The sequence below is a fragment of the Equus quagga genome, chromosome 5, assembly GCF_021613505.1.
Source record: "Equus quagga isolate Etosha38 chromosome 5, UCLA_HA_Equagga_1.0, whole genome shotgun sequence".
Lineage (NCBI taxonomy): Eukaryota > Metazoa > Chordata > Mammalia > Perissodactyla > Equidae > Equus > Equus quagga.
Window position 1 is genome coordinate 80,563,779 of NC_060271.1, and position 60,697 is coordinate 80,624,475.

General features: G+C 42.8%; 1 protein-coding gene across 3 annotated transcripts; it reads left to right on the top strand.

Moving 5' to 3' along the window:
* Nucleotides 1–457: 457 nt before the first annotated feature.
* Nucleotides 458–36,723, top strand: C5H2orf42 (chromosome 5 C2orf42 homolog). 3 transcript variants are annotated; one of them, XM_046663170.1, is made up of 10 exons: nt 458–505; nt 11,483–11,766; nt 12,151–12,985; nt 14,182–14,292; nt 16,740–16,844; nt 18,204–18,308; nt 21,691–21,798; nt 23,072–23,172; nt 25,320–25,482; nt 35,587–36,723. In XM_046663170.1, the coding sequence occupies exons 3-10, from the start codon at nt 12,163–12,165 to the stop codon at nt 35,793–35,795; spliced, it is 1,725 nt and encodes a 574-aa protein (XP_046519126.1). In that variant the 5' UTR covers nt 458–505; nt 11,483–11,766; nt 12,151–12,162; the 3' UTR covers nt 35,796–36,723. The 3 variants fall into 3 exon arrangements, with proteins under 3 accessions (XP_046519126.1, XP_046519128.1, XP_046519127.1); XM_046663172.1 differs by having other exon boundaries at nt 491–558; XM_046663171.1 differs by lacking the exon at nt 458–505 and adding an exon at nt 575–696.
* Nucleotides 36,724–60,697: the final 23,974 nt, after the last annotated feature.

Below are 60,697 nucleotides of genomic sequence, written 5' to 3' on the forward strand. Positions count from 1 at the left end.
GTAACATGTCAGAGTGTAGTGAAGGGAGAAAAAGATAACTTGATATAATCCCACAAGTTACAGAAACAGCAAATACTGCGGTGGACAAGACCTCCCTTGACAAAACAATAAATCGCAGCCGACATCTGCTACTAACTAGAAAATCTCAGGCGATTTTTGCATCAATTACTAATGGAACTCTCAGAAACACGACTCTCCCAGGCGTGAAGCAGTCGTGACCAGCCCTAGAGCTGTGTCGGTGCCTTGCGTACCAGCCAGAAGCACGCCAGCCCCAGAGAAGAACCCGAGCGTTCCACCCACCAGGTAGGCGCAGATTCCCCCACCAGATTCCGCAGCAACTCTCAAAGGCCTCCCGGAAGAAGGAACTACAACTCCCAGCAGACAACACGAGCTGAGCGGGGCGGGCCCTTGCCGCACGTGGGCGGCCCCGACCAATAGCGGCTGTTGTTACAGCGAACAGTTTGGCCGCGTTTGTAAAAGGGCCCGGCAGGCGAAGAGAGAGGAGGTGAGGGCGGTCGTCAGCGTGGGGCCCTGGGGCCGCGGGGGGGCGCAAGGCAGGTAAGCGGGCCGTGTTGACAGAGGGTGGAGACGGCGGTAGGATAAGGGCGGAGAGTTGAGGATCCCAACGGAGAGCGTGTCCAAGCAGCAGGGTGCCGGCCAGGTGATGCTTCTGCCTGGGCCTACTTAGGACCGGAAGTGAGTGGGCGCGCGGGGAGGATGCCGGGAAGCAGGTCCTCGGTGGTGCTTCCAGGGGCGGGGCGGATCCCGGAAGCGGGGCGGGCGGGGTGCGTCCCGCAGGCCCGGTACCCGGACGCGTGGCTGCAGGGCCCTGGCGGCCATTCTCTGCTTCTCAGAGACAGCGCGAGGCTGATGGCAGCACCCTGGGCCAGGACTCCGGAGGCCTGGCTTCTGGACTTTTCCCTTCCCCTCCCTGTGGTTTGACAAGGAATCCAGTAGATTCCAAACTCACGTTAGATACCCAGTGACTGTGAGATATTCATCAGATCACTGCTTCCTCTGAGCCAGTTTCTTCATCTCTAAGATGGGTAAAATAGTAGCTACTTCACAGGATCGTGGTGAGCAATACATGAGTAAATGCACGGGAAGGGCTTAATATGGAGTGTACTCAATAAACGTTAGCAAGTTTTATGTCTTACTCATGGTGATCATTCGTTCTCCACTTCCTGTGCTTCCCAAGTATTAAACAGCATCCACCACACTGTGTATATAGCTCTACAGGCAAATAGTACCTGGATGGAAACCCAGCAGTTCCAGGGAGGGTTCGTCGGTTAACTCTTCCAGTACCAGTCTCTTTACACGCTCTTGCTGAGGAGGCTTTGTGAACTCGCCGACAAGGGGAGTACTTTTGATGGGCAGGAGTTAGATAGAGGTTCTTTACAGGTTGTGTTACTTGTTTGTATATGCTTTGAATATGGAGTCTGTAATTAGTGATACTAGTACTAGATACACGTTTAAAATTCAAATAATACAAAACAGTGAAACGGAAGTGTCCCTCCCACTTTCTATTTCCCAAGTCCCAAGTCACTTCTGAGGCAATAGAAATATTCTATGTTTGTGTGTGTGTATATATATCTCCCCTGTCTTGTCTTTTTTAAACCAAGACTATCATATTATACATGAAATACTACACCTTTTTTCCACAGTCTATCTTGATATTTGTTCCTTATCAGTACATATGGGTCTGTCTGGTTCTTTTTCATGGCTTTATAGTGGCATATTGTATGGTTACACCATGATTTATTTAGTCAGCTCTTAGACCGTTTCCATTCTTGTACAATTATGGACTACCTTGCGTCGAGTACTCCTGTACATACTTTGTGTACATGTGAGAGTATAACTCATGCAACCTCAAAAGTGGAATTGCCAAGTCAAAGTGTCTTTTACATTTATTTCATTTACATTCCTTCAGAGAGCATGTTGCAGCTTATAGTCCTACCAACAATGTAGAGTGCCTATTTTTCCACCTTCTCATGAACGTGATGATAACATTTATCTTTTTATCACTTTGCCAAAGTATTGTCTTGTTTTCATTTGCCTCTTGCTTGTTGTGAGGATGTTTCGCACTTCTAAAGTCATTTTTCTTTTTTCTTTTTCGCAAGCTGTCCTTTCATGTCCTTTGCCCATTTTTCTAGTGAGTTTGTTTCTTTTTATTATTTTTGTGTAAAAATTCATTTTAGGAAATTAGCCCTTTGGCATTTACATTCCAAATATTTTTTCTCTATTTTTAGTAACAGCTTTATTGAAATATAATTCGCGTACCATAAAATCCACTTCTAAATTGTTGCAATTCAGTGATTTTAGTATATTCATAGAATTGTACAAGTTTTCATCACCCCGAATAGAAACCTCACACTCCTTAGCTGTGACTCCTTGGTCCCTGGTAACCACTAATCTACTTTCTGTGTCTGTGCATTAGCCTATTCTGGATATTTCACTTAAATGGAATCATACATGGGGCCAGCCCGGTGGCACAGCGGTTAAGTTCACGTGTTCCCGCTTCAGCAGCCTAGGGTTCGCCTGTTTGGATCCCGGGTGCAGACATGGCACCACTTAGCAAAAAGCCATGCTGTGGCAGGCGTCCCACATATAAAGTACAGGAAGATGGGCATAGATGTTAGCTCAGGGCCAGTCTTCCTCAGCAAAAAGAGGAGGATTGGCAGTGGTTAGCTCAGGGTTGATCTTCCTCAAAAAATAAATAAATAAATAAAAATAAATGGAATCATACAATGTGTGACCTTTTTGTGTCTGGCTTCTTTCACTTAACATGATATTTCAAGGTTTATTTTTCCATGTTGTAGCATGTATCAAAACTTCATTCCCTTTTGTAGCCAAATAATATTCCATTGTATAGATATACTACCTTTTGTTTATCCATTCATCAGTTGAACAACTGATGATAAATCAAATGGATTGATTCTACTTTCTGGCTATTATGAATTACACTACTATGAACATTCATGTACAAACTTTTATATGTTTTCTATTCTCTTGATAGTCATATGGTAACTTTTTTTTTTAAGATTTTTATTTATTTTTTTCCTTTTTCTCCCTAAAACCCCCCAGCACATAGTTGTATATTCTTCGTTGTTGGTCTTTCTAGCTGTGGCATGTGGGACGCCGCCGCAGTGTGGTCCGATGAGCAGTGCCATGTCCGCGCCCAGGATTTGAACCAATGAAACACTGGGCCGCCTGCAGCGGAGCACGCGAACCTAACCACTCGGCCACAGGGCCAGCCCCACATGTGGTAACTCTTTTTAACATTTTGAGGAGCTGTCAATTTTCCAAAATGGCTGCAACATTTTACAGTACCATCAATGATGTATCAGGGTTCCAGTCTTTCTACATCCATGCCAACACTTGTTATCATCTGTCTTTTTTAGTCATCTTAGTGGCTATGAAGTAGCACCTTGGTGTTTTATTTTAATATTACTTTTATTTATTTGTTTTTATTTTATTTTTTTTTTGAGGAAGACCAGCCATGAGCTAACATCCACTGCCAATCCTCCTCTTTTTGCTGAGGAAGATTGGCTCTGAGCTAACACCCATGCCCATCTTTGTCTATTTTATATATGAGACACCTGCCACAGCATGGTTTGATAAGCAGTACATGGGTCTGCCTAGGATCCAAACTGGTGAACCCTGGGCCTCTGAAGCAGAGCACACAAACTTAACCACTCTGCCACTGGGCCAGCCCCCCTTGGTGTGATTTTGATTTGCATTTCCTTAATGACATGATGTTGAACATCTTTTCATGTGCTTATTAGCTATTTATATACCTTCTTTGAAGAAATATCTATTCAAATCCTTTGCTCACTTTTTAATTGGGTTATTTGTCTTTTTATTGTTGAGTTGTAAGTGTTCTTTCTATATTCTGGATACAAGTCCCGTATCCTAAGTATGATTTGCAACTATTTTCTTCCATTCTGTCGGTTATCTTTTCACTTTCTTTTTTTTTTTAAGTGTAGAATTCTTTTTCCCCCTCTGTGGTGAGGAAGACTGGCCCTGAGCTAACATCTGTTGCCAATCTTCCTCTTTTTTTCTCTCTCCCTAAAGCCCCTGTGCATAGTTGTATATCATAGTTGTAAGTCATTCTAGTTCTTCTGTGTGGGATGCCACCACAGCATGGCTTGCTGAGAGGTGTGTAGGTCCACACCCAGGATCTGAACTGATGAACCCCACACTGCTGAAGCAGAGCACAAGAACTTAACCGCTTGGCCTCAGGGCTTGCCCCTATCTTTTCACTTTCTTGATGGTGACCTTAGAAGCACAGATGTCTTAATTTTGATGAAACCCAATTTGTCTATTTTTATCTTTTGTCACTTATGCTTTTAGTATAATATCGAAGAAACCATTGCCTAATCCAAGGTCACAAAGATTTACTCCTATGTTTTCTTCTAAGAGTTTTATGGTTTTAGCTCTTACATTTATGTCTATGATCCATTTTGAGTTAATTTTTGTATACAGTATGAGGTAGAGGTCCAGCTTCACTCTTTTGCAAGTGGATGTTCAGTTGTCCCCGCATGATTTGTTGAAAAGACTGTTCTTTCCCCATTGAATGATCTTGGCATCCTTGTCAAAAATCAGTTGACTGTAAATGTGACAGTTTGTTTCTGAACTCTCTATTTTTTCCATTGATCTGTATGTCTGTCCTTATTCCAGTACCACATTGTCCTTTTCCCCTGCCCAGCTTTATTGAGATATAATTGACCTATAACATTGTGTAAGTTTACGGTGTACAACATGTGGATTTGATACATTTATATATTGCAAAATGATTACCACCCTAGCATTAGCTAACAAGCCATCACGTCACATAATTACCATTTCTTTTTTGTGGTGAGAACATTTAAGATTTACTCTCTTAACAACTTTCAAGTATATCATACAGTATTATTAACTATAATCACCATGCTGTAAATTAGATCTCCAGAACTTAATCTTATAACTGGAAGTTTGTAGCCTCTCACCAACATCTCCCCATTTCTCTCACCTCCCGACCCCTACCAACCACCATTCTATTCTCTGTGTCTATGAGTTCCACTTTTTTAGATTCCACATAGAAGTGGTATCACACAGTATTTGTCCTTCTCTGTCCACATTTTCTTAATTACTGTAGCTTTATAGTAAGTTTTGAAATCAGGAACTGTGAGTCCTTCTACTTTGTTCTTCTTTCTCAAGATTGTTCTGGCTTTTCCAGGTCCTTTACGTTTCCATATGAATTTTAGGATCATCTTGTCAATTTCTGCAAAAAGTTATCTAGAAATTTTTTTTTTATTTAAAGATTAGCATCTGAGCTAACAACTGTTGCCAGTCTATCTTCTTTTTTTTTTTCCTGCTCTTTCTCCCCAAATTCCCCCCGTACGTAGTTGAATATTTTACTTGTGGATCCTTCTGGTTGTGGCATGCGGGATACTGCCTCAGCATGGCCTAATGACATCTGTTGCCAATCTTCCTCTTTTTTCTTTTCCTCCCAAAGCCCCCCGTGCATGGTTGTATATCCTAGCTGTAAGTCCTTCTAGTTCTTCCATGTGTACCACCGTCACAGCATGGCTGCTCACAGACAGATGGTGGTGTTCCGCAACCTGAAAACAACCCCCGGGGTGCCAGAGTGGTGAGAACGCTGAACTTTAACCAGTAGGCCATCAGGGCTGGCTTGGTAACTCACTGTGGTTTTAACTTGCATTTCCCTAGTGAATAATGATGTTAAGCAACATTTCATATGCCTATTTAGACATCTGCTTATCTCTTTGGGGAAACAGTTATTCAAATATTTTGCCCATTTTAAAATTAAGACCAATTATGCTTGATTAAAATGAAAATGAACACTTCCTGCATAGAGAAAAGCACCATAAACTAAGTCCAAACACTTAGAAAATAAACTGAGCAACAAAAGTTGTGTAAGACTTGTACACTGAAAGCTACAAAACGTCATTGAAAGAAAATAAAGATCTAAAGATAGGAAGATAGTCCATGTTCATGGACTAGAAGATTTAATATTGCTACGATGGCACTACTCCCCAAGTTGATCTACAGATACAATGCAATCTCTATCAAAATTCTAGATATGGGCCCGGCCCCAGGGCCCAGTGGTTAGGTTCACGTGCTCCACTTTGGTGGCCCAGGGTTTTGCTAGTTCGGATTCTGGGCACGGACATGGCACCGCTCCTCAAGCCATGCTGAGGTGGCATCCCATGTGCCACAACGAGAAGGACTCACGACTAAAAATATACAACTATGTACTGGGGGTGCTTTGGGGAGAAAAAGGAAAAATTAAATCTTTAAAAAAAAAAACGAACAAAACAAAAAAAAAAGCAAACAAACAAAAAAACCACAGTGAGATACCACTCACACCCACTGTAATCAAAAGGCTGTAATCAAGAAGACTGTAATACATGTTGGCCAGGAAGTGAAGAAACAGGAACCCTTTTATGTTGCTGGTGTGAATGTAAAATGGTACGGCCACTTTGGACAACGGTTTTGACATTTTCTTTAAAAATTAAACATAAACTTACCATATGACCCAGCAATTCGACTTCTAGGTATCTGCCCAGGAGAAATGAAGACATTTGTCTACACAAAAATTTGCCGTGTCAGTGTTCTCAGCAGCACTGTTTGTAATAGCCAAAGATTGTAAACAATTCAGTGTCTGTCAGATGGGTGAATGGATAAACAAAATGATGCTCGGCGGTGTACAGGGATGAAGTACTGATACGTGCTGCAGTGTGGTGAACTTTGAAAACATCATGTTGAGTGAAAGAAGCCAGACATAAAAGGCCGCTTATTGTATGAGTCCACCTGTATAAAATGTCCAGGAAAGATAAATCTATGGAGACAGAAAGCAGATTAGTGATTGCCTCGGGGTGGGAATGGTGACGAGCTGCAAACAGCAAGAGAGATCTTTTGGGGATGATTGGAAGTGTTCTAAAACTGGATTGTAGGGATGGATACCCAGCTCTATAGACTTCATAAATGTCGTTGAATCATACACTTAAAATGAGTGAATTCTATGGTTTGTGATGTATATCTTAATAAAGCTGTTTTTTTAAAAAAAAAATTATATACCCAGGAAAAATTTAATCAATATTTTGTGGATTCTGGGTTTTGTGTTATTTAGGCCATCTTCACTCTGATATCCTCTAAAATTAAATGTTTTAAAATTCCCTTCATTTATTTATTTATTTATTATTATTTTGTGTGTGTGTGTGAAGAAGATTGGCCCTGAGCTAACGTCTGTTGCCAATCTTCCTCTTTTTGCTTGGGAAAGATTGTGGCTGAGCTAACTTCTGTGCCAGTCTTCCTGTATCTAGGATGCTGCCACAGCCTGGCTTGATGAGCAGTATGTAGGTTCGTGCCCGGGATCCAAAACTGTGAATCCCAGGCCACCGAAGCAGAGTGCGCAAACATAACCGCTATGCCACTGGACCAGCCCCCCAAATAAATTAAGAAAACTAGAAGCAATGTTCAGAATCTATTCTACTGAAATGATTACATCTATGCATTAAGATAAATATTGAGGATGTTCCTTGCAGCATTGTCTAGAACTAAGAACACACTGGTAGAGGTAGTTACACTATGGTATATTCACACTACAGATTATCGTACAACCATTTAAAAAGGTGTGCTGACATGGAAAGAAATCTATGATAAAATGTTCAGTGACAAAAGCAAACTTCAGAGCAATGTGTCTGATTCCGTTTTTCTAAAAACAAAAACCTACTTCTGTGCATGTATTTGTTTATTTATAAACGTAAAGAAAATAACCTGCTGGATATATGCCAGCCTGTTAACTGTAGTTACTTTTGAGGAGTGGGGATCTGGTGTGCCGGGTGGCGGGGGTGGGATATGGGGATGGTGGTGGTGGTAGGAATGGGACTGAAAGGGGTCTTTAGCTTTTTAGTCTGCTTTTGCATTATAATTTTGTAAGGTGACTGTATTATTTTTTTAAAATTAAACTATAAAATGTATGTGGTAAAAAGTTTCCCTCCCACACTTGTCCTCTGTTTGCCGATAAGGTAACTACACTTATTAGATTACTCTTTTGGAGATTTTTAAAAAATATTTGTATTTCAGGGCCTACCCGGTGTGTAATGGTTAAGTTCGCATGCTCTGCTTCAGCAGCCCAGGGTTTGCAGGTTCAGATCCCAGGCACGGACCTACATAGTGCTTGTCAAGCCATGCTGTGGTGGTGTCCCACATACAGAATAGAGGAAGACTGTTAGCTCAGGGACAATTTTCCTCAAGCAAAAAAAAAGAGGAAGATTGGTAACAGATGTTAGCTCAGGGCCAGTTTTCCTCACCAAAAAAATAAACAAATAAAAGTGGTGGGTGAGACAATTGTGCATATCTAAAAAAAAATTTGTATTTCAATTACAAAGTAATATAAATATGTATATATATATATATATATATATATATATATATATAGTTTTCCCCTTCTTTTTATACACAGTTGACAACATATTATACATGCTGTTTTACACCTCGCTTTTCCACTTAATATTTCTTAAAGATCTTAAAGACCAATACATAAAGAACTTCCTCAATCTTTTTTAAAATAGCTGTAAAAGTATTTTTTTAAGTATTCCGTTATAAGGATATGCCATAACTAATTTAACCAGTTACTTTTTGATGGACATTAGGTTGTTTCTCATGTTTTGCTGTGACTAAAATGCGTCAGTGAATAGCCTTATATGTCCCTCATTTTACATGTGGGAGTATGTATGTAAGATAAATTCTTATTAGTGGAATTTCTGGGTCTAAAGGAATATGCAGAGAAAACATCAGACAAGCCCAGATTGAGGGACATTCTATAAAATACCTGACCAAAATTGTCAAGATTCTGAAAAACAGGGAAAGACAAACTCATAGATCTGAGAAGACTAAGGAGACGAGGAATAAATGCAGCGTGGCATCTTGGATTGGGACCCGGAACAGAAAGGGGATGGAATCTGGAGTTTAGTTAGTAATGACCTACCAAGGTTGGTTTCTTAGTTTTGACAGCTGTCCCCCAGTAGTATATGATGTTAACACTGGGGGAAACTGGGTGAGAGGTATCTGGGAACTCTCTATTCTATCTTTGCAACTTTTCTGAAAATCTAAAATTATTCTAAAATAAAAAATGTATTCTTAAAGAAGGGCACTAGTGGAAAAACTGGTGAAATCCAAATAAAGTCTGTAGTAGAGTTCATAGTATTGTACCAATATTAAAACCTTAGTTTTGACAAATGTCCCATGGTTACTTGAGATGTTAACGTTTGGGGAAGCTGGGTGAAGGGCATGTAGGAACTCTGTACTATCTGTGTACCTTTTCTGTAAATCTCAATTCCAAAATTAAAAGTTTTTTTAAGAAGGAAATATGCCTTTGTAATTTTGAAAGATAGTAACAAGTTGCCCGCTACAGAACATAATTAAAAAAGTAAAAGAAAACCTAAGAGGAAAGAGTGGCATGCCCGTGAGGATGCTGACCTCCGGTGCCGTAGGGCTTCACCACAACTGGCAAAGCAATTCCTCGCTTAAGGAGCAGAAGTTCTTCTTTTTTCCCACTTTAATGATAAGTTAAATCAGCATCATCAACATAATTTTTTTAATTGATTAATTTTTTGCTAAGCTCTTTCATATATAATTGTGTGTGTGTCTGTGTGTGTGTGTATATATATTTTTTCCATTATGCAAATGATAAAAAACCTGAGCTCGGAAGTTAAAAGACTCGGTCACGGAAATAATTGATGGTAAAGGGCGAAAACTAATTTTGCCATCTTTTGACTTTGGAACAACATGGTCTTCTAAGAACACGTTTGGCTGAATGGGAATGCCTACCAGAGAAGCTCATTGAGCTGGGAGGAAAATGTGTAAACAGGCTAATGCCTCTAGATCAGTGGTTTTTAACTGGAGTGATTTTGCCCCCAGAGGACATTGAGCAATAGCTGGAGACATTTTTGTTTTTTCACAACTTGGGGAGGAGGGATGGACTGCTACTGGCATCTAATAGGTAGAGACCAGGGATGCTGCTAGCATCCTGCAATGCATGGGACAGCCCCCAGAACAAAGAATGATTCAGCCCCCAGTGTCAGTAGTGCCAAGGTGGAGAAAGCCTGCTGTAGATCATACGTCACAAAGCTTTATTCACTTAGTGAATATTACAGTTGGGGATTAGTTCACAGCACCACTGAAAAGATGGGCATTCCTGGGCTATTCTTATCTGTACTTTCCAGTTTTTTAATCAATGGACTATAGAAAATGAGAAGGGAAAATATTTTGTTGAGACCATCGGGGGGAAAAGCAGTGCTCACAGCCTGTTTCAAAATCGCAAGCAGATTCCCTTTAAAAAAAAAAAGCATTAAAATGAGCTTTAGTTAATAATATACATGCTGAACTGATGCTTGCAACTTACTTTGAAATGCATCAAAATACAAGAGGGATTGGGGGCCAGCCAGGTGGCGTAGTGCTTAAGTTTGCACTTTCCAATTTGGTGGCCCAGGGTTCACTGGTTGGGATCCTGGGTGTGGACCGCTTGTCAAGCCATGCTGTGGCAGGCATCCCGCATATAAAGTGGAGGAAGATGGGCATGGATGTTAGCTCAGGGCAAGTCTTCCTCAGCAAAAAGAGGAGGATTGGCAGCAGATATTAGCTCAGGGCTAATCTTCCTCAAAAAAATAAATAAATAAGAGGGATTGGGCCAGTCCAGTGGCTTAGCAGTTAAGTGTGCGTGCTCCAGTTCGGCAGTCTGGGGTTCGCTGGTTCAGATCCCTGGCATGGACCTATGCACTGCTTATCAAGCCATGCTGTGGTAGGCATCCCACATGTAAAATAGAGGAATATGGGCACAGATGAATGGAGAAAGGGATCGATACATAGGTATGTAATAAAGCAAATATAGTAAAATGTTAATTATAGAATCTAGTGGGTGGGTATATGGAAGTTCACTGTATAATTGTATTTTTTTATATGTTTGAAAATTTTCATAATATTGAGGGGAAAAGCAAAAGCAGAGATTCACACTCTTTTTGGCAGACACTGTGGGTTAGTGGAAACCACATTGCTGATTTCGTTGGGGGACCTCAGGCAAGTTAGTTAACTTTTTAATTTTTATCTGAAGAGCAGTTGTTGTCTGGCTCAAATGAGATGCTAATATTGTGAGGTTCAAATGAAATAATGGGAATGCACTTTGAAAAGCATAAAGCGCTCTAACAGTGTAATGCATGACTAGGAGGAAGGCTGAGGGTTTGACCAATTACATACCCTGGCTCTAGGGGTTCCTGACAACTCCCTGTGTGATGACGTTAGCACTGTTTGACCTTCTTGCAACTGGAAGGACAAAACACTTAACTACTTGCATAAAAATTTCTGTCAAATATTGCTCAAATATTTGTGAGAGACTTAGATTCCTATTGTATCTGATTTCTAAGAGGAAAGCGTTATCCTGTCTTTGTATGACTTTAACATGTTTTCTTGTTTTACTTAGAGACTGCCAAGACCTCCACTGGGAGCACTGGGAATCTTCTTTGACTGTGGGACACTGGGCAGGAGCTTTGCCACTGGCTGGCCAAGAAGAGGGAGGCAGAATGTCTGCATCGCTTCACCACAGAGTTCAAACTTCAGAAGACATTGGGTTAAGCAGTATCATTTACCCTGCAAGTGATTATGTCTTCGCCTGTGCTCTATGATCCTCACAAACTAACGAAACACCTCTTAGGTCTTATGAATTCAGGTTACACTGTTTTCCAGATGCACTGGCAGCTGATGCAGGTAGGATTGGACTGGGTTTTGTGGGGAGTGGTGGAAGGGGGAGAACTCATCTTTCCCATTTTCAGTCCTCGCTCAAGTTAAACATGTGTGCATAGAAAGGTTAGGTAACTAATCTAGGTTGTTGTATAGAACAGGACTGAACCTAGAAAAATGCTTTGGTTGTTACATTAGGACTTTTAAAAATATGTAGAGATATGAAAGGCAAAGTTTTCTCCCACTTTTTTTTTGAGGGTTTAAATTGATGTTCTGTTTGAGGGTGCAATTGAAAATGGCAGGTAGCTTCTGTACATTTCACTTTCTGTACTAAATATCGTAAGTGATTTTAACTTTGTGTGTGTGTGTGTGAATGTATGCATGTCCTGATGGGCATATTGACTTTTCTAGGGCCTGTGAAAAATGGAACCAAACTCTCTGAGGACTAAAGTCCCAGCTTTCTTATCTGATTTGGGGAAGGCCACACTGAGGGGTATCAGAAAGTGTCCCCGATGCGGCACCTACAATGGAACCCGGGGCCTGAGCTGTAAGAACAAGACATGTGGAACCATATTCCGCTATGGTGCGCGGAAGCAGCCCAGTATTGAAGCTGTCAAGATCATCACAGGCTCCGATCTGCAGGTCTACTCAGTGCGGCAAAGAGACCGGGGCCCGGACTACCGCTGCTTTGTGGAACTAGGTGTCTCAGAGACAACAATCCAGACGGTGGATGGGACGATCATCACTCAGCTGAGTTCTGGACGGTGTTATGTCCCCTCGTGCCTGAAAGCTGCCACCCAGGGTGTTGTGGAAAACCAGTGCCAGCACATCAAGCTGGCAGTGAACTGCCAGGCAGAAGCCACCCCTCTGACCCTAAAGAGCTCGGTCCTGAACGCAATGCAGGCCTCCCCAGAAACCAAGCAGACCATCTGGCAGTTGGCCACAGAACCCACGGGTCCCCTGGTACAGAGGATTACTAAAAACATTTTGGTGGTGAAATGCAAGGCAAGCCAGAAGCATAGTTTGGGGTATTTGCATACATCCTTTGCGCAGAAGATCAGTGCCAAAAGCTCGCCCGAGCGCCGTTTCTTCTGCTCATGCCAGACTCTGAAATCACACAAGTCGAATGCCTCCAAGGAGGAGGCAGCCCAGAGATGCATTCATTTCTTCGCTTGCATCTGTGCCTTTGCCAGCGACGAGACATTGGCGCAGGAGTTCTCAGACTTCCTAAATTTTGATTCCAGCGGTAGGTGGTATGGTTGACACACTTAGTCTGTTTTTCTAAAATGGCAATGAAAGAGTTCCACTGATGGCATTTGGAGATTGTCCTAGCAGCCCTCAGAAGCAGTTGCTAGATAATTCAAGTGAAAAGCATTCCTTCTTTTAATCCCAGTCAGCACACTTGGATAAAAGTTGGTTGGTTGGTTGGTTGAAATTAACGATCAAGAAACTCGGGTATTTTCATTGAGATGATGAATCTAGCAAAGTTAGCTTTGCTTTGATTTTTTTTACTCTTCCATGGATGCCCCGTGTTAATAAAAACAAAGAACCAAAAAATCCCTTTTATTTTGGCTTGCTTGCTGGTTTCTTTTTCTTTTTATTCTTTTTTTTTTTTTCTTCTGGAAAATTAGCCCTGAGCTAACATCTGTGCCCATCTTCCTCTACTTTGTATGTGGGACGCCTGCCACAGCAGGGCCTGACAAGCGGTGCATAGGTCCACACCCAGGATCTGAACTGGCGAACCCTGGCCACCAAAGTAGAATGTGCAAACTTAACCGCTGCGCCACTGGGGTGGCCCCCTCTTTTTTTTTTTTTTAAAGATTGGCACCTGAGCTAACATCTGTTGCCAATCTTCTTTTTTTTTTTTCCTTCTTCTCCCCAAAGCCCCCCAGTACATGGTTGTGTATTCTAGTTGTAGGTCCTTCTGGTTGTGCTATGTGGGATGCTGCCTCAGCATGGCCTGATGAGCAGCACTGGGTCCACGACCAGGATCCGAACCAGCAAAACCCTGGGCCCAAGCAGAGCATGCGAATTTAACCACTCAGCCACAGGGCCGCCCCACTTGCTTGTTTCTTATCTTTGAAGATGGGGGAAACCAGTACCTTGCTCAAAAGACCTTTAAAAGTTTCTAGATCAAGACTTTTGTTGTTAACATACTTTTATCTTGTAAATGCTTTTATTTTCATTTCTTACTGGTCTTTAGTTGGCAGCAGCTCCCGACTTTTTAGCTTTACATTTCTCTGTAGAGCCTTCCATCAAGTTAACGGTCTATCAACAAAAACATGTTTTAGGGAGTTCTTTAAAGGAACTTATTTTAACTCAGGCGGTCGCTCCATAATTTGTTTTGGGGATTTGGATTTTTATAAATTAATTTTTCTCTAGGTAGGGGCCCATACTGACTCCTGGATAGTGTTAATAATTCAGAACTCTGTTATATTTTAGGTCTTAAAGAGATGATTGTGCCCCAGTTAAGTTGCCACTCAGAATCAACAGTATCAGCTTGTGAGTCAACGGCCTCAAAGCCAAAGAAGAGGAAAAAGGATGAGGGATCTGGTGAGATGCTGTTTGGTTTCTTGGTTTGCTTATTTGTTTGGTGGTGTTATCTTGAGACATTATTTTACTGTGTATTATGTGTTTCACTGAATCTCAGCCATTACATGAAAGACTTTTTATGGGTTTTTTCCTGAAAAAAGTTTTACCCTCCATTGATGATTCTTTGTCAGGTCAAGCTAAGCATTGGTTCTGCTGGCCAAGAATAAGATCCAAGCAGGCTCCACTTTTATTCTTGTGTGTGTTTGTTTATCCCCTAAACACTCAGAGTAGTCTTAGACCTTAATCTATCTTAGGACAGTGTTATGAAGTTTTCATCCATAGTGTGTTTTAAAAAAGACTTGTGACAATGGTTAATTATTGTCATTTGCACTAATTTAGGAATATACTTGCATTTTCAGCATGTGGCACCATATATGTATATTTTTTTCGTTTTCAAATCACATAGTACTAGCGTCAGTTAAAGACTCATATAAATCAATATGAAATGCTGAAGTGCCCTAGTAGATGTGTCAACAGACCTAGACTCTACACAAAAGGGAAATATTATCTGGTCCACACGTGTGGGACAAACTCCAGACTCACTCGTGAACAGAGGACTGCAAACATTTTAGAAATGCAAAATTAAAACAAGGCACTTTTTGCTACCAAATTAGCAAATATTTTTTAAATGACGCAACCATAGGCAGAGGTGAATCAGGGCTCTTCAGCATGGCTAGTGTCGTGTAAGTTGCTATAACCATTTGTAAAAGTAATTTGCAGTATCTGTTAAGAGCCTTAAAAATGTTCCTACCCATAGGGAGTATTGCTGGAGGGGGTCAGGTGGTCATGACAGGCGTTTTGGTGCTGGGAAGTTGGAGAAAGATAGAGAAACAAAGTGACATGGTAATTTCTGTGTTTTTGAGAGGTAATTCTGGCAGCAATGTAGAGCAGAAATTGTTGTTAAATTTTACTTATTGGTCTTTCCTACAAAAACTTGAAATTCAAGAAAAATTTTCTTTTTTTGAGGAAGATTGGCCCTGAGCTAATATCTGTTGCCAGTCTTCCTCTTTTTGCTGGAGGAAGATTGTTGCTGAGCTAACATCTGTGCCAGTCTTCCTCTATTTTATGTGGGATACCTCCACAGCATGGCTTGACCAGCAGTGCTAGCTTCAAGCCCAGGATCCGAACTGGCAAACCCCAGGCCACCAAAGTGGTGCACATGAACTTAACCACTATACCACCAGGCCAGCCCCAGTAGTTCCACTTCTAAATAATCTTTTTTAAGAAAATAATCCTTGGTATAGGAAAAGCATTTTGTTCAGAGATGCTCATTTTATGGTTATTTATAATACTGAAAAATTACAAACAACTAAAGGGCCAACCACTTAGGATACTTAAATGAAGCATGATAAAGCCACTTGGTAGACTATCCAGCAGCCATTACAAATGATTATAAAGAATTTGGGGACAGGCCAGCCTGGTGGCGCAGCAGTTAACTTCACATGCTCTGCTTCAGTGGCCCGGGGTTCACCAGTTCAGATCCCAGGCACAGACTTACCCACCTTATCAAACCATGCTGTGGCAGGCGTCCCACATATAAAGTAGAGGAAAATGGGCACAGATGTTAGCTCAGGGCCAATCGTCCTCAGCAGAAAGAGGAAGATTGGGGGCAGATATTAGCCCAGGGCTAATCTTCCTCAAATAGAAAAAAGAATTTGGGGAAGTGTTTCAATCACTCGTGTAGCCAGATAAAGTCAGAATGGCCAGTTGAACTTGAAGTTCAGATAAACAATGAGTAATTTTTTAGTATAAGTAGCTCCCATGCAATATTTGGAATGTACTTATACTAAAAATTTATTCATTTATTTGAAAGTTAAAAAACAAGTTTTTGGCTAAATCTAGCAATCCTGGGGCCAGTCCCGGTTGCCTAGTGGTTAAGTTCGGCATGCTCTGCTTCAGCAACCTGGGTTTGGTTCCCAGGTGCAGACCTACACCACTCGTCTGTCAGTGGCCATGCTGTGGCAGCAGCTCACTTACAAAAAGAGGAAGATTGGCAACAGATGTTAGCTCAGGGCGAATCTTCCTCAGCAAGAAAAAAAAAAATCTAGCAATCCTGGTATATAGAATCATAGTTACTTAAAATCATAAAACCAGCAAAACTGTTCACACAAAAGAAAATGAAAGATAGTTCACCAAAAAATTAATAGTGATTGTCTGAGAGGAGGGAGCAGTGGAGGTGAATTTTTTTCTTCCTTTCACTTCTGGTTCCTCCACACAATTTCCTACAAACAGTGTAAGAAACTGAAAATGTTATATATAATGGCTAATGCTAATTCCTACTAGAAACTAAAGCTAACTTAGAAATTAGCAAAGACTTTTCATACGTTTTAGACTCTTCAGAAATTAAAATCAAATCGAGTTGTATTCTGCAGAAATGTTGTTAAACCCTATAATGATTTGTGGTTTAGGTGCACAGACGAACAGTTCACTGTTGCCGCAAGATGCAGTGAGCAGTAATCTAAGGAAAAGCGGCCTGAAAAAGCCTGTGGTTGCTTCTTCGTTAAAAAGGCAGGGTAAGTCTCCCCTCCCCAGAATGGGCTGAAGAGAGGGAAGAGCATCCAAAAGAAGCCCAAAGCAACGTGAGCAAACGACATGTTGCATGTTGTCCCCCAAGGAGTGCTGACGCTCCAGACACTGAGGCTGAGGTCTGTCACACGACTTAGTGTGTAACGTGGTCTCAAACCATGCTCAGCTCTAAATCGTGCCTTCTAAATAACGAATGTAGCAAAAGTGATGGACGTGTTTGGCCGCGGCTATCTTTGTAGGATATTTTCCTCTTGTTGCTTCTTACCCACATGCAGTTGAGGTGGAGATTCAAAGTTGAAGAAGAAACAGATTTTACAATCATGCAAGGGTAAATATTTGTTGAGAAAGACAAATATAACCTGTTCTCCAGAGTTAGTGAGGCTTGAAAATATACCTAAAAGCAACTGCATGGCTGTCATTCTAAATTTACCAGACAGAATGACTTAATTTGAACACAACTTCAATATTTATGTGTGTCACTTTTCTGCTCAGAATGATTAAGCTTATACTTTTGGAGATCGGCATTTTCTTAACTCTCCTTATACATTGTAAAAAAATAGTTCCGTTTTGGTCGTATTTATAGAATACTTGCTGTGATATGGGTAGGTGACTAAACACTAGATGTTTTTATGCTGCTCTCATACTCTGGTTTGGAAGATAAGACAAATACATAAATAGCAAACAATACAAGACCAAATCTTAATTAACTGATTAAGAACTTATACATTCCAGGAATAAATACTTTTGGAGGGTCAGGAAGTAAACAGATCAACTGTATCAGGCAGAAGATTTTTAACAAATTTGTATCACTTCCTTTGGCATCAAGAAAAAGGGAAATAGCTTTTAATCCAAATTATCACTATATGCATTTACCTATGAGAATTTTAATTTCAAATGAATAGTACTTATAGCTTCATTATCTCTACAAAAGGGAACATTCTTCAGGCATGTGAAGGCGTTTCAGGAGAAGGAAGGGAGTAGAATGGTAGGTCTGTGGGCGTACAGACATATTGATTAGGAGTAGGGCCAATTCATAGATTCCTAAAACAGCCATACAAGGCCCTTCTTCAGTTTGCAGGTTAGTGTTGACAGATGGCAAACTTTCTGTGGTTTGTAATCTTGAACCTAATAGGGTCTTGGAGCTTTTCATTTCTTTTTTCCTAGATGGATTCTTAAAAAAAAATCCTAGAATCTTCCATTTCACTTAATGCATCTAATTTCTTTGAATTTCAGTTTCTTCTTTTTTTTTCTTTACATGCTCCTCAACTTTTGAAACTTCAATTAACTGTTTATTCTGTAAGGAAAGATAAAAGTTCCTGAAGAGTTGTGTTTTTTGTTTTTCTTAGCCTGTGGTCAGCTGTTGGATGAGACACAAGTGACTTTATCCTTCCAAGACTGGCTGGCCAGCGTCACAGAACGCATCCACCAGACCATGCACTATCAGTTTGATGGTGAGTCTTGCTCATCCCGCTGGGCTGTTGCTGAAAGGAGGAGAAATTAAACTAATTGTGTTCTAGTTCTACTCTGTTGTGATAGGAAAAGTAATTGGGCTTCAGTCCAGAGTGCATTGGGCCACAAGACAGTAGAAGTCTAAATGAAAGAAAGAACAATCACATAATTAAAATGCAGGACCAGCAAAATGAATTTAGAGAGGGAAGAGAAAAAAATGCAGCAAATAGGTATTCAGTGAAGGTAGATAGCCTTGATCTTGGTGTACATGCACGTGTGTGTATGCATGCATGCATGTGTGTGTGTGGAGGGGGAGGGAGATACCAAAACCTTAGAAGATCATTCAAACCCTCAAACTTAAAATCGAAGCAAGGGGGATAAAGGTTTAGAGAAAATCTAAAAGTGTGAGACTAAGATAGTTATATGAAATTACGTAGACATACTAAGGAAGAGTGGAGGACACAGGCTGGATTTGGGTTGACTGTGATAGCCTCATGGAACCTCAGCAATTTCAGAGGTGGACCATTCAGCTAGTTCTTCCCATATCATTAAAAGCATCCTTGATAGATGGTAAGGCAGCTCATAACATTGTTGGAAGTGATAGCTCTGAGAAAGGTCTTCCTCATGCTAAGTGGAAATATTTGCTTATAATACTTCCTGTTGGTTCTCGGTCTATGCTCTAGCCATGTGGACTAGGTCTGTTCCTGTTTCCAAATAACAGTCCCTGCCACTGGGTACCCACCTATTGCCCTGCCTGATAGGTCTTCTCTGTTCCAAGTGATACATCTCATGTTTTCAAAGCCTCCTTATGGCACGTTTACAGACCTCATATCATTTTGACATTCTTTGCTGAATGTCTTGCAGCTTATGAATATCATTTTGAAAATAAAGCACCACAAACTAATAGGAGCATGACAGCAGACACTCAGTAAAAGAAGATGAGTTTTGGGGGCCGGCCCTGTGGCGGAGTGGTTAAGATCATGCGCTCCACTTTGGTGGCCCAGGGTTCACTGGTTCGGATCCTTGGTGTGGACCTACACTCCACTCATCAAGCCATGCTGTGGCGGCATCCCACGTAGAAGAAGTAGAATGACTTATAACTAGGATGTACAACTATGTAATGGGGCTTTGGGGAGAAAGAAAAAAAGAGGAAAAGGAAAATGAGTTTTGAAGGATTAGAACAGTTATAGCCTCATGATGAGGAAAGTGACAAGAATGGAGGTCTTGAAATACATGATTAGTTTTATTTGTATTAATTCAGAATAAATAAAACTTTACAAGTTAGTTTTTAGAAAATCAAATAAGCTAAGGAGGGTTAAAGAGAGAGTCTATGTTTTTCTTTTAAAATTTTATTTATTTATTGTTTGAAATAATATAATAAATACCTAGCAACCCACGTCCCAGAACAGAAAATAGAACATTGACAGTAGTGTAAGCTACACTCTGTGGTCCTCCTCCTTCCCGCTTCCCTACCACCCCCCTCACATCTCCAGTACCAGTACCTTTGTCCAAGTCACCATCAGCTCCAGACTGTGAGTCTGTCTTTTATGAGGGCTTTTCAAGATTAGCTTCAAAACTAAAGACAGCTAAAGCAAAACTGAGAATAAAAATGTTTACTTTGAGAAAAAAAAGATTAATTTTTAAACCTAAGTTCTAGCCTCACATCAGCTGAGTTGTGGTGAGCTAGCACTTCTTTTTTTTTTTTTTTAAAGCTTCAGTGCACGGTTGTGTATCCTAGTTGTTAGTTTAGTTGTCTATGTGAGCCACTGCCACAGTATGACAACTGACAGATGGGTGGGGTGGTTCCACGACCGGGAAATGAACCTGGGCCACAGTGGTGAGCCCCGAATCTTAACCACTAGACCACCAGGGCTGGCTCAAGTTAGCACTTCTTTAGAGCTGTACTGACCTGTGTGTAGCCCATAATCTAACTGCAAGGTGAAAGATTTAAAAAGTCTTTGTGTGGTGATGTCTCTAAACTGCCCAGATACTAATATGTTAGTGGCTCAAAAGCAGTGACCGTTTTGTCATTGACATTCTGCATTCAGTAAACTAGGCAAAATTAGTTGAAAGAATGTAAAGTCTATGGAATTCTAGAAAACCTTTCACTTTTATTTTTCCTGGCTTGACTTTTGTTTCAAAAAGGCATCTAAAGTGTCTTTAAGAGCCATTCGTTTTTGTTTTTTTTTTTTTAAGATTTTATTTTCCTTTTTCTCCCAAAGCCCCCCTGGTACATAATTGTGTATTTTTAGTTGTGGGTCCTTCTAGTTGTGGCACGTGGGATGCCGCCTCAGCATGGCTTGATGAGCAGTGCCATGTCTGCGCCCAGGATTTGAACCGGTGAAACCCTGGGCCGTCAAAGCAGAGCACATGAACTTAACCACTCAGCCACGGGGCCAGCCCCAAGAGCCATTCTTTAAGTTGTATCCAGGCAGGTAGAGGTTACATGTTTACCCATATGGTTTTGGATGTTTTCCCTCTGCTGGGGCCAGCCCCTCAGGCAAAGTTTTTAAGGAAAACTCTGAACTCTTTCAACCCCTCCCCCCAACAGTCTTTCTGTTGAATTCATGCCTTGCAAGTTTCTTTTAAGAGGTTTGTTATGTATTTTCAAACATTTTACCTGCCTTAAGATCACATTCAGGGACTAGCCCCATGGCCGAGTGGTTAAGTTTGCGCGCTCCGCTTCGGTGGCTCAGGGTTTCCCTGGTTCGGATCCTTGGCATGGACAGGACACTGTTCGTCAGGCTACATCCCACATAGCACAACCAGAAGGACCTACAACCAGAATATACAACTATGTACTGGGGGGCTTTGGGGAGGAGAAGAAGAAGAAGAAAAAGAGAAGATTGGCACCTGTTGCCAATATTAAAAAAAAAGATCATATTCAGACAGAAAGACTGATGCTCATTGGATAAACAGTGTCCTGACTTTGTGGTCTCTGGCCTTCGTGGTCCTGGCCATCGGAGTGAGAGCATGCGGTGACTTTGCTTAGACTTGCAGGCAGATAGCAAGTGAGACAGATGGTGAGCGGCAGTGAATCCAGTTTACTCTCAGCTCAGACTCATTGTTCTCATCTCACTTCATATGCCCTTTAAAGGGAAAAGTCTTCTGTGGTGGTGTTTACAAAATTGGGGGTTTGAAACTTATCCTTGGTGAATGACAAAGGTCTGCTGAATTTTTTATGATTGCAAGGGTTCAAGAATAGGGCTGGTGACGGTGCTTGACTTACAAAGGTCAATCGGAGCCTTCTTTTTGCCTCTGCATCAGGAAATCTCAGTGGCATTTTTAGTTACTACTGCCCCTCAACTCATTTCTGCCCCCTCTCCCTACACACCAGGAAGCCCACTGACTTTCTTTAAATGAGTTTCTTCTTCTTTCCTGTAGGCAAACCGGAGCCCCTGGTGTTCCACATCCCTCAGACCTTTTTTGATGCCCTGCAGCAGAGAATATCTATAGGAAGTGCAAAGAAACGGCTTCCCAACTCCACCACAGGTATGGGATTTTTCCTCAGGAATAGCAATAGATGTCTTGACCGTAGAGAATTATGTTTGGAAAAATCGTGTGGAATTTTCAGGATTAGGACTTGTAGTTAACGCTGAGAGCATGAAGCTTTAGCCAGTCACCTCTTGGAATACTGATCACACTCTTCCCAGGCCCCATGCTTATCCAGTCCAAGGTGCTGGAAAGATCCAGACAGCGCACGCGTGGTGAAGAACAGCAATGAGGTGCAATGAAGGTGCCCACCGAGAAGTCTGGTATTTTCTAGATCTGAACCAATTTCAACAAAAGCGTTGCGGGCTCCAATTGTTATTTGGGCCAGCTTCTTGCAAGCATAGTCCAATACGTATCAAAAACTAAACCTTGTTTTTCATGATTCCCAGTTTTTGGTGAAGGAAGATTTTATTTGTAGAGTAATTCTTAGGCTTGGAACACTTTATACTGACATTATTCTGGTACTTATTTCTTGGTTTTAGATAACGTCTTTCTATTAGAGATCTCAAGATACTCATTAAGTAATATAAGGAAGGAAGGGAGAGAAAAGAAGAGGAAAAGCTTGCTCAGGGCACATAGCCCCGGAGTCACCACGGCTAGAAATCAGTGCTGGTTCTTCGGTGGATTGTTATTTGATGATATAATAGTGACTGTTGAGATTTCATTCTAGTTTTGAATAGTGCAAGCTGTGAATCACTGTGTTGAGGGCCATGAAAATCTTTGTCTTCGCAGCTTCTCTCTCTGACTTTAGAGGCAGCGTTGATTCTTTCTTCCAGTTAAAACTTTAGGCCCTAACACATTAGTTTCAACCCATCCCTTAGCTATTTTTGCAGGCCCTTCGGTGGAACCCCTTTATAATCCTGCAGGCAGAACAAAGGATTGGCAACCACATTAGCAGACTGAAACTCTGCATAATTACTTTAAGGACTATCATTTGACCTCTGATATATCTAAGGTCAAAGAGGTTGTAAGAAGCTGTTTTAAAATGGAGTCCTATGCACGTAGCTTTACCAACAAAGAAACAAGTTTCTAAGGTAGCGAAAACAAGCGGCATCTCAAAGAAGCCTCGGAGACTTTATACATGTCTTTTGATTTGTCACAGTTCTGCCAAAACCTGTTATATATTTGCCTCTAGAATTCCTTTTTAAAAATGCTGAGATTCTATAAAGAAGGAATAGTACTGCACTGAACTCTCTAGAAACTGGATAACAAATACAGTGAAGGAGAATGTTATTTTTTGGTCGTCTAATTTTGTCCCCTTTTTACATTGAAGCTTTTGTTCGAAAAGACGCCTTGCCTCTGGGAACCTTTTCCAAGTATACCTGGCATATCACTAATATCCTGCAAGTTAAACAAATCTTAGATACCCCAGAGGTAAGAGTTTATTCTACAATAGTGGGAGGGCAGAGAGGGAAGAGAGAGAAGCAAGTGTGGGAAGTATGTTTGCACAGTTCCTTGAGTTACAGACATCAAAGATTTTTCATACTAAGAGATTATTCAGAAATTTTCATGGCTTTATAGTCTTTATAGTTCTGACTCTGATTTTTTTTTTTTTTGAGGATGATTGGCTTGAGCTAACATCTGCTGCCAAGCCTCCTCTCTTTTTGCTGAGGAAGACTGGCCCTGAGCTAATATCCATGCCCATCTTCCTCTTCTTTATATGTGGGATGCCTACCACAGCATGGCTTACCAAGCGGTGCCATGTCCGCGCCTGGGATCCAAACCAGCAAACCCCAGGCCACCAAAGCAGAATGTGCACACTTAACCACTGAGTCACCGGGCTGGCCCCTCTGACTCTGATTTTAATGGATATTCCCTGTAGCTTGAAAAAGTCTCTTAAAGGGCCGACCCGGTGGCATAGTGATTAAGTTCGTGAGATCTGCTTCAGCGGCCTAGAGTTCACAGGTTCGGATCTTGGGCGCAGACCTAGCACTGCTCGTCAAGCCACGCTGTGCCAGCATCCTAGATAAAATAGAGGAAGATTGGCATAGACAGTAGCTCAGTGACAATCTTCCTCACACACACACACAAAAAGTATCTTAAATTGGAGTATCCTTTTTCTTTGCTTTTGGAATCAGAAAACAGGGATGATTTTTCTTGTAAATTAAATAATGATCCCTTACTATCTGTGGTGAGCCCTAGATTAACTGGCAGGCAGCTAGGAAGTATATAAATAGTTTGAGATGCTCTCCTATTGGTGAAGTGAGTGAGCCCAACACACTTAAGTTCTCCTCCCCACACTGCAATTTAGTTCTCATTAGAGAAATGACCCTTCATTAGTTTGTTTTGAGAACGCTTAGCCCTGAGCTAACTACTGCCAATACTCCTCTTTTTGCTGAGGAAGACTGGCCTGAGCTCACATCGGTGCTTATCTTCCTCTACTTTACATGTGGGACGCCTACCACAGCATGGCTTGACAAGCGGTGTCATGTCCGCACCTGGGATCTGAACCGGCGAACCCTGGGCCGCTGAAGCGGAATGTGCGCACTTAACCGCTGTGCCACAGGGCCGGCCCCTTGTTTTCTTTTTCACAAGGGAAATATTAGACATTCTTAAACGCTTTTTTCCAGCAGATCCTGAAAACTTGAGGATTTTCCCTTCCTACCATAATGGAATATTGTAGAAAATTCAGCATAATGTGCTTTGATACATTAAGATGAGCTTAATTGTAAGGCATTATGTTCAGAAAAATAATGAATTGTTTGGTGGCTGTAGAACTTACATGTGCACCTAGAGGAGGCCTGTGTAGCACTAAAGATCCTTGAGGAACTTCTTTAAATGCAGGGCGTCGGGGAGGCGGTGTCTAGCCTGGAATGGGCGGTGTTGGGGAGGCACTGAACAACCCAGAGCAAAGGCAAGTGAGGGAAGGAGCTAGGAATCACTGAGCTTCTGTCTGTCGGGTGTTATCTACCTATATCACCTCCCTCAGCCTCACAGCCATGTGTTGGTGTTGACTGTATTTTGCAGATGAGAAACAGGCTCTGAGAAGCTCACCCTGCTCTTTAGTGGCAAAGACAAAATTCAGTTCAAGTTCTGTCTGGCTCAGTCCCAAGGATGGTGTGAAGCCCACGGGATGTGAGGTCAGCTCTAGGTGCTGTCAACAGAGTTTTTAGAAGGGTGCTGCTAGAAGAGCAGTAGGGGAAGGAATAAAACAGATTTTAAAGCAGGTCTGTGCCAGTAGCTCTCATGTAACCCTGAGGATGTTAGCAGTTCAGTTCAGTGTGGTTTGGCTGGACTTCGAATTAAAGTTACAGAGAAAAAAAGGAAGGCCAGGAATGATGTATGGGAGAAGAGGCAGATCTGTTGACACAATTTACTTGAAAATACAAGGGAAAGTGTTAATTAACGTGAATGCACTTAAGAAAGAATGAATAAGTAAAAGATCTATTGTCTACACAGAATTCGAAATGTATTACAATGTACATCTGGAAAAAAAAAAAAAGATCTGTTGTCATCCAAATGTTTGTCTGCTTTGACAGTTTTTCCTTTCTCACCTTTCTTGGCATCATCTCCATGTCCAGATGCCCTTGGAAATCACCCGGAGTTTTATCCAGAACCGGGATGGGACTTATGAGCTGTTTAAATGCCCTAAAGTGGAAGTAGAGAGCATAGCAGAAACCTATGGTCGTGTAGAAAAGCAACCAGTGCTGCGACCCTTGGAACTGAAAACTTTTCTCAAAGTTGGTAAGTGCATCAGTGGTTTCAATAGCACATCTTCCTCTGAGGGTCAACTGTGTGTATGACTCTGTCCTAGACTTTGGGTCTTGACCTTAAACAGAGAAGACATATTCATTCATCTTGTGAAGACAATCATGGGATAAAGTGTTTTGTTTCATTTGAGCCCCTACTTTTAAAATAAAATTACAGAAGTAATACACATTCATTATACAGAAATCATAGATTTCATTATAGAGCATAAAGGAGAAAAATAAAAACCGTCTGTAGTCCCACCCACCATAGATGACATCACCATCACGATTTTAGTGTATACCCTTTCAGACTCTTTTCCATGCATCAAGAAGTTTCCAAAACATGGGATCATACCTCAGCTGCTTTTTTCACTTTTTTTTTCTTTTTGCTGAGGAAGATTAGCCCTGAGCTAACATCTGTTGCCAGTCTTCCTCTTTTTTTGCTTGAGGAAGATTAGCCCTGAGCTAACATCTGTGCCAGTCTTCCTCCACTTTATATGTGGGTCACCACCACAGCATGGCTGATGAGTGGTGTAGGTCTGCACCTGGGATCCAAACCTGAGAACCTGGGCTGCTGAAGCGGAGCATGCCAAACTTTAACAACTATGCCATGGGGCTGACCCCTGCTTTTTTCATTTAAAAATATATCATGAACAGCTTTCTACGTCTGTCTTCAGCATTGTCTTTTGACGTTTTTTTGTTGTAATAAAACATACATAATATAAAATTTACCATTTGAACCATTTTTAAGTGTATAGTTCTCTGGCATTAAGTACATTCACAGTGTTGTACAACTGTCACCTCCATCTGTCTCCAGAATTTTTTCATCTTCCTCAGCTGAAACTATACCCATCAAACACTCACTCCCCACTCCTGCCTCCCCCCAGCCCCTGGCAACCACCCTTCTACTTCCTGTCTCCATGAATTTGACTGCCCTAGGGACTTCATGTAAGTGGAATCACACAGTATTTGTCCTCTTGTGTCTGGCTTATTTCATTTAGCGTAATGTCTTCAAGGTTTATCCATGTTGTAGCAGGTGTCAGAATTTCTTTCCTTTCTAAGGCTGAATAATATCCCATTATATGCATGTCCTACGTTCTGTTGATCCATCATCTGTTGATGGGCACTTGGGTTGCCTCTGCCTTTTGGCTCTTGTGAATACATTTTTTAACAGCTGCATAAAATCCATTCATTAAGGTAACTCACTCTAATCGACCCTCAATTTAAGTTATTTCAAACTTTTTGCTGTTATAAACAATGCTTCCTTTTAGAGTTAACTTCCTATTAGATAAGCCTTTTATATCCCTAATTATTTCCTAAATTATTTAGAATATTTTTGGGGATAAATTCTTAAAATCAAAATTGGAGGGTCAAAGGTTATGTACATTTTTAGGGCTTTTGATTGTTTTCGTCACAATGGTCTCCAGAAAGATTGTAATATTTGTACAGTTTACTCCAGCCAAAAAAAGAGTGCCTCTTTTTTTAATCTTTGTGGATTTGATAGGCAAAAAATGTTATCTCACTCTTTTAATTTGCATTACCCTCAGTATTAATGAGACTAAACTTTTCATATTAGTGATTTGTATTTGATGAATTGCTTTTGCTTTGTCTATTTTTAACTGGGGTATTTGTATAATAATCTAATAATAATAACAACTATAACAAGTAGCACTTAACAAGCACTTACTCTGTGCCAGCTATTATTTTAAGTACTTTACATACATTAATTCCTTGAATGCCTATCAACCCACTGAGAGGTAGATTCTGTGATCCCCGTTTACAGACGCATAAACTGAGGTGAGGACAGGTGCAGTCACCTGCCCGGAGTTACACAGCTAGTAAGGGCGGAGCTGATCCTCAGCCCCAGGCAGTCTTGGATGCCGGAGCCTGCACTCCTAGCCGTCTGGCGCTCACCCGTCTTTCCACTGACTAGACTCCAACCTCTTCCAGGGCAGTGGACGATGTCATCCTTGTTCATCACTGCTCCCCAAGATAGCACAGTGCCTGGTCCATGACAGGCACTCAGTGAGGACTTGTTGAATGAAGAATGAATGAATGCCCGTCATCATTTTAATTACCTTAGCTTTGTGATCTGCCTAGTGGTCCCCTTCATGTCTCTAATTGTGTACTTATTCTTCTAGGAGAAATTTAGAATTTGTAATTATTTTGTCAAATTTTTGTGAATATATTCCTACATATATTTTTTGCTGCTCTTGTGAATAAGACCTTTATCATGTTTCTCGCTTGTTATTGCTGATGTATGGGAAGCTCCTGATTATTGGTATACCTATCAAATTGCCCTTCCTAATGAGCTCCTAGTAGTGATAAGAGTTGTTTTTCTCTGGTTTCTGGGAAATCAGTTATGTCACCTGAAAAACAGTGATAATTTTGTTTCCTATCAAATGTTTATATCTCATCACTTTTTCTTTTTATATTAGCTATGATTTCAAGAGCAACAATGAATAATAGTAAGCTAACAGCTACAATTATTTTAGACTATAGTAAAGACTCCTCCAGGACCAGTTTCCAACTTCGTCTTGAAGAAGAGACAGTGATAAGTATCCTGTGAAAAAAACATTCCATGGTCAGATAAATTTGAGAAATGCTACGTATCATATTTGATTCTAAGACCCTTGATTGTAAGATGCTCAGTAAATTTAGTAAGAACTTTTTTGATAAGAAAAGAAACTTTGGGGGCCAGCCTGGTGGCACAGCAGGGCTTTAGTGGCCCAGGTTCGCCAGTTCGGATCCCAGGTGTGGACATATGCACCATTTGGCAAGCCATGCTGTGGCAGGCATCCCACAGAAAATAGAGGAAGACGGGCACAGATATTAGCTCAGGGCCAGGCTTCCTCAGCAAAAAGAGGAGGGTTGGCAGCAGATGTTAGCTCAGGGCTAATATTCCTCAAAAAAAAGAGAAAGAAAAGAAACTTTGCTGTATGAAAACTGCCCTGGTTGTAAGATACACTCAGATCTCAGAAAATGTTACAGTTGAGTAGGAAGGCAGTAGGGAGTAGTGTCTTAGAATATAATTTATCTCTCTTAGAAATTTATGCCATACGTTTGCCTATTAAAAAGATCCTGAAATAAAAACACCTTTCTCTAAAAAAAAAAAAAGTTTTTAAAAAACTTTATCTAACCTAAGGTTTCCCAAATTTATTTGACCAGTGAACACTTTTCAGGGGAATACCATTAGCATTTCATAGGATATTTTTCTGGAAAAAAGTTGTTCTATGTTTCACTATTAAATAATGAACTATTGGTTATTATTTTCAGATAAATTTTTTTTATTATTATAAGAACATATCATATACTTTTTTTTTCCTGAGGAAGATTCACCCTGAGCTAACATCCGTTGCCAATCTTCCTCTTTTTGCTTGAGGAAGATTAGCCCTTAGCTAACATCTGTGCCAGTCTTCCTCTATTTTGTATGTGGGTTGTCACCCCAGCATGGCTGACGAGTGGTGTAGGTCCATGCCCGGGAACCAAACGTGGGCTGCTGAAGCAGAGTGTGCCGAACTTAACTTCTAGGCCATGGGCTGGCCCCCAACATATCATATTCTTAGTTTATTATGTACTTTTATTTGAAACTAGAATTGAAAATTTTTTTTTTTTGAGGAAGATTAGCCCTGAGCTAACATCTGCCGCCAATCCTCCTCTTTTTTGCTGAGGAAGCCCAGCCCTGAGGTAACATCCATGCCCATCTTCCTCTACTTTATACATGGGACGCCTAATACAGCATGGCTTACCAAGTGGTGCCATGTCCACACCCGGGATCCAAACCGGCAAACCCTGGGCCACTGAAGCGGAACGTGTGCACTTAACCGCTGCGCCACCAGGCTGGCCCCTAGTATTGAAATTTTTGAAATGCCTTTTTGCCATCTATTGAGGTTTGTCTTTTCACGTAAGTTCAGTGAATTTTATTAATAAATTGCTAAATTGAAGTAATCTTGCATTTCTGGAATAAATCCTACTTGGTCTTTTTTCTGTTAATATATATGTAGATTCTATTTGCTAATATTTCATTTAGGATGTTTTAGTATCTGTTCATAAGTGGTAACTGCCTACAGGTTCCTTTTTGGAGGCTATCTTTTTTGGGTTTTGGTAATGGTTATATAGAAAATGATTTTAGAAAGCTTTGGATCAAATTAAATAGCTTAGGAAATATCCCTTTCTTTTTTTTGTTTTGGTGAGGAAGATTGTCCCTGAGCTAACATCTGTACCAGTCCTCCTCCATTTTATATGTGGGATGCCACCACAGCACGGCTGCTGAGTGATGCAGGTCTGCACCCGGGCTCTGAGTCTGCAAACCCAGGCCAGCGAAGCAGAGCACACCGAACTTAAGCACCACGCCATGGGGCTGGCCCCAGAAAGAGCCATTTCTTGGATGTTTACAAGAATTTAATCTCTAAAAACTTGTTCATTTTCCTCTGATTTACATTTGTATTCATGGTTTCTATCTTTTCTTGAGTCAGTTTTTGTCATTCATATTTTTTCCAAAATTCATGTTTTCATCCAAAATTTAAATTGTGTACATTTTAGTAATTTTTGGTTACAGATGGTAATCACATAACTTTTTATCAGATCAGCCCTGAGCTAACATCTGCTGCCAATTCCCCTCCTTTTTGCTGAGGAAGACTGGCCCTGAGCTAACACCCGTGCCCATCTTCCTCTATTTTATATGTGGGACGCCTACCACAGCATGGCTTGATGAGCGGTGCCATGTCCACACCCGAGATCTGAACCGGCGAACCCTGGGCCCAAAGTGGAACGTGCAAACTTAACCACTGGGCTACTGGGGCGGCCCCTCACATAACTTTTAAAATCTGTTCTAAGTCTGTAGTTATACACTGCACCAGAATTTTATCTATTTTGTGGTCTTTTTTAAAGAACTGGCTCTTGTATATATTTATCACTTGTTCTAAGTGTCTTTGTTTTCTTCCAAAGATTGGCACCTGAGCTAACATCTGTTGCCAATCCTCATTTTTTCTTCTTCTCCTTCTGGTTGTGCTATGTGGGACGCCACCTCAGCATGGCTTGATGAGCGGTGCCATGTCTGCACCCAGGATCCAAACTGACGAAACCCTGGGCTGCCAAAGCAGAGTGCATGAACTTAATCGCTTGGCCATGGGGCTGGCCCCTAAGTTTCTGTTTTAAACTATTTTCTGCTTTTGCCTGTAATAATTTCTTCTAACTCTTTTAAAAAATTTTTCTGGGGCCAGCCCAGTGTCATAGTGGTTAAGTTCACGCACTCTGCTTTGGCAGCCCTGGGTTCACAGGTTTGGATCCTGGGCACAGACCTACACACTGCTCATCAGCAGCCATGCTGTGTTGGCATCCCACATATAAAATAGAGGAAGATTGGCACAGATGTTAGCTCAGGGACAGTCTTTCTCAAGCAAAAAGAGGACTGGCAACAGATGTTAGCTCAGGGCCAGTCTTCTTCACAGAAAGAAAGATTTAACTGATTAAAAAAATTTTTTTTTCTAACATTTTCTTGGAATTATTTTATTTTTATAGCCTTTAAAATGGAATTGTCAGTTAATTTTTTAAATTCATATTTGACAATAACATTTAGGGTTCTTACTATTGCTAATATCTAAATAGTCTATAATTATAGTTTAGTTTCTCTATGTCCCCAATACTTAGTATTTAAAATTTCCAGTTGGTTGAGGCTTTTTTTTTTTTTTTGAGGAAGATTAGCTCTGAGCTAACTACTGCCAATCCTCTTTTTTGCTGAGGAAGACTGGCCCTGAGCTAACATCCATGTCCATCTTCCTCTACTTTATACGTGGGACGCCTACCACAGCATGGCTTTTGCCAAGTGGTGCCATGTCCACACCCAGGATCCGAACTGGTGAACCCTGGGCCACCAAGAAGTGGAACATGCACACTTAACTGCTGCACCACTGGGCCAGCCCCTGGTTGAGGCTTTTGATTTTTATATTCTTTAGTATCAATTTCTAGTTTTATTATTTTGAGGTCAGAAGATGTGCTTTTTGAATTTCTATTTTCTTAGGTATTTAAAAATACTTTCTCACTAATGGAACATATGATATGAATTTGTACGAGCAAAGACGTTATTTATCCAGCATAGTCTTATATAGCTTTAAAATGAACCATATTATTTTATTTAAGTCCTCATTGTCTTCATTTTTTATCTCTGACCTGCAAAGAGAGTCGTGATAGAATTTCCTACTACAATTAGGTTTCTCTGAACGTCTTCTCGTGTTTGAAGTCTTCTAAGTATTGTAATGCAGTGTTTCGGTGCATCAGAGTTATGACAGGTGTCAGTTTAAGGTATGTTGTCTTAGTGCATTCAGGCCGCTATAACAGAATACCATAAACTGGGTGGCTTATAGCAACAGAAATGTATTTCTAGCAGTTCTGGAGGCTGGGAAATTCAAGATCAAGGCGCTGGCAGATTCCATGTCTGGTGAGGGCCTGCTTCCTGGCTCATAGAGGGCAGTGGGCAGTCTTTTCACTGTGTCCTCACATGACAGAAAGGGCGAGGGAGGTCTCTGAGTTCTCTCATCTCATTCATCAGGGCTCTGCCCTCATGACCTAATCATCTCCCAAAGGCCCCACCTCCAAATACCATCACATTGGGGATTCGGTTCTCTTTCTTTCTTTTTTTTTGAGGAAGATTAGCCCTGAGCTAACTGCTGCCAATCCTCCTCTTTTTGCTGAGGAAGACTGGCCCTGAGCTAACATCCGTGCCCATCTTCCTCCACTTTATATGTGGGACGCCTACCACAGCATGGCGTGCCAAGCAGCGCCATGTCCGCACCTGGGATCTGAACCTGCGAACCCCGAGCTGCCGAAGTGGAACATACTTAACTGCTGCACCACCGGGCCGGCCCTGGGATTTGGTTTTCAATTTATGAATTTTGGGAGGATACAAACATTCAGTCCATAGCAATACTTTATCAATGTAAAAATCACTTTTGCCCTAGATTCTTTGACTAATATCACAACAGTGACATCAGCTTTCTTTTGTTTTTCATTTTTCTGATATGTTTGCCATCCTTTTACTTGTAACTTTTTTGTGACACTGTGTTTTAGTTGACTCTGTTATCAACATTATATAGTTGGTTTTGATTTTTCTCCAATTTTAGGTTTTTTCCCTTTATTTTTATTTATTTTATTTATTTTATTTTTTTAAGGATTGGCACCTGGGCTAACAACTGTTGCCAATCTTCTTTTTTTTTTTTTGCTTTATCTCCCCAAAACCCCCCTGTACACAGTTGTATATCTTAGTTGCAGGTCCTTCTAGTTGTGGGATGTGGGACGCCGCCTCAATGTGGCCTGACGAGCAGTGCCATGTCTGCGCCCAGGATCCGAACCCTGGGTCGCCGCAGCGGAGCATGCGAACTTAACCACTCAGCCACGGAGCTGGCCCCCCCTTTATTTTTATTATAATTGATATAGTTGGTCTTCTGTCTTCTTGTTTTGTTCTCTGTTTTTTGTTAAATGAACTGTTTTCTGTGCTTTATTTTCTCCATAGTTTTGAATACCATATTTACCATATTCTCTCTCTCTCTCTTTTTTTTTTTGGCAAGGAAGATTGGCCCTGAACTAGCATCTGTTGCCAGTCTTCCTCTTTTTGCTTGAGGAAGGTTGTCCGGGCAAAACCCTAGGCTAACATCTGTTCCAGTCTTCCTCTATTTTGTACGTGGGATGCTACCACAGCATGGCTTGATGAATGGTGTGTAGGTCTGTGCCCAGGATCTGAACCTGCGAGCCCTGGGCCACCGAAGTGGAACACACAAACTTAACCACTATGCCACCAGGCCATCCCTGAATACCATATTCTTATTTTTAATTCTGTTAGTGTTTATATTTTTTCAAAAGCATGCTTTCACCTGAGTTTTTCCCATTTAAATCTTTGATCCTCTGGGATTTATTTATTTATTTTTTTTCAGTTTTTTTTTTTTATTGAGTTATTGATAGGTTACAATCTTGTGAAATTTCAATTGTACATTAATGTTTGTCAGTCATGTTGTAGGTGCACCACTTCACCCTTTGTGCCCACCCCCCACCCCACCTTTCCCCTGGTATCCACTAAACTGTTCTTGGTCCATAGTTTTAAATTCCTCATATGAGTGGAGTCATACACAGATTATCTTTCTCTTGCTGGCTTATTTCACTTAACATAATTCTCTCAAGGTCCATCCATGTTATTGCAAATGGAATGATTTTGTTCTGTTTTGCAGCTGAGTAGTGTTCCATTGTATATATGTACCACATCTTCTTTATCCATTCGTCTGTTGATGGGCACTTAGGTTGCTTCCACGTCTTGGCTATTGTAAACAGTGCTGCAATAAACATTGGGGTGCACAGGACTTTTGGGATTGCTGACTTCAGGCTTTTTGGATAAACACCCAGTAGTGGGATGGCTGGATCGTATGGTAGTTCTATTTTTAGTTTTTTGAGGAATCTCCATACTGTTTTCCATAGTGGCTGCACCAGTTTGCATTCCCACCAGCAGTGTATGAGGGTTCCTTTTTCTCCGCAACCTCTCCAACATTTGTTGCTATTAGTTTTAGATATTTTTGTCCTTATAACGGGTGTAAGGTGATATCTTAGTGTAGTTTTGATTTGCATTTCCCTGATGATCAGCGATGATGAGCATCTTTTCATGTGCCTATTGGCCATCAGTATATCTTCTTTGGAGAAATGTCTGTTCATGTCTCCAGCCCATTTTTTGATTGGGTTGTTTGATGTTTTGTGATTGAGTTGCGAGAGTTCTTTATATATTATGGATATTAAGCCTTTGTCAGATATATGATTTGCAAATATTTTTTCCCAGTTAGTGGGTTGTTTTTTTGTTTCAATCCTGTTTTCATTTGCCTTGAAGAAGCTCTTTAATCTGATGAAGTCCCATTTGTTTATTCTTTCTATTGTTTCCCTTCTCTGAGAAGGCATGGTGTCCGAAAAGATCCTTTTAATACTGATGTCAAAGAGTGTACTGCCTACGTTTTCTTCCAGAAGCCTTATGGTTTCAGGTCTCACCTTTAGGTCTTTAATCCATTTTGAGTTTATTTTGGTGAATGGTGAAAAAGAATGGTCAATTTTCATTCTTTTACATGTGGCTTTCCAGTTTTCCCAGCACCATTTGTTGAAAAGACTTTCTTTTCTCCATTGTATGCCCTCAGCTCCTTTGTCAAAGATAAGCTGTCCATAGATGTGTGGTTTTATTTCTGGGCTTTCAATTATGTTCCATTGATCTGTGCACCTGTTTTTGTACCAGTACCATGCTGTTTTGATTACTGTAGCTTTGTAGTATGTTTTGAAGTCAGGGATTGTGATGCCTCCCGTTTTGTTCTTTTTTCTCAGGATTGCTTTAGCAATTCGGGGTCTTTTGTTGCCCCATATGAATTTTAGGATTCTTTGTTCTAATTCTGTAAAGAATGTCATTGGGATTCTGATTGGGATGGTGTTGAATCAGTAGATTGCTTTAGGTAATCCTCTGGGATTTATTTTGATGTAAGGTATGAGGTAAGACTCTGCCACCTTTTATCTTCTTCCAGATAGTTATCTGGTTGATGCACACCATTTATCATAAGAAACACTTCCTTGTATTTCTTCTACTAATTATAAATGCCACCTTTACCCTAGGCGAAATTCCTGTTCTATTTGTGTCCATTTTGGATCTTTCTGTTTTGTTCTTTTAATCTGTCTAGACATATGCCAGTACCACACTTGTAGAACCATGTAGATTTTAATTCTATTTCTTCCTGGTTTCCTTGAAACTTGACCTTTTCTTGCTAGTCTCCCTTTTAATCTCATCCAGCTGTCTTTTCCTCTCAGTCCAGGCTCTCCTTATGATTCTTTTGGCCCAGTTTTCATAAAGGCTGGGTCTTATTTTGACAATGCCAGACAATTGCCTGAAATTTTCTTTTGGATAGATACAGCAGTAATCGCTTTTCCCTTTGCTTGATTCTTTTTGTTGTTTCTCCCTTTTTTTCTCTCTCAAATAGTTTTTTTGTTAATTTCTTTTTCTTTTCCTGTTTTATTCCTGAACAGAGTAAGATCTGTCCTGACTCAAGTTTTGGAATTGTCCTAATCAATGTTCCTTTTTTTTTTTTGTCTTCAGGCAACACTTCCCCAGATCAAAAGGAGCCAACACCTTTCATCATCGAGTGGATCCCAGATATCCTTCCCCAATCCAAGATTGGCGAGCTGCGGATCAAGTTTGAGTACGGTCACCACCGGAACGGGCATGTGGCAGAGTACCAAGACCAGCGGCCACCCCTGGACCAGCCCTTAGAACTGGCCCCTCTGACCACCATCACTTTCCCTTGAGGCAAAACGAAAGAGTCTTTTGCTGCTAAATTTGCACATCCCCACCCCTTGACAACTTTAAAATACTAATTAGGCACTTAGATGGCCCTGTTCCTTAGTGAACTGCTCTTAGCTAAGATGCAGTTTCTCAACGCATTCAAGTGGACTCTGTGAAGAAGAAAAACCCTTCCTGTGCATAGCCTTTCGGTGCTGCTGTGTATAGCCTTCATTATACATTGGGTAGTATTTCTGGCTAGAGTTTTTAAACGAACAAAAAGAAAACCAGCTCACTTTCCTTCTTAAAGGACTCACCTTTAAAGTTCAAGTTTTTTCTAACTCTCTGAGAAGTTAGCAACACTCCGCCTTACACCAACAGTGTTGGAAAGTTAATGATACTCTGGTTAGGGCAGAATGTTGGGACCATCCTGGCAGACTTCCAGTCATGCCCCTTTATTCTGTTCCCAAATATAGCACAGTGTCACTAGTTTTTCCAAATTCTATCTCCTGTTGGCCTGATGATTTTTCTTGGGAGATTTAGGTGATAGTGAAATAGGAAAAAGAGGTCCCGGTGTCAAGGGAAGACTGACATTTCAAACTAATGCTTGTAGTTGCTTGTTCACTTGATATTTATTTCCTTTTTTATTCTCCAAAAAGTTTAACAGCTGGTAAAATTCAATTCCTCTTTCTGAGTTCATTGATCACAGAATGGAGATACTGAAAGACACAGAAGTGGAAGCCTGTCCTCAAGAAGAAAAGGAGGGATGAATGTTTCCTGTATGCCTGCTGTGTGCCAGGCACTTTCATTTGCATTTTCACTTAATCATTTTTCTCATTTAGTCCTCGTTATTCTTTGAGTTTAGGCATTACCCCTTCTTTTATAAAGTTAAAGAAACAGCCTCTTTGAGGTTAAGTATCTTGCTGGAAACAGCATTAAAAATGTTTCATTTTACTCCCAAGTGCATGTTCTTTCCACTTTATCCCACTTTATCATGTTGCTTTGACATAAATTCCTTATAATTCATCGTCCTTGGGAAGACAAGAAAAATCCATATGAAGTAGGCTCTTGGTTTTCTTTCGTTTGCAAGTAACAAAAACCCAACTCTAACCAGCTGAGGCAAAAATAGGAACGAATGACTGGTTCATGGACAACCATCCTGGGGTGGAGCTAGGGTGTGGCCAGGCCTCACGACTCCCGGAGCCAGCATCCATCTGCCCCAACTGTGCCTCTGCAGGGGCTTCACTCACTCTGAGCACAGAGCAGCTCCTTCTAGTTGGAATTCTGGCTCCTGAGGTGCCTGCAAGTGTGGCTTCCACTTCCACTCTAGAGCAGGATTCAGTCCTCTGCTCTGTGCCTGATCCAAAGAGCAAAAACCTCCAAGCAAGGCTCTGATTGGCCTAATTTGCAGGGGAGAGGGGTGTGAGCTTTTTTGCTAACAGGAGCCGTGCCCCTACAAGAGGGGCATGGGAAGGCAAATTAAGTGTTGTCTATCCTGTATGATTGAGGGGCTAGGTGCTGTGGAGAGCTCCTCAGTGCTTCAGACAGTGGGGGAAACCTTCGAGGAGAATCCAGAGGAGTCCACGGAGAACTTAGAGCTTGCACTGGGCTTTAAAGGAGAGGAAGGGTTTGGATAGTACAGAGAAGAGGAGAAATTAAAACTAAGTGAAGCAGAGAGCCTGCCTGAAAAGCAAGAACACCCAAGGAAACACAGTGGTTGGCCCATTCTGAGAAATCCTTCATCCTGAGTACTTTGAGGACATCACTCACAGCATTTTGACCAAGACAAACCTGTGAATGACAGGCAAATGCTTGGGTCTAGCAGCACTTGACTAGAACCACTGGGGCTATAAAACACAGGGTTGGGGCAAATGATCTGCCCAGAGGCCCCCACTCAAGTGCTTCACCCAGGACCACCCCAGCCCATCAGAATCCGGAATGGAGTTCAGAGTTACTTTGACCCTTTTTTCTAATTTGACACCCTCTTTACCAGGTCAAGCATGGGCCTAGGAGTACTAGTAGAATGGCTGTACCTGCTCCCAGCGTCCAGACACCCCTGGACACCAGCATTGACCTCATCTCAGACTCACTCCACACAATCAGAGTGGTCCTAGATACTCTCACCAGGACAGTGCTCTTCAAACCCTGCACCCATCTGCCTCCCCATACACGCTGCCATCCGTACTACCCATTGCACACGTCCTCTGTTAGTCACTGAAAGCGCTCTAAGGGCTGCCTGGCTGCTGCCTTTCCAGGCTGCAACCACCATTTGTATTCTGGAGTGAACAGTTCAAAACCCTCCATGTCCACACAGCTTCCTGCCAATGCAGAGACAGAGTCCTCAGACTGAGCGTATTAATGGATAGAGGGGGAATGCCACCTTAAGTCCTTCTCCAGGCAACACGGCTTGGCCCCTAACATCCCAGGCATCGTGAGAACGATTTTGCTACTCCTCCACACACACCACTTTGTTTCTAACTTATCATGTCCCTGCCTCTACCGGAACTGCTATCATCCCCTCAGCTTGCTAGTATTTAGAGGAGTGACAGGTCCCTTGGAGACCTCCAGGAAATCGGACTCCAAGAACCCCCCACCTAAGTGAAGGTCTGTAGGCCTGCCACCTGGCTCTCTCGGTACCAGATGTCCTCAGCCTTGTGGCCCTATGGGCCCAGCGATTCCCAGTCATGTAAGTCCACCCCTTCTTTCACTAATTCCTGTTATAGCCAGTCTACCAATAACCTGCGCTTCCCTCCAGCCCACATGTGCATACACGTGCACACACATCACACACACTCCAGCCCCCAGCCCTGATCACCTACAGAGTGCAGCCTGGGTAGTCATCCAAGAGAAACTGTTCTGTTTCTCCCATGTCAGAAAGAGCCCAGACCTTGCTCTCCACTAAAAGAACCCAGGGAAACCCCACTCTATCTGCTGAAGGTGAGAGAAGGGGTAGGGGCTGCCCTCCTGCAGCCCTTTGAACGAATTGAACCCTCTCACGCGTGAGTCACAGACAACACAGAAAAATCAGCTAGAGAACAGCCCTTCTGTCTGATTTTTTGTGTGAATTCTCCCAAGATGGATCTGCTTACCCCCTCAACCTATTTCCCTCTTTTTTCTTTTTTATCTCCCGGAGTCTGATTTCCTGATTTTCTTCCTTTGCATCTTGTGATATTTTCTGACACTCCCTATTTGATTTTCTTTTTTAAACCTCCTTACATATTTGCTCCTAGTCTGCCTGCCCTCCCACCATCCAGCTCTGCAAGCTCCCTGTACGTCTTTGCACCATCTCACCTAGCTCACCATGGGAGCAGGATGACTTGAATGTGCATAGGAATCACCCAGGGATCTAGTTAGAACGAATATTCTGATTCAGAAGTTCTAGGGTGGGGTCCAAGATTCTGCATTTCTATCAAGCTGAAGGCCAAAAGTGCTGGACTGCAGAGATGCTGCTGGACTGCAGACCGCACTTTGAGAAGCAAGACTTGATGCCTGAACTAGTAGTGCGATTCCCACCTTCCACTGCCACTAACGGGAGACGGCAGTGCTGGACGCCGGTGACACTCAGCAACTAGCAGCCCTTGCACGTAGCTAGGGCACTAGCCAGCATGCAGCTAGGTGTACGGCAGCCTGTCAGTGCCAGGTGCTTTAGGGCGCTCTCCCACAAAGAGCGCTAAGTGAGGGAGGCACCAGCCTTGCTCCCCAGAACTAGTCCCCATTCGATAGTTAGAACTAGCAAACAGGTCAGTAATCAAATGCACTTCCTGCGGTTTTTCTCCCTTCTCCCCAGCCCCGCTTTTTCATTGTCCTCCCCACGCCTGCCATTTTAAGGTTCCTATTTTAAGCTCTGGGTTCAAACCTCAACTCTGCCACCCGCTGACTAATAGTGCGACCTTGGGCATGTTACTTAACCCTCTGCGCCCGTTTCCTCCTCTGGATGATGTGCATCGTAGAGAAGACTGTGTGTGCAGCGCTCATTAAATACTAGCCATTCCCCTCTCGCCCATTGTTTGCACTGCTCCGTTCCTCTTCTACCCTGTTTTGCTAACTTAGTCTCGAGGCTCGCTCCCATAGTGCTTTGTCCCTCCTTAAGAATTTCCGTATATACTTAACACCGCTGTTAAAGCAAGATCACAATTTTGTTTACTGTAAAAGAAAGGCTAGAAGTAAACAGGAAAGGGAGCGGAGCTGGTATTCATTCGGAGCTGGTATTCATTTTCTTCATATCTTTTTCTCCCCAAGTCTTCCAATGAACAATTTACTTACTTTAATAAATTCGAAAAAAGGCAAGGTTATAACCTTAAAGGAAGGGGCATAAAAATGAAGCTTTCACATCCTACTGTAAGGAAGAGAAAGAGAAAGAAGCCGGGGCGCGGCGGGCGGGGGCCGGTCACGCGGTGCCCCCTCCTCCTCTGCGAGATGACGTCATCACGCTCTCCTCCCGCCCGCGCCGCCGGTTCCGGCCGGTTTGGCGGCTCTTTCTTCCACCAGGCGGCGCCGCAGGACGTTCTGTTGCCGTCGCCTCCTGCGCAGCCGCACTGCCCGCCCCCCACCCGCGACACGTCACCACCTTCGCGTCTTTTCTGGAGAGCGCGGGAAGGCGAGGGCTGGAGGGTGGTGACGTCACCGGGGTTCCCCGCGTGGCCCGCGGGGGCGGGGCCGGGTACGTGGCGCGGCGGCGGGGGGAGCAAGGGGACGGCGGGGGAGGGGTGCGGCGCCCAGCGCTGGCCCGCCGGGGCTGACCGGGCCGCGCCCGCCTCGTGACCCACTGCAGGGCGAGCCCCGGCCAGAGCGCCGGCTGGCTAGCCGGTGGAAGGTGCTGACGAAGCGGGCTCGGGCGGGCGGGGCGCCGGGGCCCTGCACGAGGCTCTCCCGAGGTTGTTGGGTGGCCAGGCCGCCGCCAGGCGTGCCCCCCGTGTCCCGAGGGCCTTCACACCCGCTTTTAGACCGGGCACCGACTTCCTGGCGCCCTGGGCGGCCGCGCCCTCGTGCGGGCTGGCCCGAGCCTGGACTCCGGCCCCCGGGTTCCCCGGGGCAGCGGCCTGGGCTAGGAGCACGTGGGGCTGGCCGCAGCCGCGCCCCCGCCCAGGGCCCTCCCCGCCTGCCCAGGGCGGGCCACCCCTCCCCCGGTTGCTATGGGCCGCCGGGTGGGAAAAGAAAGAGCCGCGGCTCTGGAAGGAGACCTGGGTTCGAATCCAGGCCTGCCACAGTTGCGTTGAGCAATTTGAGTCATTCAGTATCTCAGAGTGTCGGATTTTCCTGTAAAATACAGATAGTACCATCCACTTCACAGACTTACTAGTCTAGCACATGGTAGGTGGTAAGTCAAAATATAAAATTTCTTTTTCGCACCAGGTGCTTTAGAGCCAGTTTGCAAGGGCCTTAATCCCTGCGTCGTCCTTAGGACAAAAAGGCGTTGTGTGTTCTCTGTACTGGTTTTTAACGGACAGAAACTTCCCTTATCTTAGTGTGAGCTCCCTCGCCTGCCCAGCGGCTTTGGAAGAAAAGGTGGCAGAGGGCTCATCTGTGATCTGATGAGTTGAACCTGAGGCCTGATCAGAATCTAGGGAGGAGTGGTTACTGGAATTTTCTCTGGGCCCCAGAACGTGTGAAACTACTTACCTGAGAGACCACAGAATTCCTTGCTGGGAGCCCTGTCTAGGGCACACTCTGCCTTCGGGCACCCTTCGGTTGTTTTTCTCCTCTTGCTGCCCCTTCCAGAATCTTTCACTCATATTACGTTGCTTTGGCCAAGTCATCTTTCCTGTGATGGCCTCAGCCCTGGAGACAAGCCAGCCTCCAGGAGTTTATATGAGGCTGGTCTGACAGAGTGCGAGACTAGCTCCTGGAAGGAAGAAAACTAATGTGTCCTGAAGTGCTTGTTTAGCATGGGTCAGGGACTGTATTAGGCTTTTCAAACAAGCTGTCATTTCATTTGATTCCCACAACTGGTCCTGTGAGCTAGGTGGAATTATGCCTTTATATAGAGGAGGACACTGATTCAGCAGGTTCGGTAACAAGCCTCACATCTTGCAGCAAGGATATGGTAGGGCCAGTGCTCTTGGAGGCCATGTTAAGGTTCGGTAACAGGGTGCTGGCAAGAAAGAGGCACTACCTAGTCAGCCCTCCTCTAGGGTATGGGATGCTCAGGACCATCCTAGAGGGTACGAGAGAAGGCAAATTACACTGTGGGCTTCCCCCTCCGTATCCCCACTCCCTTGGCCACACCGGCCTTTTGTATCAAGGCAAAACCAGGTTAGGTGATGGATCAAGGGCAGCAGGGCTTGAGAACCCCAAAAGGGGCAACCTACCCCTCACATTACCTTGGTCATGGATGGGTTAATGGAAAGACTCCTGTGTATCAGACTTGGGCCTTTTTTTAGAACCATCTGGCAGAAGCCACCTCTCCTTGCACCTGCTGCTCTACTCTAGAAACCATTGCTCATTTCCCAGTCAGCAGTGCAGAAGGCAGAAATGTGATGGCTGTAATTTGGATTTGATGTACCTCAGGGACGGTTGTGTTCTCTGTATTATGTCGTGAGAATGGCAGCTCGTACTCGCAGCTAAGTTGTATGTGGAGTTGCAGGAGACAAGAAAGGCAACAAGGGCAGAAGTCCCCTCTCCATTTTCACTTTTTTAAAGTCTTGAACTTTAGCTAGAGCCTGCAATAGAGAAATTCCCAGGATAAGGCAAACTAATAAGGGCCCAGGTATTTTGGAGTAGCTCCTCCAACCCCAGGGCTTTGTAGGTGAATACTCCTTGGTTTTGAACAAGGCAGATAGCTTCTGTGTTTCAGATCAAGAGAGCAGATAAGCCTAGTTGACCAAGGGCCATTTTAAGTGAGGAGTGAGGTTTTTCTTCCTCTTTCTCTGCCAAAGCAGTCCTTCCTGCTCTGAATCATACTAACATACTTGAAACCTACAAGGCCCGGACCCGCAGGTACTTACAGTCTAATTCGAGAAAGGTCTTCTGTTTTGTCGATAGAGCCTGTGTACCTAAGTGACAGGAAATAAGTTTGCCTTCAGACCAGTAAAATTCACATGTAATGGATGACTAGCCTTCCATGAACATAAACCTAGAAATTACCTGTAAATTTGTTGCCTAAAAGTTTGAGGACACCCCAAATACTGGTCAAACGGCTGGGAGCAATCTCAGGACGGAAGGGCTGGAAAGTGGTTGTAATTTAGGTTAAGTCTAATGGATTGTGTTATAAAGCAGTTTGGAGAACTGAGCAGAAGGGTTTGGGCCATCCTCGGAAGTACAGAAGTCAGCTGTGGCACTGCCTAAGAAAGGCAGGTCTTGACTGAAGGGACTTCAGCTCCATGATTTCCGTGTAGCAGGGAAGAGGGGCTGTGCCATAAAGGAGAGACATGACTTTAGATTGGTCACTTTTGTTCTAAGTCGATATTCACCAAGCAATCTTTAGCTCACGAGGGAAAAATCAGCCAGTCAGGTCAATTCAAGCATTTCAGTCCACTAGAATGTCCACTATTTTTTGGTGTGAATCAGTACCTTGGCATTTGGTTTGTATGCTCCTCAGCCTGTGTGTGAACTTGGTTAATAGGTGTTTGAGAGATGGGGCCCATCACAGTGGGCCAGCCTGAAAGTGTAAGGCCCAGATCTGGGTCCTTGTTTAAATTCAGCAAGATAAGCACTGCCTAGTGGGGACCTATGGGAAAGGGGGTAGGAGGAAGGGGAGTGGGGGCAGGAAGCCAGCTTTGCCAAAATACTACCCTTGTCTTATTGTTGACCTTCCTGTTGCAATCACGTTCAGGAAAATGACATTATTGGCACAAGGCAGAAAGTGCTAAATTTTAGATGAGTGATACAGGCATTGAGTGCTGTGGATTCAGAGGAAGGTGAGATTACTGTGGGAGGTTAAAGGATGGTACCACAGAGGAGATGGGTAGGACTTGCCAAATGGATATGATTTCAGTAGGTGGAGGTGTCAGATGGGGAGGAAATACCCACTGCCACTTCAGTGAAGTTCCCTTCTAGAGCTGATGTAAAATATATGGTGATCTGATCTCTTAGCTGTTAAGCCAAAGAAAAACACTGTTGTGGCATGAGAGGGAGTGATAGGCCCCAGAGGAAAGGAAGGAAAAATCAACTGTTCATGCAACAATTTGTTTATTCAATATTTATTGAGCATCTACTATGTGCCAGGCACTGAGCTGGGTCCTGGGGGTACAGAAATGAACAAAACAGGCTGGCCCAGTGGCACAGCAGTTAAGTGCACACGTTCTGCTTCGGCGGCCTCGGGCTTGCCAGTTCGGATCCCAGGTGTGGACATGGCACCACTTGGCACGCCATGCTGTGGTAGGCGTTCCACATATAAAGTAGAGGAAGATGGCCATGGATGTTAGCTCAGGGACAGTCTTCCTCAGCAAAAAAGAGGAGGATTGGCAGCAGATGTTAGCTCAGGGCTAATCTTCCTCAAAAAAAAAAAAAGAAAAAAGAAGTGAACAAAACAAACAAAAGCTCTACCTTCAAGAAGTTTATATTTTAGTGAGGAGGGAGAAACAAAGACTATGAAAGGAAGGAAGGACAAAAAGAGAGAGGAGCAGGGAGAGAAAGAAGGAGGCAGGAAGGAAGGACTATATAGTATGTCCGATGTGCTCTGAAGAAAATTAAAATGAGGGGTGGGGAGGTGGGAGGATATGCTAAGGTGTTTTCCCTCCAAATTTTAAGTGGATTATGTGCAAGTTAATATGAAGGTAAAAGTACACACGGTTTTTGATCATTTTCTGTGAGTTGGGAGGACTGACCAGTTGTGACTCCGGACTCACTGCCTGGGGAAAAATAAGCCAAAGATCTCTGAATGGAGCATTTTCTTCTGAAAGCCAGAAAAGCCACGTGCAATGATAGAGGAAAACGAAACTGTGTCCTACACTATGGTTCTAGGAAAATAAGTGTTGACCTGGTGAGATATGATAGAGCTAAGCGGAGAAGAAGAAAGAGCTAAAGAAGCACCTTCTCAGCTCCTTTTCCTGTGCGTGGGGTGGGGACTGGTGACTGGGGAGGGGGAGGAAGTCAGGCATGAGGTGGGGGGCTGTGGAATCTGTGGAGTCCGCACGTGTTTCCTCAGGAGGTTCCCTGTTCACAGATGCAGGCATGAGGCTGGAGATAGTGAACTTGAGAGAGGGACCTCGACCTGCCCGCCTTGAGATCCACAGCACTATTTTCTGAATCAAGAGTTTCAGAACTATAAAATGTGTCATACACCTTTTTGGTGCCAGAAAGGAAATTGGGACACAAATATATTGGCATTCTGAAGACATTTGATGGCTTATGAGCATAATAGGACAGAATAGTAGAAGGACGTAGAAGTATATGGTTAATGTGGGAAAGATCAAATGTGAGACAGTGCGAGTACTAGGGTTAATAAGGTAGTACCCATTGGAACAAGGCTGAGAGATGTATAACAGGTCCTCAAAGGTCTGTGCTAACCTGTGAGATCTCTGGGTTAGTGGTGACCTATATTCTCTTTGAAGTTGGAGAAATGGGTGTGGAGCTATACAATAGAAAAGGAGTAGGGCTGGTTGGTGAACTTGGCTCAGTAACTTATCTCGTGGCTTTACCTGCCCCTTCCCCCTCTTCTTTTGTTAATGATAAGATTAGAGAAATTAAAAGCACTTCCTAATAGAAAGGGGCAGTGGGGGAGGTGGGGAGGCTTGTGTTCTTGGATGTCTCTTCTGCTCTCTAACTCTGTCCATGGGCAAGAGTCTCTATCTCTTGGAGTTCTAGCTTCATCTTCAGCACAAGAAGGACTTGAATTGATCTCTGTTGGTCCTTCAGGCTCAGACATTTCTTAAAAAGATGGGGACCTCTTCACCTATGATCCAACCTGTTCATGTGGAAGGAGGTTGGTCACTTAAAGGTAGTTAGGCGTCACCCTTTTCTAAATGGTGTTTTCACTTTTTGCTTCCTCTGCACAGGAGAGACAATGGGAATAAGCACAAGAGAAGTTCTGTAGGGATCTGAGAAGTGGCATCTTGCCCAGACACAGTAATGGGCAGTAGAGACCACCAGCTTTATAGTCTGAGTCTGTGGTTTTGAAGAATCTGCAGATTGACCAATACTTTCTGCATGTGATCAGCAGTGCCCATGAGAAGTCAAAAAAGTGTCCATACTCTTTGACCTAAAAATGGCAGCCACCTTTCTCCCATATCATGTGCTAACCCTATGGCCACCCACTTCTCTTTACTCCAACTCACACTGCCTTAGTTCAGCCCATCTTCATCTCTCACCTGGATCACCACAGGTGCCTACCTGGCCTTCCTACCTCCATTCTCGCTCACTTCAAGTCTCCCCGCAATATGCCTGTCTCCTATGCAAACGTGGTCCTCTTACTGCTCTGCCTAAAACGCTTCAGTGGCTCCTCATTGTCTTCAGATGTTTATTGGCAACTAACATGTATCCATCACTATCTGAGCCCCATGGGGAACAAAACAAACATAAGACACAGCCCCTGCCTTAGCATGACAACTAGAGCCTTGGTGACCTGTTCTAATTTCCCCATCCATCCTCATCTCTTCCATCCCACCCTCTCTCACCCTTTATTCTCCATCCACACTAAATCACGCGAAGCTCTGACCACGCTAAGTTTTCTGTCTCCTCTCTATCTTTGCGCATGTTGCTTCCACCACCTGAACATTCTTTCCTTCCCCCACTTTCCCTGGCTAAGTCCTTCGTCCTCTCCAGGTGTTTAACTCAGGCATCACAGTCTCTGGTTACTCTTCCCTAATTCCCTCTGTGCTACCATACTTGGAACAAGACAGGACGTACAGCAAGACAGGACGTACAGCAACAAGAGCAGTTGCACTCTGTGTAAACATCCATCATAATGCCTTACTGTAACTTGGTTTTCTTGGCTCTCTGCCATTAGACTGTGAACTTCTTAAAGACAGGGAACTGAGTCTTATTCACCTTTGCATTCCCAGCACCTCTCGTAGTGCTTGAAACCTCAGAGGTGCTCTGTAAATGTTTATTGTATGAGTGAATGAATAAATTAAAGAATGGATGAGTCCTCTGTCTGATCCTGAGCTTGGCATGACAAGCTTGGAGAACAGGGCCCTGGCCTACACCCTCCTTTTAATAAATCGTCTTTCATCTTGTGGTTCCCCTAAGGAGACAGCTTATATTGTTCAATGTATAGCCTTATGCTGTTTTGCTGAACTGAACTGCCTGCACTATTCAATGCCAGATGGCAAAGCCCGTGGGCATTGGGGAACTCACAGGCGATCATCAGAATCCCAAGCAAAATGGGGCTTCCATTTTATGCGGTAAAGCTTGTACATCCTTATGACAAATTTGATCCAAGGCTGTTTGTTTGAGACAGGGTCCTGTCTGCTCAGAATTTGTGCATGGAACCTTCCCTGTGCCCCCATGTGCCCGTATTCCTCTTCACCTGGAAGTCATTAATGAGAATGGGCAATTTTCATAACTGCTTTTGAGCTCTCCTTTGCAAGCTGACAGATTTCTGAGATTCCCAAGGACATGATCCGGCAGTTTCCCATCTGTCAGTTATCTTATATTTTTCAGTGACAGAACTGTATTTTAAGCCAGGATGTCCTGACAGGAAACCTGAGTAACATAACACTCCTTCTTCCTGTTGGTGTGCTGTGTGTGGATCTGTGGAAGCCACAACCGTGCAGTAGCTTCTTGCTGCTTCCTACAGTCTGTGTGCTCATTATCCTCAGCCGGGCTGGGGTTTTCCTCTGTGAATAAGCCAGTACAGAATGAATTTTGCGGTATCATTCCTGGTGACGCCGTACGGGTGTAATAGGGAAGGGCATGCAGTCTCCGTGGGGCCTTCTGCTCTGGGTTCCCAGCAAATTTAACAACACACAATGGCAGTGTTCTGGCCCAGCATTCTCGGGGGAGGTGTATGGTCTGGTTCTAGACACCTGAATTCCTGCCAAGCTCATCGGTGCTGAGAATGACTTGCTTTTACATTCACGTTTGATTTGAGCAAAACCTTTCGTTGGACACACCTGGCATACATTTCAAATTTCCTGCACATTAGCCAAGGAATTCTAGCTAATGAAAGCTGAAAGCTATGACACTGTTATGACTAAATTAACACCCTGAAAGGTTAGTGAACCTGATGTGGATTACATTACCTGGAGTTTGAACTCTGGGTATGATCTTTGGAATGTAAAAGCTGTTTCCCCAAACCTTAAAAAAAGGAGAGGAGGGAGAAAGCCATTCCTGTAAATCATATTTCTGACATGCAGCTAGCCATGAAAATGTCTGTGACTCAGTGATATAGTTGATACCTTGCAAATGCATTTAAAGAACAAAACGAATGAGTCCAGACACATTTACGAGATGAAGATGTCCTAACAGCATTGTTAGATATTAGGGGCAGGAGCTGGATCTCAGGTTTGTTTCTGTCCCCAGCACCGGGCCTCAGACAGCCATGGATACATATTAGGTGTCGATTAACAGTCACTGAATTACTCAATGGAAATTTACTGGGGCTCTCTGCACTGCTAGACTCCACACACAAATAGACCTGCCCCCTGGGATTCTTAGCAAGAGCAGATATTTTATGAAAGCTGTCATTTCGAGTTGATTAGATGGACAAAGTGAAACCAAGGCATTGTGTTTTAAAACCCAAATACATTTACTCTGTTAAATTATACAACTAGGATGTTCTACTTTGGGTGGGTAGTTAGACAAAATGACCTCTAACCTGAGGTCTGTAAGTTTAGGAAAATACAGATTTTTTTTTAGACACTGTGATGAACCCAGCAGGCAAGCTGGCAGGAAGTCAGACTGCGGTTCTTGCCTGAGAGAATGACACAGGCCAAAGAAAGAGAAGGAAAACAACAAGGCAGCCAGAGCTAGTACGGCGTTTTGTAAAGTTTTACAGAGCTTTCCAGGTTTTTCTGGAAAAAGGAAGAAAAGAGAGAGTAAAGGGCAGGAAGAGGATTGGTTAACAGCTGGCTTCAGAAATGCTGACGAGTGGATTTGCCCATTGGTTTTGTTTTTCTAAGTCAGGGATAAGGAAAGAGGGTATGCTTGGCCTGGCACTGCTTTGCTGGCAGGGCAGTGGTCGTGTCCCCCCGCCCAGCCCAGCGGTCCGGAGGCCTGCTGCCCTTCGTGTCTCCTTGAAAAGAGGGACGGAGACTGCTCTCCAAGGATGTCAACGGCCTGTGGAAGAGCTGAAAGGACAGGAATTTTATTTTATTTTTTGCTTTAAAAATGTTTATAGTATTTACTTTTTTGAATAGATAATTCACAAATTCACAAATTCATAATTTACCTGGTTCAAAACTAAAAAAGTATATAATGAAAAGTCTCTCTCCTGTTCCTGTGCCCCATCTGCCCAGTTCCCCTGCTCCAAATAGATACCCCGTTATTAGGTCTTTGTTTATCCTACTAACGTTTTTATGCATATACAAGCTAAAGCAAATATATACTCTTCTTTACTTCATTTTAACGTAGTGCCATGCTGTACACACCTTCCACACCTCGTTTTTGTCCTCTCTCCCCAACCTTAACACTCTATCTTAGAGACGTTTTCTTCTCAGTATAGATGGAGCATTCTCATGTTTATTTTTAAGGTTGCAGAGTTCTGACAGGGTAAGGATGTCCTGTAATTTAACTGGTTCCTGCCAGGGACAGTTAGGTCGTTTCCAGTCTTTTGGTATTACAAATGAGGGCATGGAGTTTAAAGACACGTGTGCCTCAGATGCCAGTCCTGATGCTTACTAGATGCTTGGCTTTAGGGCTTCATTGCCTCATTTGTAGAATGGAGATTATTTTATATTTATATTACCTGTCTTATAATATTGCTGTGAAAGATTAAATAATATAAAAAAACTTGAGAGATAGTAGGTGCTCAGTGAAAACAGTATACCTTGCAACTGATCATATTAGAATATATTCTTGAAAAATAGGATACTTTGCTCCTGCTGAAATAGAGCAATTATATAAATTTAAATGCATTTTATTGTTTTTTCAGAACAAATACATGATTATTGTTTTCCAGATAATCAAAAAGAAGAAAATATAAATTGCCTATAACCTTGCTACCCGGAAAAATTACGCTAACTTTTGATATATGTTATTCTAGTTAATTTCTCTAACCAAATGTGCATATAACATAAAATTCTAAATGGAATGGTACAATATATGCTGTTTTGTAACGTGCCTTCTTCAGTTAACATTGCGTCCAATCATCTCTCTGTTATAAAATATTTTTCTCATTGTTTTAGATGACTTCATAGTATTTCATCTTATGGATATGCAATAATTTATTAATAAATCTGTATGAGTAGACATTTTTATATGTAAATATTTAATCTCCCTGGAATTAATTTTGATACATGATATAAGGTAAGTAATCTAAATTAATATTTTTGCCAATGGTTCGTTAGCAACGTGCCCAACATCCTTTATGGAATAAGCCGTCCTTACCTCACCAATTTAAAATGCTATCTCAATCATATTCTAAATCCTTATATACATATACAGTCATGTATCACTTAACAATGGAGATATGTTCTGAGAAATGCATCATTAGGCTATTTTGTCGTTGTGCGAACATCATAGAGCGTACTTACACAGACCTGGATGGTATAGCCCACTACACATCTAGGCTCTATGGTACTAATCTTATGGGACCGCCATCGTAATGCAGTCCACTGTTGACCAAAATGTCATTATGCAGTGCGTAACTGTACAAAGATTTGATTTTAGACTTTATTCTATGGATTAGCTTCTCTATTCTTACAATCACAATTTCATTAAAGTACATTAAATATCTAGTGGTACAAGTCCTTCTTCATTACAGTTCTTTTGTTGAAGAATGTCTTGGCCATTCTTATGTTTATATTCTTTTAGAATTTTAGAATAATTTTGCCAAATTCTAGAAAAAAGGCTATTGGAATGGAAAGTTGAATTTTATTTAATTTATCCATCTCTTTGGGGGTGTATTAGTTTCCTGTGGCTGCTGTAACAGATTACCACAAACTTGTGGCTTAAAACAACAGAAATTTATTCTTTCACAGTTCTGGAGACCGGAAGTCTGAAACCAGTGTCACTGGGCCCCAGTCAAGGTGTCAGCGGTGCTACCCTCCATCTGAAGGCTCTGGGGGAGAATCCATTCATTGCCTCTTTCAGTTTCTGGTGGCTGCTGGCATTCCTTGACTTGTGGCCGCATCGCTCCAGTCTCTGTGGTCACATTATCCTCTTTTCTTCTGTGTGTGTCAGATCTGCCTCTGCCTCTCTTTTGTAAGAACACCTGTGATGGCAGTTAGGGCCCATTTAGATAATCCAGGATAATCCCCTCCTCTCAAAATCCTTCACTTAATCACATCTGCAAGGACTCTTTTTTCCAAATAAGGTAACATTTTCAGGTTCCAGAGATTAGGATGTGGATATTGCTTGGGGGGGGGCATTTTCTAGCCTACAACAGGGAAAAAGTGACATCTTACAATTGTGATATTGTGATTTATAATAAGAAATATATATTTAGTCTTCATTCGGTTTCCGGAACAGCGCTCCTAAAACCCTTGGAATTTCCTAAGTGATAAGAGTGATAAAGGTGTTTTGATATTCGTAACAACCCCTTTCGAACACTTCTGAGTTTCTCTTATTGAGATGACTTTTGGAGAGCAGCTGAGGATGGAGGCTGGTTCCCAGGAGAACCCACCAGGTGACTGGAGGGTTGGAACTTTCAGTCCCGCCCTCTGTGGGAGTTGGAAGTTGAATCAATTGCCAATAGCCCACGATTTAATCAATCATGCTTATGTAATAAAGCTCAAAAAACCCCAAAAGACAGCATTTGGAGAGCTTGGTTGGTGAACCAAAATGCATCCACGAGCCAGGAGGGTGGCATACCCTAAACCCCACAAGGACAGAAGCTCCTGTGTTCCAGACTCTTCTGGACCTCACCCTACGTATCTCTTCCTCTGGCTGTTCATTCCTATCCTTTAATATCTTTTATAATAAACCAGTAATCTAGTAAGTAAACTGTGTCCCTGAGTTCGGTGAGCTGCTCTAGCAAATTAATCAAACCTGAGAAGGGGGTCATGGGAACCTCCAGTTTATAACCAGTTGGTCAGAAGCACAGAGAACGACCTGGACTTGGAACTGGGGTCTGAAGTAGGGGCAGTCTCGTGGAATTTAGCCCTTAATCTGTGGGATCTGATGCTATCTCCAGGTAGATAGTGTCAGAATTGAGTTAAATTGTAGGACACCCCGACAGTGTCCACTGAGAATTGGAGAATTGCTTGGTGGTGTTGGAAAACACACACACACACATACATTGGAATAACATTTAGTTTTTCCATGCAAGTCAGAATGTTTCTCTAGTTATTCTTTTAGCTCTTTTAGGTAAAGTCAGTAGTTTTCTTCACATAACCTCTGCATGTTTCTAATATAAGGGTTCTTTTTTTTACCATTATATTTTCTAACTGTATATTATTGGCATATAGAACAACTTTTTGTGTATATTTATTTTGTAATTATTTTGTAATTGTGATATACATAATTATGAATTTGCCTATTGGTGCTAGTGGTGTTTCAGAAAATTTTCTTGTGTTTTTAGATAAAGTAGCATATCATCTGCATATATTGATGCTTTTGTCTTTCACATATCTAGAGCTCTTATTTCTTTTTCTTACTTCAGTGGCTAGAATTTCTAGAACAATGTTTTAAAATAGTAAGCATTCTTTCCTTGTTCTAGATTTGAATTTAAAGGAATAACTCTAGAATTAGTCCATTAAGTATAATCAGGCTATTGGTTTGCAAAATTTACAAGATTCTATGAATTTTTAACCACTTTAAAAAAACAGGTCTTCTATCAATTGCATTTACTTCTAGATTTAAAATTAGTTAGATCAGTGCTGAAAACCAACAACAACTGATTCATTCTTTCCTGCTCTGTCTTGCCCTCTCTACTGAATTGTTACTTTTAGGGCTTAGACCCAAGTAAGAGAGGCCCCTACTTCGGAAGCTAAACTTTAGAGGTTCCCACATAGCACAAACACATAAAATAATTAATTATTTAAAGAACTCATGGAAATCTTTGACGCTCAGGACCTGGTAGTCAGTGCCAACCTAGTTACACTCATAGCTCTAAACGTCTACTCTTAGGACTTACTATATTCAGGCCCATAGAAACACTGTTCTCTCTCTCTTAACCTGTGCCCTCAAAACAAAAGGGGACTGCATCCAAATGTTGTGAAGGTTGTGTGTTGTGTGCTTCTATGTTGAAAGACTGCTTTGGGATTCAGGGAGGATAATGAGGAACATATGGCCCCATCCTCCAACTTCAATGCCAGTGATGTAGCATCTTCCAGTCCCTCTGTCTTTCTCTATCTGACCTTCCTGCCTCCCTGTCATAAGGACCCTTGCAATTAAACTGGGCCCACACAGATAATCTCCCCATATCGAGATTCTTAACTTAATCACACCTGCAAAGTCTCTTTTGCCATAAAAAGTAACATATTCACCCGTTCTGCGGATTAGGATATGGCCGTCTCTGGGGGGCTATTTTCAGCGTACTACAGCAGAGATAAACAGATTCTTGCAAAATCAAGTATTGTTTCTCACTAGTGCAGAACATGGATTTTCTTTCTTCTCTTTGTGTTCTGGTTCATGGTTACAGAGTTACTCACGAATTAGCAAATATTCACAGCATTGCACATGACCGCTGAGGAAATGGCCTTTTTTAACGTTAATAGACTCATAGTCTTCCTTTTTTTTTTTTTTTTTTACAGATTGGCACCTGAGCTAACAACTGTTGCCAATCTTTTTTCTTTTCCCCTGCTTTTTCTCCCCAAATCCCCCCAGTATACAGTTGTATATTTTAGTTGTGGGTCCTTTTACTTGTGGCATGTGGGACGCCACCTCAACATGGCCTGATGAGTGGTGCCATGTCCGAGCCCAGGATCCGAACTGGTGAAAACCTGGGACACCCAAGCGGAACGTGCAAACTTAACCACTCGGCCTCGGGGTCGGCCCGACTCATGCTATTCTTAAATTTACATATATGTCTACGTAATATGCATGATTCTTTGTAAATAAATATGTATTAAAGGGCAGAATTATAAATAGTTCTGGTTTTATAGAAATATATCGGACTGGCCCATGGCCGAGTGGTTAAGTTTGTGCGCTCCACTTCGGTGGCGGCCCAGGGTTTCGCCGGTTTGGATCCTGGGCGTGGACATGGCACGGCTCATCAGGCCATGCTGAGGCAGCATTCCACATGCCACAACTAGAAGGACCCACAGCTAAAGTGTACAACTATGTACCAGGGGGATTTGGGGAGAAAAAGGAAAAATAAAATCTTTAAAATATATATATATTAAAAAAAGAAATATAATGCAAGTTACAAATATAATTTTAAATTTTCTGTATAGACACATTTTAAAAAGTAAAAGATGGGCACAGCGTTTAAGTTTGCACGTTCCACTTCAGTGGCCCGGGGTTCGCCAGTTTGGATCCCAGGTGCAGACATGGTACTGCTTGGCAAGCCATGCTGTGGTAGGCGTCCCACATATAAAAAAGTAGAGGAAGATGGGCACAGATGTTAGCTCAGGGCCAGCCTTCCTCAGCAAAAAGAGGAGGATTGGCAGCAGTTAGCTCAGGGCTAATCTTCCTAAAAATAAAATAAAAGAAAAGAAATAAAAGAAATAGGTGAAATTAATTTTAATAATATATTTTATTTAATTCAATGTATCCAAAATATTTGTATTTCAATATGTAATGAATATAAAAATTATTAATGAGATATTTTACCTTTTTTTGGTAGTCTCTTCAAAATCCATGTGTATTTTACACATATAGCACATCATTAGAGGTTTTGCCAAAATGAAGACAAGAAAAATAATTTTATGGAATATATGATAATTTAAGAATTATGTTTGTCTTCTTTACTCATTACGTTACCAGTCTATCAACAGTACACCCTGACGTATGTAAAAGTAATTAAATTCAGTCAACTTTGGTGTTTTGCAGACTGTCAGTCCTATAAAAACCATAGTTTCGTTCATATATTGCAGTTTTGTTATTATGAAGGTACACGGCATGTGGTGTATGAGCCTCCATTTGTACTCCTTCCCTAAGCCCCACCAATGTTAGGAGCGGGCCTGAGTACTTTCTCTCCACGGTGTGACCAGGTGCAGTTGGAGGGGAGGCTCTTTAGGCAACATAGAAGTCCTCTATGCCAGCACTTACCACTGCGCTTTACTATTCCTGAACATCTTCCCACGGCCCCTCTATGATTCTCCTCAACCTTTTCTCTTTCAATGAAATAAATATTATTGACCAAATAAGTTAATGTGGGTTATTTCTGCAATCTATAAGGACTTTCACATATATATATCTATTTCATGTACAGTAACCCCATAAGGTAGGCAATAGCAGATAAGGAAACAGGGTGAGAGAGTTTAGGTGATGTGACCAAAGTTTAACAGTTGGTAACCAGGGCTTCTCATTCTAAGTCCTTGCTCTTTCTACTTCATTTTGTTGCTACTCTATAGAAAGCTCGGTTCTAGGCTCTGAAAGATGCAGCCATGGGAATTCAACTCTCCTTGCCCTCAAATTTATAATTCACTAGGAGAGGTAAGACAAAACAAGATGTGTGGGTCTCAGAGAGGTGGTTCTTTAGAGAAGAAAAAAATTCCAGCTATTTAGGAGAAGAGAAAGGCTTCATGGAATAGGAAAGATTGGGGTTGGGCTTTGATTTGGACCAGGAGAAATGGGAGTTGGGGAAGCATATTAGGCAGAGCAAACAGCATGAGCGAAGGAGAAAACAGTGGTTCAGTTTGGCTGAAGCTCAGGGCCTGTGTTCAGGAAAAATAGAAAATGTGGGAAAGGACAGGACTGTTTTGATGAGGCCTTGGATGTCAGGTTTAGAATTCTGCGTTTTCTTCTGGTGACAGTGGTGAACCCTGAAGACTTTTCAGGCAAGAAAAAGGCATGCTGGGAGCTCTGCGTTAGAAAGAGGGAAAGTCGGAAGCATGGAGACCAGATAGGAAGCATTCTATCTGGATAGCATTCCAGGAGAGACTCAGCCGGCGTGGCGGTGGGAATGGACATGAAGAGACATCTGTGGGACAGAGCATGGCAGCAGAATCTACAGAAGTTGACCATTGATTGGACATGGAAGGGCAGAGGCATAGGTAAGCAGTCAAATCAAACTTTTTATCCTGGATACGTGGGAAAAGAGTGTTTCTGTTGACATGAGCATTGACGTCAGGAGGATAAGATGTTTAGGAGGAGGAGTGAGGCAGGATGGGGTGGGGGTGATGGGAAATTGGAGAACTGGTGTTTTGGACCTTATGAATTGAGTTACTACTGGGACATCCAGATGGAGACAACTGGTCAGTTTTTGGAAAATCAGGAGGTCAGGAGAGAGTTTTAGCCTGGGGGTACGATTTAATGGACTTTTGCACTGTGGTGGTATTGGAGTTATGGGAACGAAGACATGCAGGAGAAAAGAGGAGGACCGAAGGAAAAGGCCTCCGGACGTGTCATCTTTGAGAACTGAGAGGAAGAAGAGGAGGAAGTGAGGGTGGTGGAGGAGTAGCCGGGGAAAGGGGAGATCCCTTGTGAGTGAGGAGCCTGAAGGTGAGAACAGGCGTCTTAACCTTGTCTCCCCGACATCCATCACTATGCCTGGCATACAACAGGTGCTCAATGAATGTTTGCTGATTGAATGACTAAATCAATGAATGAACTAGAAGAGAGATAATATATCCAATAAAAAAAGAAAAAGAGATTTTCAGAAGAAAGTGGTTAATAATATAAATGCTGCAAACAGGAAAAGGGCAGCGTTGACAAATAAGAGGCCTTCAGCTTTCTCACTCTTCTTTTTCACAAAACTCAAGTGGTCACAGGAACATGGTCCAGGTGGGGCAGAGGGTGACTACACCCACGAAACAGGAACGAACTCTCCCAGGGAAGAGGTGGGCCCTGAAGACACTGGGGCAGCTGCTGCTGGAGAGGACACCAAGTGGCTAGCCACGTGCCTTCCCAGCCCATGCCAGCCCTCCTCTTTTGGCTCATGTAGTTTCCAGTGTTTGGGTGCCCTTCCCTCTGAGTCAGAAAAGAATCATTTCTCATCTTTTGTCTGACTACAGTGAGGGACCTGTGTTGGTTTCTTTTACTGCGGGACTTCCAGTGAGTGGAGGAGGCAGGGAACACCCATGTGTAGGATGGCCTTACATGGAGCGGGGCAGCTTGGTCCCTGAACTTGAACTGAAGGCATCCTCAGCACTGGCTTCATGTACATAAGTATCCTTTTCTGAACGTACAGAAGCTGTGGGTTTCCCTCCAAGTCAGGGGCCTGGAAGTGCCCCTCAAGAGAGGCATTTAGTAACGCAATAAAACAGGGTTTGAAGGAAGGGAGGGGTAAAGGATGACACCCCACTGCTGGTCCCTAACTAACCACATCCTTACTCCCATTTGGGCCCCTGAACAGTCTAGGCACTTTCTAGATGTGTGTGCAGGGAGACAGAATAGGGTCACCTCCGTAAGACTGGCCGGCCACCCATAGAGATCAACTCACCTCACCACAGTGTCAATTCACCTCAGAGCTTAGTCTGGCCCTCAGCCTTGCCTGGCTCAAGACGTGATTTATGAACACACACAGTAGATCAGCTCTCTGGGGGCTGACTCATTAACCCAGCTCTCAGACACTGATGTACGTGCAGGGATAATATTTTGATCTCCTAACCAATGTTTTTTTTCTGTTTCCTGTTAACCTGTAACCTTCCCTCCCTTTGAGATGGTTGCAGTATGAGGCATCTTTTGCCTCAAGGCACCACTGCAGAGCAGGATGCAGAGAACAGATCTAAGGACAGAACAGTCTGACTTAGTCTCGTCCCCCACCACTAGACCAAGTTTTCCCAGAATGCAAAAGGCAAGCTGTCTCAGGGAAGGACCCTGGGCACCTGTGAGGGTCTGCATTTGCCCAAGTATCCCCATGCCTGAGAGCACAAAAAAAAATAGCAAATAAAAAACACCATGACACATTGAAAGAGAGAAGGCAGAAGAAAGGAAAAGGCATTTTCCACACATTTTCATTTCGCACTGGGCCCAGCAAATCATGTAGCTGACCCTGTTGGCAGATAAAGCATTCCTGAAGGAGTTTGCCAAAGTCTAAGGATATTCTGGGGGTATTGTGGCTTAAGTAAGAATGACAGTTAGCCCTGCCCAAATTTGGAACAACCTTGGGGCTATTTCAAGCCATGTGAGATGTCAACACTAGTGGTGGTAAAGGACTCTTAGCAAAGCGAATGTGAGGTGATTGCACATGTGATAAAGAAGAAAACCAAACTTGCTGGAAGGTATTTGCTGGCTGTTCAGCTTCATTTGGAAGAAAAAAAGGTGGGTAGAAAAGGCGGTCTGGCTAGTTCCCCCTTGAAGCAAGAACTCAGCTTGTTTATCCTGATTATCTGGGATCAGATCTGACAATCAAAACTTCAGAAAATCTTGGATTGAAGAGAGGGCCGATCTCCTTTTATTTACGTCAACATCAGGTGCCACCAAATTCTGGTTGTTGCCAATTTATTACTCAACAATAGTATCATGTGTTTATTTTTATCTGATTCCTAAGAGAATTGAACTTACTTCAAATGAATCTTCCTTTTCTAAAAAATCACTTTTTGTTTGTCTCTTTTTAAAAAATTTCCCATCCATATTCCTCATTTTATTTATTTGTAAGCACTTCCTACATATCAAAAGCAACATCTGGTTTGTCATACGTGTTCCAAGTAGGTTTTCCCAGTTTGTCCATTGTCTTTTAACTTTGTCCCTTCGGAATGTCTCCAGGCCATATCACCTGATGGAAATGAATGAGGTCACACTAACAGTAACACTGAAATCTCATTAATTTAAATTAAAAATCACCTAATTTACCACTAAAAGTCACCAACATTTACTAGCACGGACTAAGTGCTTCATGTGCCATTAATCCTCACAATTACCCTACAGTGAGGATATTATTGTTAGTTCCATTTTATAGATGAAGGAAGAGATAGAGAGGTTAAGTAATTTACCCAATCACGTAGCCTAGGAAAGGATGGAATATGGGTCTTTATCCCAGACCTCTCCGACTCCCAGGTCCCAGGTCCCAACCCTGCACTGTCCCGTAAAGTAGCCACATGTCAATGTTGGGCACCTGAAATGTGGCCAGCTTGATCAAGTCCAAGAATGAAAGAAAGAATGGGAGACATCTCATTATTAATTTTTAAATTGATTACCTGTTGAAATAATATTTTTAACACATTGGGCAAAGTGAAATATTTTACTGTTTCTTTTTATTTTTTTAATGTGGCTATTATAAAACTTCAAATATGAACCACATGATATTTCTACAGACAGGATGGCTCTAACCACTTTCCTACACTGCCATCCTTCACTTGGGTGAAGACAGTCTTCACGGTCCCTTGAGTCTTTTCCAGTTACATCATATTGTTTGTTGGCTTCTTTTAAATTTGCTGTTAAACTAAAAGCTCCAGTGTTTTGTGGGGTTTTTTTTCATGAATTAAAATCATCCCAGGACCTCACTTTCTTCAACATTCAGTTTCCTCCACTCCTTCTCATACATGATTTCTCATAGGACCACCATTTGTCATCTTTGTCATCTGCATCTGAATATTCTCCAGCGTGTACGGCTTTGTCCCCCTAAACCCCCCAAAGTGGGAACAGGGCCATTGCAGATACCTCCCGCCCCCAACTCATAGAGACGGCAAGTAGAACAGTGGTTGCCAGGGGTTGGAGAAGTTATTGTTCAAGGGGCACATAGTTTCAGTTTGAGACGTCTGAAAAGTTCTGAAGATGGACAGTGGGGATGGGTGCACAACCACGTGAATGTACCGAACGCCACTGAACTGTACACTTAAATTTGGTTAAAATGATACATTTTATGTACATTTTACCACAATAATCTATTTTTTAAAAGAATGAAGTTTTCATACATATTACAACATGGATGGACCCTGAAAACATAATGCAAAGCAAAATAAGCCTGACACAAAAGGATAAATACTGCATGATTCCACTCACATGAGATATCTAGAATGGGCAAATTCCTAGAGACAGAAAGTAAGAGGTTACCAGGAGCTGAGGGGTGGGAGGAGGTTACGAAAAAAGAAGCGGAGAAGGGCAGGAGCAAACGGTTGCCTGGAGAGACGCGGGAGTGGGCGGCCGCGTGCGCGCGGCAGCAGGGAGAGGGGGGGCCCAGGGCCCGGAGGTGGGAGGTGGGAGGTGGGCCGTGCGGCCGCGCTCCTCGCCCGGCGCAGGCGTCTTTGTCTGGGCGGGTGGCGAGAGCAGCCCGGCAGGCAGCCAGGCGCGGGGCGGCTCGGGCAGGGGGTCTTCGGCTGCGGGGCGGAAGGCGACCCGGCAGTTGGGCCGGGGCAGGGGACCCAGGGCGGGCGGGCAACGGGGCCGAGGACTGGCCCGCAGCGGCCCCCGGGCCACGCATCCTCCCCGCCCGCGCATCCTCCCCGCCCGCCGCGGCCCCGCGCGCCCGGCTCCTGCCCTTTCGCGAGCGTGAAGGCCCCGCGCGCCTCCCCGTCTCCGCAGCCTCCTCTAACAAAGGGCTCGGAGACGCCCCACAGGGCGCGCGAGGCGCAGCGCTGACGCCCACAGTGGGGAATAACCCGTAGCGGCGTGGCCCCGGGACGTCCCCCGGCCTGGTGCTCCTCCGCCTGCGCCCGGGATCGTCTTCGCCTCGGGCCCTTTATCGCCGAGCCCAGGGCCGTGGGTGGTGTTTGGTTATTGTTTTGCACTTGCTCGTTTTACTCTGTAAGTATGAAGGATTCCCCCTCCTTCCTCATCTCCCACTATCCCAGTTTTAACTAGCGTAAGTATATGGCTTCCGTAATTTTCCACATGCCCACGTAAAATCTCTCTCTCACACACACACACACACACACACACACACACACACACACACACACAC

Coding starts and splice junctions, on each gene's coding strand:
- C5H2orf42 (XM_046663170.1), top strand. CDS start 12,163: ATGGAACCAAACTCTCTGAGGACTAAAGTCCCAGCTTTCTTATCTGAT. Junction 21,799..23,071: donor GCTTCCCAACTCCACCACAG/GTATGGGATTTT, acceptor TTTACATTGAAG/CTTTTGTTCGAAAAGACGCC. Junction 23,173..25,319: donor AAATCTTAGATACCCCAGAG/GTAAGAGTTTAT, acceptor CTCCATGTCCAG/ATGCCCTTGGAAATCACCCG.